Source organism: Gordionus sp. m RMFG-2023, chromosome 5, assembly GCF_954871325.1.
Source record: "Gordionus sp. m RMFG-2023 chromosome 5, tfGorSpeb1-WG-v2, whole genome shotgun sequence".
NCBI lineage: Eukaryota > Metazoa > Nematomorpha > Gordioida > Chordodea > Parachordodidae > Gordionus > Gordionus sp. m RMFG-2023.
Genome location: NC_088779.1, coordinates 26,720,213 through 26,792,301, shown reverse-complemented (window position 1 = coordinate 26,792,301; position 72,089 = coordinate 26,720,213). Strand labels below are relative to the sequence as shown.

The following is a 72,089-nucleotide window of genomic DNA, read 5'->3' as shown; positions in this document are numbered from 1 at the left end:
AGCAGTGATCATATTTGGTTGAGGAATTTTTATTTTAGTAGATATTTTTTTGTAATACCTCGTCACCACTGTATTATCATTCCAACGAACTATAAATATTTCGTTTAATTTTTCGAACCTATAATCATAATATCCTCTTTCTTTTTTTGCTACAGCATTTATAGATTCAACTGGGCAATCTATTCTATTATCCCTCACAGTTCCAGTTGTAAAATATCCCATTTGTTTTAAGTATGACAAAAGTTTAATTGAGGTAAAGAAATTGTCAATATATATTATGATAATTTGGTTTTGTAAGGCCTTATTTATAAAATCTATCATGTATATCTATTTTAGTATTGTCTGCCAAATGAATATTATATTTCAAATTTAGTAATTATAAATTGGGTCATTGTATTCCGGATTATTGGAATAGAAATATCACTATTATTAGACCAATACAAACTTTCCTGTGGGAGCGAATGATATCCAGTAAATATTAGAATCCCAATAAATTTCTTAATATCTGGGATGGTTATACATTATTAGACCTATTCATTTGTTTTGCATAAATATTATTTTGATCTACAATTAGGGAATATAAGTCTTCGCCGAAAATTGAAATAATATATCTGATGGATTTTTATCATGCAAATTGTCTTCAAGTTTTATTATATCTTCATTTACCCCATTGAAAGAGATTGTAGAATATAACGTATCTGTTTTCTACATCTTAAATGGCCAGAAATTACAGAATCTTTCTGGAATGTCGTCAAATTCACCAATAGTATCTGAAGGTAAAACTCCGTCATTTGTTAAGATATTTTAGAAAACGATTTATTTAAAAATTTTAATTAAAAATTAAATATTTATTTCATAGAATCTTGATTTTTTAATTAGTCATCTATTATTTTGATAATTTTGATTGAATTGACAAAACAGGTGCACAATAAGAAAAAAAATGTTCAGCAAGAAGAGGGTACAAATAATTTATAAATTTTTATGAATAATTTTAATTTTCGAATATTTATGAACCGAATATTTGCGAATAATTTCATATAATTAGGTCGAGATGAAAAATGATAAAAGAATCATATTATTCGATTTTCAGGGGGCTCAAAAAAATTTTTTTTAATATAATTTTCAAAACACTTTTTTTTGGGTATAAAAAATTTTTTCAAAAAATTCAGAGGGCTCGCTCCCACTCCCCCCCCCCCATTTTAGGGACGGCACTAGTTTTAAGTATAATAAAAAAAATTATAATTCATGATGTTAAATTTGATTTGTTTGAATTTTTTAAAATAATTTTTTAACGGTGCATATATGCACCAATCAACTTTATATGGTTACCTATTAAAATTTTAATTATTTAAAATTCAAAAATGATTGATAGATATTGATATGTCTATTAAAAAAAATATACACACTAGTTTTCATCGAAATAATTTTTTAATTTGCTCGTGAGATCACTTAGAAGATTTTACATTTTAGACCTCATAAATTCGCCATGTTTAAGGGCTTCTTAGGGATATAAAAAAAATATTTTTTTCAAATTTTTCTTTTCCAGTTTTGAAGTACAGTGTCTAAACTATATAAAAAACATTTTTTAATATTTTTTAAAATAAAAACTACTATGTTTCAAATAATATATAGGAGGTGGTGCATATATGCACCGTTAACCAGTAACGAGTATACTATTTATTATGTATTTTATAAAAAAAATGGAATATTCGAATTAAAAAATTACTAAATATGATGTGATAATTTTGAAATTAAATAAACGATATACATATTAAAATAGCTAATATGTAGTCGTAGTTGTTTTATTATAATGGCAACGAGTGGAGAAAATAATTCCTTAAATGGAGATAATTCCTTAAATGGAGATTCAAAAAATTTTCCAGATAAAAAAAAATTGGCGGATTTATCTACGATTAAATTTGATAAATTCGATGATGAATCTTCTATTTTTCGTTATTTTTCTCAATGGGAAGCCAGTTTTCGGTTAAAAAACGTAAGCCCATCTGAATGTCAGTATAAATATACATTTTTAACATTTTTTGACAATAAGAATATTGAGTTGGTGGACCGTTTTTGTTATCCTGATTCGATCGAAACTATATCTTTTAAGGAAATTAAGTCAATATGTTTTAAATTATTTAAACCGACGTCAACAGCTTTTGCTTCTAGATTTGATTTCGGTAGACTACGGAGAACTACTAAAACCATAAGTGAATTTGCAGATAAAATTAGAACAATTGGCAAGCGTTGTCATTATCTTAATGATATTGATGAGCGTTTACGTAATCAGTTTATGGTTGGCATGGAAATGCCGCGATTGGAAAGAGATCAATTTCCAATTTATCTTGATCTGGCATTAGCTTCTGAGTGAGCAGATAAAGAAATGGCAAATAAAAATATCTCTGTTGTTAATAAGATAAATGATAATAACAAAAGAAATGATAATAATAATAATTATAAACATCCAATTAAAATGACTACGTTTGATAAAGGCTATAATAAATTCAAGTATAATAATACATTTGATAAAAAGAATAATAAAACAAATATAATAATGATAAAAATTATAATAAACTTAAATGTTATAAATGTGGGTTTATTCATAACCGAGAAGTGAGATGTCCAGCTACAAATGCGGCATGTAATATATGTAAAAAATTGGTCATTTTGCAGTTTGTTGTAAATCAAAGAATTTAAATTACATAAAAGTATCATCAAGTGATTCAATTCATAATATATGGAAGAATCAACAAAATCGAGAGAATTGAGCAAAACTAACTGCAGCTATAAATGGGTTAGATGTTGAATTTGATTTTAACACTGGTGCACAAGCGTCATTGATAGGAATTTATATATGGAGAATTATTGGACGACCAAAAATTAGGCCAACCAGTCCATTGACTGCATATTGTGATCATCCGTTAGACGTTAAGGGGGAGACCCAAGTCAATGTTAGTCACAGACAAGGACCCTACCAGTGGTAATAATGAATACAACTAGATTGCCTCTTTTCAGATTACCATGGATTATAGCATTCAATTGAGGAATGCCTCGTCATGTTATGATTAAACAACTATTCAATTTAATCAACACTATTGAAAAAGAAAAATGTTGTATAACACTAGATTCTAGAATTCGAGATTTGATTAATAAACATCAAGAATTTTTGATGATAAGATGGGATATATATGTGATTTTGCAGAGCGAATTCATTTAAAAGATACCGCTGTACGAAGACCATCCCGCAGGGTATCATTTCCACTTCGTAAGGCAATTGAAATGGAATAAGACCGATTAGTGGCTGTAGGAATTATCGAAAAGATAGATTCGACTATAACTAGGGTACAGTGGTCAACGCCAACCGTAAATGTACGCAAGAGTAATGGCGATTTTCGAATTTGCTCTGATTTCAAAGTTACACTCAATCCGGGTTTATTGTATGACCATCATCATGCTATTACTAGCTTAGACGCTTAGTTAGAAAAAATCTAGGGTGGTTATAAATTTACTGTGATAGATCTGAAAGATACGTATTTACAGATGGGAGTAAAATCGGAATCTCAGGAATTAATAACGATAGTAACTGATGAGGGGTATTTCCGTTACCGATGATTGCCTTTTGGATTGGCAAGTGCATCTCATCTACTATATTCCAGAGATATTTGGATGAGTTGCTAAAAGATTGTCAAATGACTGGTGTCTACTTTGATGACATAATTATTTCTGGTCGAAATGATGAGGAGCACTTAAATAATTTGCGAATCGTGTTAGACATATTACAGACATAATGTCTTAAGGTGAAATTGACGAAAGTGAGATTTTTACAAAAATCGATTTCATTTTTAGGTGTGATTATTGATAAATTCGGTATACATCCTAATCCAGAAAAGGTGAAGGCTATCCGAAATGCACCAAAACCTAAAAATATACAACAACTTAGATCTTTTCTAGTACTCGTGAATTATCATGAACGTTTTATTCACATTGTAAAGCGGCGTTATTACATAGATTAACAAGCGTAAAATTACCATCACGGTGGACGAAAGATGAATAAAATTCCTTCGATGAGGTTAAGAAATTATTGTCATCCGAGGAAACGTTAATTCCTTACGCGCCTATAATTTTGGAATACGACGCATCTGATTCAGGATTAGTGGCTGTGTTGTCACATCAATTAGTAGACGGAAGGACAAAACCTATTTCGTTCGCGTTACATACTTTATTAAAATCAGAGAAACACTACGCTCCGATTGATAAAGAAGCTCGAGCACTTTTATTTGGCATTGAAAAATTTCATTCATTTATCTATAGTAGAAAAATATATACTTCGAACAGAATATAAACCATTAGAGCGATTATTTGGGGAGAAACGCGATTTACCTAAAATTTCTAATAATCTTTGACACGTTGGGCCTGGAAGATGGCTTCTGATTTTTCAATAGAATATAGACCTGGTAATAAAAATGTAATTGCTGAGGCATTATCAAGGCTTCCGATATTAGACATGGAAGAGAATCAAGATTCTAAACACGCTTTGGATATTCGAAGTATTATTTAGATTGGCAGAAAATATTCTATGAAAAGAGTCAAAGGAAGATTTAATATTTAAAAAAGTAGCAATACACATTCAGCAAAGTTGACGAAACTTTGATTGTCACGAAATTGTTAATTTTTATAATAGACGGGAAGAGCTATCTGTCCACCGTGATATTATAGAATGGAATTTGAGATTAGTTATTCCTAGTAAATTAAGAAATGCAGTGTTAGAAATGTTTCATCAAGGACATCCTGGGGAAAATGTAATGAAATCTATTTTTAGATTGTATTGTTGGTGGCCCAGATGTGATGTTGATATAGAAAATTTTATCAAAATATACTCTGGATGCATGCCAGAAAAATAGACCTGGTATTCAAGAAGTACCTATGTATACTTGGACTGTTGGCAAGGATTCTTGGGAGCAAATCTACATAGATTTTGCTGGACCAGTGGATTCGCTATATTGGCTAATTAGTGTCGATTCTTACTCTAAATGGTTAGAAGTTGATCTTATGCAGAATACCTCTGCTGATGCTATGATTAAAAGATTAAAAAAATGGTTTGCTAGGTTTGGAATACCCAAGTACATTGTGTCTTACAATGGACCACAATTCTTATCTGGGGAATTCCCTAGGTATTGTGATTTAAATAATATACGACATATACGTTCGGCACCTTATCATCCAAAAACTATTGAATTATCAGAACGAACAGTACGAACTTTGAAGGGTCGATATTATGCGACGAGAGATTCAATTACTGATCCAGAAGAAGCTATGATACAAATTTTAACAACCTATCGATTGGGGGGGGCATAGCTCTACAGAAAGATCTCCTACCAAGATTATGTTTTGTAGACAAATGAAATTGGATTGGATCAGATAAAATATAACATGAAATAGAAAAGGCAAATGATAGACAAAGTCATAATCATAATCTACATTCGAAAGAGAGAATTTGTAATTTCACAACCTGTGTGGTAAAACAATGAGAACACCAAAGGTTTGAGAGTGGGTGTGATCTAAGAAAAATCAGGGCTATATTCTTATATTGTTTAAACTCCCTAAAGAACATTGCGAAAATTTGCAGATCAGCTAAGAAATCGTTAAGTTATGCCGACTCATGAAAGTTCTCGGAAGTTACAGAAATGGTTGTGCCATTAAATGAATCAGGTACAAATACTGAATTATGTTGTTCATCAAGAAACCATAAGAAATCTTACTTCAAAATGTTTGGAAGGAAATGTAATAAAATTGTATTAAATACTATTTATTATATATTTTATAAAAAAGAATGAAATATTCGAAATAAAAAATTATTAAATATGAGATAATTTTGAAATTAAATAAGCGATATATATATTAAAACAGCTAATAAGTAGTCGTAGTCGTTTTATTATAATTTTAATTTACAGATTTTTAAGAAATGGATATAATATTATATATTTTATCTGGTAAAAATAGATTGAAAGGATAACATTTGCGGTGTATCAGATATTTCTGCAAGCTTCACGTGATTGTATAATTCCCGAATAATATTCAAAAATTTATTCGCCGAAAGACATTTCTAAAAAAAATTATAAACAACTTCCGCAGACTCCCTCCCGCCCCTCCCCCATGAATGTGATAAGTTAAAGTTATTGTTTTTATCATACTTTATTACTATAATATGGTTAAAAAAAATAGCTTTCATTTATTTTAAATTTATAAAAGTCCTTCTTAATTCTAATTCTATTAAGTAATCTCAGAAATTTCTTTCTATAAAATGAATGAAAAAATTTCTAAAATCTTTGAATAACAACTATAGGCACATATATATTATAATTTTCCGTTGTTACTCACTACGTCACAGGGTTGGCATGTCGGTCAATTGACAGGATTTGACCGGTCAAATAAGGCCAAATACTTTAAAATATAATTTGCGAATAAATAATTTGATAAATTAACTAGTATGCATTAAAAGCATGTTTATAAATCTTACTAAGTTACAATTTATTTTAAAATATATTTGTATCATAAATAATCCAAAACAATAGAATTTTTTTTATTACTAAAATAAATAAATATAATAATTTAGCTAAGTCATGGTTTATTTTTTAATGAATTAAAATTTTATTTAATATTTCGCCCAGTATAAATTATATTAATTCTCATATATTTTACTTCCAATTGCTACATTTGAATATAAAAATTAATTTTCTTTTTATTTGTTCTGGTCAGATTTACAAAAAGTTAGATACTATATTATATTATATATAATATTAAGCCAAATTATCGAAATAATTGGCAATAATTATAAAATAATTAAGATTGATTAACTTTACAATAATCAAAATCTTTTTAAATTAAATTTTAATATAAGGGATCATGGTCAAAAGCATCAAGTTTGGAAACATTTACAAGAGGTACGCGATGTAAATCAGTTAAAGCGGTATGCAGGTTTTGCAAGATGTCCTATATTACCCACGTTGATAGAATGGTCAAGCATTTATTAAACAGCTGTACTATGTGCCCTACCCTAATTAAATAAAAATTTTATTCAAATTCTAAAATATCAACTTCTACAAAAAATCACATAAATGTAATTTGTTATACTTCTAGCTCTAACGAAGAATTGGGTGAAATTAGTGAGAATAATTATCAAATTGACAATATTTTGTCTTGTGACTCAAATTTGATTCCATTATCTCTAATCAATCTACAAGCAAGGCGATTAGATGCAAATCTCAATCTTGTATAACCGGTTTCATAGATAGAATGAGTCCCAAAGAAAATAATGAACTCGATCAATTCCTTGCAAAGGCTGTATTACCTTTCCACATCACTGAAAATCCCTAAATCCAAGAATTCTTTAAAAAATTACGTCCTATTTACACTTTACCCAGGTAGGCAGCTGGCTGGTTATCCTTTAGACAAAACGTCAGGAGATATGGAGGCGAGAGTTGCAGATATAATAGATAAATCTCCTCACTTATCAATTGTATCAGATGGCTGGAGCAACATCAGAAACGAGAGTATTATTAATTTTATGGTGATGACGCCTGTTCCAGTATTCTACAAATCTTTAAATACTGAGGAAAATCGTCATACGGCAGATTATATTGCGCAAGAATTTAAAAATATAATTCATGAATTGAATCCGGTAAAAGTATATTCTTTAGTTACTGATAATGCCGCTAACATGAAAGCAGCCTGGAGAATTCTAAAATCTGAATCTATTTATAATCATATACAATGTTATGGTTGTGCAGAACATACATTGCATTTTCACTATTTTGAACGATTGAACGACTTCAGTTACCATATTTTAATAATTAAAAAAATTGTTAAATTTTTCAAGAATAAACACATACCAGCTGCAGTATTTTCCCGTAATAAGTATCAACATGGTATATCATCTACATTAAGTACAATTAGCCAAACAAGATGGGCATCTTCAATAAAATGTATGGAGCGAATACAAATATGAAAGAAAGCTCTGAAAGCATCAGTTGTTGAAGAAGCTGTATGTAATATTTGTCCTATATAAATTATATTTAATATATTAAATGAAGAAATATTTTGGACGAAAAATTTAAATTTTTTAGATATACTCCAATCTTTAGCTACCACATTGTTGAATGTGCAAGGGGATAAATGTACTTTAGCTCAGGTAAAAAAACGAGATGCTTAATTTGGAAAAAACACATAATACAATCATGCTATGATTCTTTATTTTCTCCATCCGAAGAAAAAAAAAATTAAAGTTATGTTTGAAAAGAGAAAAAATGATCTAAATACATGTGCTCACAATGCTGCTTATTTATTGGATCCCCAATATCAAGGGGAGCATCTTACTGTGATAAACATGCTTTCTGTAAATTTATCTGTATTTTTTTTTACCAATAATATTTTTTTTAATCAATATTATTATTTTTTTATCAATATTATAATTTTGTCAATATTATTTTTTTTAATATTATTTATTTTCGGTTATAAAAACCCTGAAAAAGAAGAAATTGGAACATTATTATATATTTTTTTAAAATTATATTATTTTCTTTTAATTACAATTCTAAAAAAAGTTATTCAATAAAAAAAGGGGGCAAGAAAGAATAAATAAATTTAAGAACCAAGAAATTGAAAAAAATAAATAAATTCAAGAACTAAGAAATTGGAAAAGAAAATAAAGTTAAGAACTAAGAAACTTACTAGTAATGAATTTGATGAAGCATGTAATATGATACAAGAATTAGGTATTTTACAAGGTGGTGACAATCAAAACATTTTAAGTGATATAATAAATTTCAAAAGTAAAAACGCCATATTTAATAGCCAAAATATGTGGAAAGTGGTAACTTCGATTAGAAACAATCAGATTTCAGTCTCAAGTTGGTGGAATGCACTTGGCACACCTTGCCCATTAAAAGAAGTAGCTAATATTTTACAAACATTTAGTTCAACTTCTTCTTCAGAAAGAAATTGGTCGGCTTGGGGAAATATTCATATGAAAAACAGAAATCGACTGAAGACTTCTACAACATGAAAATTGGTAAGAGTATACCATAATTTAAGATTGATTAAAAATATTAGAGAAAATAATGATATTATCTAATCGGAACAAGACTCTTCTACGGAGGGCGAAACAACTATTAAATGATTTAAAAGAATATTATGAAATTTAATATTACATAGATTTATTATAATATTATATATACAAAATAAAGTTAATAATGGCGTAAAAAACTTATTTGAATTTGACCATATTTGACAGTCAAATATCGGTCAATTGACCGAATCGTAGTTGACCGGTCAACTTCACAACCCTGCTACGTCATGTCATCGGTACGTATTTATTTATTGATTTTTTTTGTTTTTTGTGGGGATCGTCTGCTTTTATTAAGCGATAAAATATTTTGGAAAGAAATTTCTTACAAACACAAAACTAATAAACCCATCAATAACAGCCAATAAAGCACGACACAATTGAAAAATGTGATAATCTGTTTGACAGTTGTAATATTGGAAGAAATTATCATTTGGTATATCTGACCATTAATGACTATAAAATATTGTTATGGACATCAGAAAGATCAATACTTACAATCAAGAATCAGTTAATTTTTTTTATTTATCTATTTTTTTATTTACAAATTACCTATTGACCTTCCAACTCTTTCTTCCATTATTGTTACATTATTAAATACAATAAAATATAAACATGATGTATAAAATATTCTGCTTTTTTAATTTTATTTCTAACAAAACAATAATAAAATAAATTTAAAATGTCTCTTAAAGATAAGTTAAAAATTTATTCATTTAACATTCCAGGATTATTAAAAAATAACAATTCTTAGAAAATTTATGGAGGATATTGATATTAAGATTGAAGAGAAAAACAATTTTACGGAGAGTATAAAAAATATATTTTATTAACTGATATCTTTCTCTTTTCGTAAGGTATATATAACATTTTTTACAAGTTAAAATTAGACTATAATATTAAAAAGGTTATGATATAAAATAAAATTATAACTAAAATAAAAATATAATTTGAATAGATTGAATTGTAATAACAGTACAAATATAAATTGAATTGTCCAAATTTGAATATATAACATTCTCCTTCTTCTAAAAAGCCTTCACATAAGTTTAATTATGTTATCGTAGTTAGTTTGTTCATCAAGTTGTTTCACAAGTCATCATATCGTTGGCTTCTCAATCGTTGGTTTGTTTAAATTGTAAGCTTGATATCCTTATTGTAAGTTGTCCTTATAATCGTGACTTTGTCATATAGCTTGCTTGTCATACTCAGTTGTTATTATTATCATTTTTCAAAATTGTTATTATCATCAGTAAGTTGTGATTAATGAGAAATAATAGTTCATCAAATTGGATATAAGAATAAATGAAGAATGATAAATCAATAAGATTGTTATAGAATATTTTCAGCGTTTTAATTTTTTGAGTTTTAGTGTAAGCGTTTTAATATTTAATTTACTTTACGCATTTTAATATTGATTTTATATTTTAAGTTATGTAGACTTTTAAATAAACAGGTTTTTGTTTAATTCGCACAGGTCTAGAAAGGTGTTATATCGTTATTATAAGTAATTTTTATATTTTTGTCCACACTTCCCTCCTTAAAAAAATCCTAAGAGTCATATTTAATAAGTGTGTTAAAACAGTTTCTAATTCTTATTTGATCTAAATGTCTCCTCAAGATAACTTTCTCTGTCTTAATTTGGAACATCATGTCACTTACTTTATGTGTGATCATACCTTTGCACCATTTATCATCACCTTGTACTTTATACCAAACAAAATCTCCTACGTTAAAGGTTCTATTTCGTGGTAAAGTAACGTTTATTTTATTCTCTTTCTCCTCCAACGGTTTTAATAAGTCCCATTTAATTCTAATATCTCGATTAAACATTCTCTGAGATGGTATAACTCCTGTAGTATCATTACGCGTATTTCTGTATTTAAATAAAAATTTGCCAAGTGCTATATCTAAAGAAAGAAAGAAAGAAAGAAAGAAATTTTAATATTCCTTTTCATATGTGTTTTGAACGTTCTCACCATGCGTTCTACCTGGCCATTTGATTGCTGGTGATAAGCAGATGTGAGCACATGTTTGATACTGAAATTGTTGCAAAATTTTTCAAAATCGTTACTCGTAAAGTTAGTGCCGTTATCAGTAACTATGGTTTCAGGTATTCCATATAGCGAAATAGTTTTAAAATTTTTTTTTAAAGTTACATCAGTCGTAATATTTTTAACAGGATTAATAATTGGAAATTTTCTGTAGGCATCGACTATTATCAACCAATTTTTTGTGAAAAACGGACCCGCATAATCTATGTGTATCCTTTCAAACGGTTTGGTAGCCGAAACCCATGGTTTTTGTATTTTTATAGGATTATCATGATATATGTTACAATCGTCACAACTTTTCACTTCCATAACTATGTCATTGTTTATACCAGGCCACCACATGTAATCTTTGGCTAAGGATTTGATTTTTCCTGCTCCCAAGTGACCTTCATGTAATGACTGTAGTATATTTTTTCTCATAGAAGACGGAATTATGATTCTGTTGCTTTTGTAAAGACAATCCTTAATTATACTCAATTCTAAATCAATGTTTTTATAAATATTATTCATTATAGGCCTGTTGTTCTTAATATCATTTATGACTTGTTTTAATTCAATATCTTTCAAAGTTTCATCACGAATTTGATTAAAATTAATAGGTAAATCCCCATATTCATTTATTATAGTGATATTTTCAACAGCTTCATCATGACATTCTTGATGTAATCTCGAGACACAATCAAGAACAACATTATATTTACCGGATTTATACTTTGTATTAAAATCATATCCTCCTAATGTAATATTCCACTTCTGGAGTCTTAAGGACATAGTGCTATTATCTTTAAGACCCTTGGAAAAAATGTGAACTAGAGGTTTATGGTCAGTAATAATTGTAAATTTCGTGCCGATTAAGTATTCCTGGAACCTCCTTATAGCTAACATAATAGAGAGAGCCTCACGCTAATATTGGTGTAGTTCATTTCAGATTTTAATAAAGTTCTTGACGCGAAAGCTATAGGTTTTTCTTTACCATCTTTTTCAGTATGAAATAACACAGCTCCTAAACCACATTTCGATGCGTCAGCGGCTATCCCTATCGGTAATTCAGGGTTAAAATATGTCAAAGCAGGTGGAAGACTAATCAACTTCTTAAGATCATTAAAACTTTTAGAGTGTTATAGGTTCCAAGCCCATTTTTCTTTGTTGACAATCTTATACAGTGGATCGGCTATTTCTGCAAAGTTGTTCAAAAATTTTCTATAGTAGCCAGCCATTCCCAGAAATGTTGATAATTCAGCAGATGATTTTGGTTCTGGCATATTAATTATTGCTTCCATTTTGTCGTGATTAGCATGAATCCTCTTGGCGTCAATATCATGACCCAAGAACCTCACTTTGTTTGTAAAGAACACACTTTTATTGAAGTTAGGTATAAGCCCAAACGATGATATCCCATCAAACACTTTTTTTATGTTGTTAAGGTGAGCTTCATCGTTTTTTCCAGTTATAAGTAAATCATCAATATAAAATATGACGTCTTTCATGTCACCAAAGATTTGATCCATGATCTGTTGAAAAATTGCCGATGAGGTCTTAAACCCAAAAGGAAGTCTAATAAATTGGTAATATCCCTTGTGCGTAGATATGGTTAAAATATTTCTGCAACTTTTATCAATTGGGATCTGTAAGAAAGCATTATTAAAGTCAATCTTCGTAAATTTCTTTCCTTCTGAAAGTTTAGCTATTAGATCATTGATTCGTGGTAGAGGGTATCTGAAATATTCTAGAGCTGGGTTTACAGTGTCCTTAAAATCAGCACAAAGCCTAATGCTCCCATCATCTTTGTAGACAGCGGTAACAGGACTTGCCCATCGACAAGTTAAAATTAGACTATAATATTAAAAAGGTTAAGATATAAAATAAAATTATAACTAAAATAAAAATATAAATTGAATAGATTGAATTGTAATAACAGTACAAATATAAATTGAATTGTCCAAATTTGAATATATAATAAGATTCTAATGACCTAATAATAGAAATGGTTTATCTTTCAATAGAGATAATTGTTGTGATATGATGTAAAAATGTATTGATTTTTGTGTTGAAATTAGGTTATTGATGAAAAGTGTAAAGAAAAATATATATTGATGTGGTATTATTGATTTTTTTGAAAAAGTTTATGTAAAAAAAAGAAAAGAAAAATTAATTATTGTATTCATTCTTCGCGTTTATAAAAAATATATTCTTTTTTGTACTGAAATTGAAAGAAATAAAACATTTTTACAAGAAAATTTGTGTACGTTGTTTTTCTTAACTAAAAGTCCGTAAGTCTTACCACTAAGCATATAGAGTTCACCACAATAATATTTTAAAATTTACTAAAAATTTCACACCCATTTTAAAAATAATGTGATTAGATATCAAATAATTTATAATTCTATTTTTACTTAATATTAATAGAAATAAAAAATATAATTACTAGCTTATTACAACTAAATTTAATTTTTAGATTTTTAGATTTAACAAACATATATCCATAAGAGGGCGTTAAATGCATAAATTTGAAAATATTATCTTAGGAAACCTGAATGATTATTGGTTAAGGATTTTTTTATAATACCTAAATATTAAAAAAATAGATAAGTTTTTTTGATATTTAATTAATGAGCAGATTTAGAGTAATAAAATAATAGTTAACTTGTAAGACACATATTGCTTTGATCAAAATATTTTTGATTTATACATGTTCATATACGTGGTAAGCATTATCCTAAAAATTTTGAAATATGATTTAAAAAAATCAATGTTTTATATAACGATTATAGGAATTTTATACCTTTATTTTGTTTATTTAATTTCCTAGAGTTTTCATTTTAGTTTGAATCTTTGTGTGAATAGTAGTAAATTTAGTATTTTACTTATAACTTTTTTATTCACTGTTAAATTTAACAAATGAAGATTAAATTACAATTTATATAACTTAAGCATTATTGGCCTAAGCTTTAAATTCACTCCAAAGGTTTAGCAAACTTTGTTCTTAAGATTAAGTTTTATATGAGTCAAATTTATAATTTTTTGAATATACAATTCTATTCAAAATATGATAGATAAACTATCTTACTTCAATACCTATTAAATAAACCGAAAAGAACAAATAATATCTATAAATTAAAGATCTGCAAAGTTAGGCCCGGCCCGAAACGGGCTTCGAACTGGGCTCGGGCCTAATTCTATTTAAAATAATCGGGTTCGGGCCGGGCCGGGCCTAATATTTTTAAAAAATTTCGGGCCGGGTCGGGTCGGGTCGGACTTTGGAAATTTTATTAAATATATCTAAATTTATCAATTTTATATTGAATTTTTTATGTAAAATAAAAATTTTTGATTTAATTTATTGAAACTAAATGCTATATAACATATGTCTTTTATTTTAAGTAATAATAAAAATTGATTTCTATATTTAAATAAATTCTGGCCGGGCTAGTAAAAATAATAGGGCCGGGCCGGCAAAACTTTTTTAAAAAAAATTTCGGGCCGGCGGACCGAGCTTGAAAAATTAGGCCCGATGCAGATTACTATAAATATCATAAAAATATATTTGATCGTGGAAAAACATCCCCTGTGTATTTAAATATAATTGTTTTGAATTGCAATTTAACCCGGTTATTTAGAGGGGGGATATGATGGAGGTGGGGAATGCTTTTAAATCTTTTGTAGAGATTATGCACACATAATACCTCCAAGAATAATTATACTGTAAAACCAACAGATGTTTTTATAATAATTCTCTGATTATTCTCGGGAGGGGAGGGGGTGTGTAGACTATGTTTGCCTCTAGTAAATTTTCCGTCATGTAGGAGCTAACTATGCCAAATGTCTGCCGTTATTTTTTATTTTGTTTATAACTTATTTTTGTTTCGCTTATAACTTATTATGATTATTGTATAGAAAAACTGATTGATGAATAGTAATAACCAATCAGGCATTAAATATTGGCTCACCATTCAGTGTTTATATAATTTTCGCTCTAGAATGATGCTAATCCTGGGTTTTGGTAATGATGCGGTTTTCTTTAATCTATTTACATAGTAAGCTGAATCATTTATCATTTAAAAAATTCCGAAAATATACACCAACATTGACAATATAATCTCCAAATTTTTTAAAATTCAAAAATTATGGTTTAAATTATTTTTTCTAAAAAATAGTAATATCTGATAATATTAGACTTTCATTATTTTACCTTTTTTCAATCTAGGCGTTGAACTAATTTGTAGAGTGGCCTAAGAACGTATGATTTTGAATTAATTTTATGAAAATACGGTCTTTGGATTCTCTTATTTTACCATATCTGTTTGATTGATGCAAACGGAGAATTTACATTAATCAAAATCTTTATCGTTTTTTAAAAAAAAATAATATACCGTATAAGAATTTGATCTATTGACAGGGTTGGGCAATAGAGCTAATACTGGTATCTAAAATTCAAGATCCTTTTATATCTTGATATATTAACATTTTTTAACAAAATACTATTAAGTGTATCTAAGGTCTTTTATTCTGAAAATATTTTTTAAATTTTGTATCACGGAATATAACCTTATTTTCCTCGTGGAATCTTATATTTATATCTCTTATTTATAATATTTTATTGGTATTGACAACCTAACTTGAAGATTTACAACTCACAGTATGATAGATAAATTAACAACACGAAAACAAAAATAAATAAAAAATATATTTTATATATAAATGTAATGGTATAGAATATCCTTACCAATTTTATGTAATATTTTTTAATTTGTAAAATTATTAAGACTCATAATAGTGACTAAATGGTAGTGAAAATGAAATTGTGGAAAATAATTTCACATGAATAAAATCCCGATCTTAAAATTTTAGACAGAAAATTTTTTGAAATTCAAGTCAAAAAGGACAATGTACAGGCTGAATGCCAAGTCCGTACAAACAAAAAAATGATAAAGGGTCCAATAAACCTGTCTAAAAATTTTGTTAAATACATTAAAGTATATTATTTCTATAATAATAATTTTTTTAATTAAAAACTAAAGGTGCCATTTAGGCCTATACAAAGAATATAAATTATATCTAAAAGAGCGGGGACACCAGAAAACTCTAGCACCATAAAAATAATGTTTCAACCCAGTGTATCAGCTTCATTCAATGCCATAAAACTAATTATTACAAAGTTGATATGTGCATTTGTTGTCAAGAGTTTTTACCCTTTAAGCCTAGTTGAACAGTCTAATTTATATATAGATAAATATTAATATGATATTCTAGACATTCTTAATAATGCTAAATCATTTTAAGGATCGCTGCTAAGAAGGAAATTTTTAGAGAATCAGGTAGTTACTCTAAAAACAATTTTAAAGACTCAATCATATATCGGCACCACTGCAGATTTATGATCTACAAAAAACCAGTAGTTTTTTAAGGAAAGGGGGGGGGGGAGGCAAAAGATTTGTGAATTTTTTTTCATATGATGATAAATATAATGAGGCTTTTTTGGCATCATGATCACATCCATATTTTAAAAGGAATAGAGTCAGATAATAATAAAAATATTTTCAATATATTCCTTCCTTCCTTCCTTCCTTCCTTCCTTCCTTCCTTCCTTCCTTCCTTCCTTCCTTCCTTCCTTCCTTCCTTCCTTCCTTCCTTCCTTCCTTCCTTCCTTCTTTCCTTCCTTCCTTCCTTCCTTCCTTCCTTCCTTCCTTCCTTCCTTCCTTCCTTCCTTCCTTCCTTCCTTCCTTCCTTCCTTCCTTCCTTCCTTCCTTCCTTCCTTCCTTCCTTCCTTCCTTCCTTCCTTCCTTCCTTCCTTCCTTCCTTCCTTCCTTCCTTCCTTCCTTCCTTCCTTCCTTCTTTATTAAATGACGCCCTGTAGTATTAGTAGTAGTATATAATCAAGCTCAAACTATAACACCAACTGATTTAACAACCATTAAAGAAAATAATGATTTTTTTTTTCTTTTAGTAAAACAAATATTGCTGAGTTCAATAATACATATAACATTGAGCTTGAGGTTATAAATTATCTTAAAGATCGTCAAAATAAGTATCTTTCCGTTAAGAAAAAAATTTTCAAAATATAATATTGCAATACTTCCATCGGATCCAGTTGACAGTTTTGTGACTATGTTAAATACTCCGAAAAACGGGAAAGGCTTAATGGACAAATGATTTGAAAAATTGATTATTCTTAAAAAATGATGATTTGATTTCAATGAATTTTAAATACACTTTTGCAAATTTATAATTCAACTTCCATTAAAAATAGTAGTCTGGCTTTCCTGTCTATGATATGAATGAGCTAAAATTAGTATTGTTAAAAAGTCGTATTTGGGTCGAATATTTAAGCTAAAGTAATATTGTGTAAGCATAGAGATTAGGCAAATAGATGTCCAAGCATTTCTGCCAGCTATGAGCAAAACTGTTAGGCTTGCATAATGTTATTTTGGGTTATAACCTTAATCGGGCTTTTTCACAACACTACAATTTATCCTCATTAAAAGTACCATTTTAAACTTGTAAAGTTTGCATCATAGAATCAAAAAACAATTTGATAGATCACAATATGTATATAAAACTATTTTATAAAAATCTTTTTTTTCTCTTCTATATAATATTTGAACTAATGATCTGCATCGGGCCTAATTTTTCAAACCCGGCCCGGCCCGAAATTTTTTAAAAACCGTATTGCCGGCTCGGCCTGAACCCGAACCCGAAATTATTTTTAAAAAGTTTTGCCGGCCAGACCCGAACTCGATTTTTTTAAAAAAAAAGTTTTGCCGGCCCGAATTTATATAAATTTATAAATTATTTTTTTATAAAATTTTAATTTCAATTTTTTTTTTAAAATTATAATACTCGAAATAAAAGATATATGTCATACCTATGGCGCATATTGGACGCCTTTCTTGATATATGATCTGGCATAAAAATAATTTCAAGATCCGACCCGGCCCGGCCCGAAGCTGTTCATGCCGGGTACGGGCCGGGTCTACTTTTTTAGATCTCAATAATGATAAGGGAAGGGGAGTGGCATAGTAAAAAAAGATCCTTAGAATTTTTGCATTATTTTAAAACATAATATTTTATCGTCACGAGAACCTAAGAGATAGGAAAGTTTAAATATTTCGATAGTGAGTTTTTTTATAAAAAAAAAAACTATATCTCAAAATAGATTTTTTGTACTTAGTTAACGTCTTTTTTATTTTTCGATTACCATTAATTATATTAAAATTATACTTATACGATAGATAGACTAAGTTGACGTGAATTTGATTATAAATAATTTATTAGACCAATTTATCATTGGTATACACATTGTACCCTAATTTAAGATATATTATTTCAAATTACACAAAATATATATACAATGGAGCCTTCCTTATACCTAAGGAATGGCGCGTGAGGAATTTTATAGATGTAAAAATTATTTTTTGAAAATTAATATAATGATTTGTGTAAAATGTCAAATTGCAAAAATTTGATTATCCTTTTGCTTAAATTTTCTAATCATGAATTACAAATTTAATCAATTTTTTTCAATATTAATCATATTTTTGCAAGTCATATTTTTTTTAAAAAAAATATTTATTTAGAAAATTAATGTCGCGAATTTCAAAGATATTTCTGATAAAAGAATCGTATTGTCGCCATTCTGATTGTTGGCTTTAGGGAAAGAAAGAGCGATGGAGATTTCCTTTGAACAACATCTGAGTGTAAGTATTCGAAGAAATGCTGTATCAATGGTAAATTTCAGTTTCTTTGTCTTGTAGAATATTTGAATATTATTAGAGCGTTTCTGGTCCTGTGATTTAAATCTGCAGTATAATGTGCAATAATATTTAAGTTTATAAGTGTGTAACAAATTTGGCAATTGAAGTTAGAAAAGATAAAATGCTTCAAGGATATGGGGGGGGGGAGACTTATACCACCAAGCTTTGGTGGAAAGGCAGCTTGCATCCAAGAGCGGCAAAAGCTAAATGATCAATTGTTTGAAAAACTGATTTTTTAAAAAATAATAATTTAATTTCGATTAAGTAAACTAATAATTTACTTCAATAAATTTTTTTAAAATATGTAAATTAATTTAATTCTATAAAAGAAATACTAGTCTGCCTTAGAGGTCCGCAATGCGCGGGGTTTTAGCCAAAAAGCCCGCCCACTCATTGTTTTGAAAATTATTCCCGCCCGCCACCCGCATAAGTTGAAAATATTTTTAAAAAACCCGATTGTATGGGCTGGCGTGGGTGGGCTGGCGAAAACCCGCCAAACGCAGACCTCTACTCTGCCTTGTCTATTTAAATATTATGCATAGGTTTAAATAAATAAGAAAATGTATGATTTTGTAATCTACCTCATTTTAAAATATCTTATCAAATATTGTAAAATATTTATTCCTATTAAATGAGCCTTAGCTTAATATTTAAATGTAAAAATTTTAAAAATTATTTCTCTAATTGTTTACTTAAGTTATATCATGTCATTTATGAACAAATTATATAAAAATGTAATTTTTACTTAACTCTTCCAATTTAATAGGCAAATGATTATTTTATAAATAAAAAAGGATCTTGTGATTCTCATTTAGTAAAAGATACAAGTATCAATATATATTCTAGATATTTTTAACTATGTATATTAATATCTGTATCCAAGATCCTTTCTTTTTTACTAAGAATTTGTATCTGTATTCGAGATTTTTTTCCGAGGACCTGCCTAAGTTAGATTAAGTAAACCTTTAGTTGACTACAATAGTTCTCTCAAAAGGTTTGTGGAGATCCAATAGATAATAAGGAGATGCATAGTGTTTCCAGGTAAAAATATTTCGATTCTAGTAGATTTTTGTTGTAAAAAAAATTAAAGGAAGGGGGGGGGAGGTGGAGGCGAAGAATTTATATCATTCCATAAATCTTATAAACATTTATGTATATATTCATGATTATCTTAACTTCTGTGAATGTAAAGAAAGTAGAAAATTGTAAAATATTATGTAATATTATTTTCGAAAAACTTGGAATTGAGATATTTTTTTTGGAAGAAAATAACTTTCACAGAAAATTATTTAAGCTGATTCCCTGTTTTTCTATTAACGTATATTATTAGGAAAATCGTATATCAAATATTGACAAATCAAAAGACGTTTTCATATCTTTCTTTCTTTCTTTTTCTTTCTTTTTCTTTCTTTTTCTTTCTTTTTCTTTCTTTTTCTTTCTTTTCTTTCTTTCTTTCTTTCTTTCTTTCTTTCTTTTTCTTTCTTTCTTTCTTTCTTTCTTTCTTTCTTTCTTTCTTTCTTTCTTTCTTTCTTTCTTTCTTTCTTTCTTTCTTTCTTTCTTTCTTTCTTTCTTTCTTTCTTTCTTTCTTTCTTTCTTTCTTTCTTTCTTTCTTTCTTTCTTTCTTTCTTTCTTTCTTTCTTTCTTTCTTTCTTTCTTTCTTTCTTTCTTTCTTTCTTTCTTTCTTTCTTTCTTTCTTTCTTTCTTTCTTTCTTTCTTTCTTTCTTTCTTTCTTTCTTTCTTTCTTTCTTTCTTTCTTTCTTTCTTTCTTTCTTTCTTTCTTTCTTTCTTTCTTTCTTTCTTTCTTTCTTTCTTTCTTTCTTTCTTTCTTTCTTTCTTTCTTTCTTTCTTTCTTTCTTTCTTTCTTTCTTTCTTTCTTAAACAAAGCCGCATAATCTTATGGGGAATTCGTGACGGGGAGAGAAATCATTGCGGCGTTCTCCCCAGAACCATAAATGATATGTTTTAAATTAATAAATCTTTACATTTTAAATTTAAAAAAAAATTGTTTTAAAAGGTCCACTCTCCAAAAAACAAATTTTTAAATTTTTTTCCAAAATCCTGGAATATAAGCATCAAGGATTTAAGATATATATGTATATACAAGACAACTACACTATATATATAATTTTATAATTTTTTTAATTAATTTCTTTACTCTCATTTCAAAAATATCCAGGATATCCAGGCTTGTTTAACGATTCTTAACCTCTTACCTAAATAATTAAAATAAAATTAGTATCATAATTTAACAACCCCCCCCCCCCCCCACCCTTAATTTTAATGCCTATTTTGAGTAATTACTCCTCACCCCCTCCCAGGCCTATGGTAGAATTAGTGTAAAAAGTATTTTTATAAGCCTCGATATTTCGCTAATAGGTGTCCAAACCTTTGTGTCAACTATGAGCAAAAATCTTTAACCTTGCATGATATTTTTCTGAATAAAACATTGAGCGTTGTTAGCCGTTTTAAAAAAAATCGACTCAAATCGAGCCTTTTAACATCACTAGGTAGAAGTGCCTAAAACACTCCCTTGTTGAAGACTATTTGACCGAAATAAATATTCAAATAATTTATATTTAAAAAAAAAGAAATATTTACTTTTTTTAAAATTATTATATTGGGATATATCAATATAACATATTGTATAAAAATTACATTTTTGTATCACGTAGGCAACAAAAAAAAACATAGATAAATTCAATCATAAATTGCATAAACACGAGAAATTTCTATCATTTTTCTAATGTTGTAGATAAAAATAAGGAAAAAAAAATAGTACACAAACACATAATGGGGAAAAAAAGGTGAAAATTTTTTTAAAAAAATGACAGATATTGATGAGGAGGATATAATTTTGGAAAAAATTACGATAAAGACAAAAATTATTGATCAACATGAATTGATATTTGTTGTCGATATTATTAAATTTAGACCATTTCTCCCCAACTGTCTAAAAATAAAAATAAAATTTGTTTTGTCCCAAAAACATTTTTATCATTTATTTTTATTTTTTTAATGTTACAAAATAAATTTCCAAAATTAGATATCTCTTAAGAAGAAAAAGTAAATAATATATAATTTAAAAAAAAAATGAATATTAGCAGTTTCGGTGCACAGAACACGATCGACGTGAAAGAATATAGCAATTACAAGTCCTCTAAGGCAGAAATCGTGCTAACCAATTATGTGACGTCCATATTAACGTGGTTCGCGTTGGTTGGTAACTTTCTCTATTTCTTGTCCACCTTCAAATTGACGCGCAAGCCTCATTATTACATCTACATTTATTTCGTTCTCAGTTCGGACTTCCTGGTAGCCCTTAACTTCATAAGCTGGCCTTTCCTTTTCTACATAATTTATGACGGGACCTCCCAGTCAAAGATTTTCCTAACTTACATATGCCGGGTGCAGCCAGTGTTCATCGAATTTTGCGCCTCGAATGTTAACCTGATAACGGCCCTAATTTCTGTGGATAGACTATTTGCTATACAAAGACCTTACAATTACGGATCAGTTTTCACGAGATCTCGCATAATTAAGGAGTGTCTGGGAATAACCCTGTTTAGCATTTTTTTGAACATTCCGAGGTATTGGCTATTTCACATAATCCAAGTTTACAAGGACGGGAAGATAACGTACAAGCAAATTCAAAATTTAAACCAACTTCACCTCTATTACGACCAGATGTGTTGCGCTATAATGTATTTGATACCCGTGCTCATTTCGATAATAGTGAATACGCTACTGCTATCTAAGAAAAGACTTGGAATGAAAGTGAATCCTTGCCCATCTCGGCCAAGTAATGCATATACACTCTCGCTAAAGACTTTGAGGATAAAAACAAAGTGGAAATTAGTAAAAATAAAGCCATATTTAACGGCATTAGGAAGTTTCAATATGTCTAAAATAAATGTCCCTACTCATCTCGGGACACCCCCACCTGAGACTAAGGAATGTAAGGATAGCAAGGTTACCAATATCAATATTAACAGCGACGGGAAGAAGGAGATAATAATCAATCATTCAAATCTCACAAATCATGCCAGCGATGATTGTTTCACTATGAACTGTAATAACTCGACATACAGTCAAAACCAATTCCTCAGACATTTTATATGGAAACCATTGACAGTCAAGCGGAACGTCAATTCCATTGACGTGGCCGAAAATATAATTTCTAACACATTGACAATGGTTCCTTCTCACATAGCGTCTCATATATTATTTTCAACGAGAAAATCGGTGTCTATGCGGAATAAATATTTGCTGAACAACCAAACTGTCATGCTAATCTTGGTGCAGAGTTCGTTACTTTTCTTTTTCAACGCCCCTTTCATATGTTTCGTTTTAAAATACAAGTACTTTTGGATCGACTTAGCTTTACCCCCTGAGACATTCAAGATTCAAATTATTACGCATTTTATAAAACACCTGAATCCACTTATCGGAGTTTACATTAACATAGTATTCGACAAAAATGTAAGGACCATATTTTATGGTTACGCCAAAAGAATATATAATGCGGTGAGGCTGCTTATTAACAGAAGTTTAGCAACATTATCATAAGCATAGTATAGCATATATGAAAGTTTCATTTAAAATACCCCTTTCTTCTCCAAAACAATGAATATGTACACTTAATAATAAATATTTTCTAAATTTTAAAATTGATATTTAATATTTTACACCAATAAACAAAAAAATAACAAATTAATCACAAAAATATTTTAAATTTGGAGAAACAACATGGTCTCTTTCGAAGAGTTGTTTGAAGACTGCCTCGTGCTTTCCAAAAGCCCGGTCAGTCCAAAAATCATATCGGTCTAGAAAATTCTATAAAATACATTTTTCGGGTCGTCGCCTCAAAAACACCGCTAATTTATGATAAAGACAATATTTAAGGGGTTCATAAATCTATAGGTTTAGAAACACATTTGTAACCTTGAGATCAAAGTTTGGAACGTGGATTAGAGAAGAAAAAATAAGTTAAACTTCAGGTTTCTAAATACTTAAAAAATATAGATGGTTCGGATTCAATTAATAAATAAAGATATTCTTCTAGAAATTTTACATTTTTCTTGTCACCATTTCAGGTTTAAAATTCCAGACTCTGTCAAGGTTGTGCCCAAAACCAATCATAAAATCTTAATGAAATCGTAATCTTTTTGAAAATTTATAAAAAAATTTCTTAGGATTATGTTTTGGACATGTCTGTATGTTCCTATTTAAAATAACGCATTTATTTATTTATTAAAGTTTCGAAAGTTTTGTGAATTTAATTTTTTTGATGTTTTTGGACACGACACAGCCTAAAACAAGCACGAAAAAAAAGTTTTCGAAATGAACTTTTTGTAACAATTAGGAAACGGCTTTAAATTCCTATTTTAGGTTTAGTTTACTCGATTCCGGTAATAATATAAGGTTAAACTTCTTTGAACATAAATGTACACTCAGAGGGCCAGAGTCTGGGATAACTACTAACGTAATGTTTCCTACATTAGAAAGATTATACATCTTTTATCATATGTAACTCTGGTTTCATTATGATCTCGAGTCATAGAGATATTATATTGATAGAAATGGCGCCTTGCAGGGAATGAGAATGTTCATTTATTAATCTCTTTGAAATAATGGCACTAATGATGTCCATAGGGGGGTAGATCTACCCCTACACACTTATCATATTTTTAAGAGAAACTTACCCTGCATTCATAGTTAACGCGAATTGGCGGCTAAGTAAGCAAAATATGCTTCATTTTTGCATACTTTTCGGCTAATTGTGAATTCAGGGTTAGATCCACCTCCATCTTATCGACCCTATCGAACAAATGCTAATGATAACAGCAAATAGTCTTACTTTAAAAAAAAATATATAATAAGCGATTATTTTTGATAACACCTTATTGTTACAAGTTAAATGTTTTATTTTTTCACAAAAAAATGGAATAGCCGTTACTGAGAATGATGTCTAATAATGTGAGTCGTAATATAAAGTTTTAAAAAATGACCCAAGTGTCAAATATTTTGCAAAAAATGATGATAAATTTAAATGATTGAGATTTTTTTTACAATTTTAAAGTAACACTTTATTTTTTTTGTAAATCCGATATAAATGTAGAGTTTAAGAAGATGCGTAATATTTTTCTGGATAAAATATTTGAGTTAGCCGTTTATAAAAATCGGTTGAAATCGAGCCGTTTAGAAACACTATTAGCAACAAATGTGGCTGAAAGTAAAAAAGAAAAAAAAAATCATATAAATTTTGCATCCTGATTTTAAATAAAAAGAAAACCTATTAAATTAAATTTGTCATGATTATACTTAGAAAATCTACTAAGTTTCTCTTTCCCAGCTATTTAAGCCAAAGGTTAATTTTCATGTTATTTCATAAAAATAATATATATATATATGTATATGTTAGTGGATGTGTTATTTTTGCAACTTTAAATCATATTTTTGAAGTTAGATAGGATTTTATGGAAATGTATTTTATCATGTTTGGAATACCTACCCTCTGAATTTCAGATAATTTGGTCATTAACTTTTGAACTTAATATAATTTATATTTAGTTTTCCCATAAATTTTTCATATAAAAAATTGTCTACGCAAATAATAAGATAGGTATTCTAAGCATCCTGGATTGGTATTTCCGGTAAAATCAGATTTTTAAATTTACAAAAAAAATGGCGACTCAAAAAAATGATTTGAAGGTTTGAAAAAAATAAGATATTGCCGGAAAAATACGCATTACCGCTAAAATATATAAATATAAAATTTTTGTGGCTCTTTTCGAAAGTATTTCAAATACATTCTCTTTACCTATGAACTGGCATCAAATTATTCTGTAACTTTCATATAATTTGTCGATCTTAAAAATTATTATTTTCTATTTAAAATCAAACCAAATTGTCCCAAAATACCCCGGGTTGTAATCCTGGATTAACGAACCCCTAAAAAAGAAGTATATTTCGCCCTTGCTCAACCGTTTATTTTTGTTTACTTATTTTCAATATTCCACGTAAGATTTTTATAACTATCTGTTCTTCCTGCCAATTTTTTTTTTTAATTCACTGTCACATGTTCCATGATCTATCATCTTATTTAAAACTTTAGAATTTTCTCGGAATTTACACCTTCCGCGATGGCATATATTTTTGTAACATTTTCCCCGCGATTTATCATTCGGCAAGGTGTTATATTTTTTTTTAGCTATTTTTATTTATTAATTTTTAGATAATTCAAATATTACATAACTATAATATAATGTAGTATGCGAAGAATAAATATACAAAAATAATAAAGGTATAGATGATTTTTTTTTAAAAAAATCAAGGGGGGGGGGGAATAAGATATAATTTAAAAATATAATTTAATGAAGTTTCTTCAGCCACCTTCCATTCCACTTTTGACGATATGAGCTAGTTGAGGTGGCAAAAATCTCAAACTATTCCTAGCCAATACTTCATCTTTCAGAAACTTGTCCAAACATTGCCTAAATAAATAAATATATATATAATTTTAAGAATTCTATATTCAAATGTTAATAAAATTATGTTATTTTTTAAAAGCATCTGAATCTTTAAAACATCTAATAATATGTGACTGATAACGAGCGAATGCTATAAATTAATATAAAATTCTAAAGTCATATCTAGTTTTTTTTAAAAAAATTGATAACAAAAAAAAAGGTTTATGGCTCCAGTTATAGCTTAAACTAAGTTAGCCGAAAATGGACCTTGATAATAAACAAGTTTTTTTTAAACCCGTATAGTTTAAATAATCTAACTAATAAAATAACACCTTCAATCAGAGTTTAAAATCTGGATTAAAGGAGTTCAAATATTTTTCTCGAAGAAGTATTTCTGGTCTCTGGAAGTTCTGCGTTTTGGTTCTAGGGTCACTGGCTCTATTTCTAAACTTTGTTAATAAGCAATTGCAAAAAAAATATTTCAAAAACTTTTTAAACACGCTAAATAAGACCCAGTAAGATTAAATATATAATTTTGAACCCTATTTATATTAACCCCTCCTCCCTCAATCACGAGGTCTGTCAAAAACTTAAATATAGGTAAGTGATAAAAACTTAATTCCAAACGATGCACGTTTACTATAAACTACCCTGCATTCACAATTAGCGCCAATTCGCAGCGAGGTATACAAAATGCCGCCAATTTGCGCTAACTGTAAATGCAGCCAAGATAAAATTTCTATAAATGTGCATAAATATGTCAATCATCGATAATCTGATTTCACGTTTATATTAATGCGTAGCGTGGTGAGGGGTTAAAATTTGTCGGTTCAGGTGGTTCCTAGAAATTTTATACAAAAAATGGATTCTGGTTTAAGTTACTAGAAATTTTGAGATATGAGTTCGGGATTTTGGTATCCAGATTTTTCAGTTTTAGCGCCAAACTCCCTTTTTTAAAATAACGATTTTAATATTATACCAATTAAATATTATCAAAATATCCCGTAATTTACCTGATAAGAGATTTGGGCGAAGGCCGGAATATCAATATTTCGTTACTTTGGCGCTTAATTTCGAGATAAAAAATTTAATATAATAATTATAAAATGACGTTCAAATGCATCTTTCACTGTCCAACAATTAAAAACTACCCTTTGGTTTTGGAGGTATACATATATATTTATTTTTTTTTAAAATGGGTTGTTTGTATTGATAAAAATTTTCGATCAAATAAAATGGCATTGGTGTTTTTTTTTCTTCTGTATTTTGTTGTATATTTTTTAAAAAAAAATCTTTATTATCTTTTTATTACGCGCAATAATATGGCCTTGTAACATAAGCGCGTCTTTTTTTTTACAGAAAAATAATTCTCAGCGTACAACCAATAGGTATAAGAGTTATTTAAATAGTGGTGACTAAAATTGCTAGAATATTTGATTATGTTGTGATTGTGTGGTGGTTAAAAAAGCCAATTCGAAAGGATTCGATTTTATTAAAAATACTTCTTCTACCGGGTCCAATGAGTTTCAATCCGCAGAATCGTATGTGTCTTTATATTTCGACATTTATTAATTTAGTCTGGATTTATGGTAATAATGTCATCAGATCCGACACGATTTAACAGCTGATCGATTTTTTTAAAAAAAACTGTTTACAAGATCAATTTTTCTTTTTTGAAATTCTATTCCATGATTAAAAATCTAAGGACTATTCATTTTAAAAAAGAAAAATTGATCTCAAAGATTTTTTATAAAATCACTCAGCTGTTCAATCGCGTTGAATCGGATCCCAATATGAATCCAGCCTTATTCATAGGAATGACCGTCATGCATATATGTTAACTATACCAGAAATGTGTACTTATATTTCATTCAGTCCGTGCTGATTTCAAATATATAATTTCAAAAATAACTAAAGAGTTAATGATTTGATAATATATAAATATTTTACACCCATGTACTAGAACATCTTTTGGGCAAAATCAGATCTTCAAATTCAAAAAGGGGCTCAACAAATTATTTTGCTATTTTCTAACTTAAAATAAATGTATTTAGCACCCTTTTTTTAAAAAAAAATGTTAAAAATGCTACATTTGTCAGAAATTTATTCCAGAATGTGTAAAAATATCTATCCTATAAATTTCAGACGATTCAGTTCTGTAAGATATTACATACATGTTCTTATTACCTAAATTGCCGGTAACATTGGTTGATCTATGATGTTTCCCAGGCTAATTGTTAAGAGTCGCATCTGATTCCTCCAAAACTAGCAATTTTTCCATTTTTATTTCAAATATATTCCTACGTGGCAAAATTTTTTTTACATCTAGATTAGTGTTGTTAAACAGCTCGTTTTGAACCGATTTTTCAAAAGGGCTAACTCAATATTTTAGCCAGAAAAATTGCCTAAGCCTTGGAATTTCGATAATATATGTCTAGACTTTTGTTCCTTCTATGAGTAAAATCTTCAGGTTTGCGTAATATTTTTCTGGATGAAATATCGAGTTAGCCTTTTTAAAAACACTAATCTAGATCATTTGTTGGCGTAAGATATTTTACTAGATTTCTTTGATGTCAATCATTTTTGATCAGTTTTCGAAATTTAAGATAACAAAGGTTTTTTTACAGATTTTTGACATAATTTTTTTTTAATATCGTAGCTGTTGGAATCATAATTCTGAAATAAAAAAACTTAACAACTAGAACAGGACCTTTAATATTCATTATTATTTAACAAGCCAGGAAGGAGCCAGGTTTTAAAAAATATTTTTTCCCCCCAACTAATTGAGCGAGCAAAAAATAGTTGTATAAATAAGAGTTTCCAATCAAAGAGAAGAAAAATCCTAGGGTGATAGATAAGAAGAATTATAAAAAGTAAATTAATTCATTATTCTATTTATTTCTTCATATGTTTTTAAAATTAAAAATGATCATATTATTCAAGTGGAAAGGAAAACGCATGTGAAAAATGTTAAATGGCTTAAATGAATGAATGTAGTAAATTCAGTCATAAATAATATAGCTCATGAATGAATAAACCGTTTGCTGTCTCTGGAGTACATTGACCAATGAACCTCCGAAAATGAACACTTCCCCGTGTTGCGTGAGGGTAGAAGAATGCCATAGGCGCGGGCCGGCAAAAGTGATATCGACTTGAATCCATACTAATAGATCTACATCTAACAACCAACCATCATCTAGAAATGACGAAATTATCAATTATTTTTAAGGGAGGGGGGATATGTTATAATCAGCTGATATCAAAATTTTTATTAGCATGTTCAGATAAATATATTTTATTTAAAATTTTAAAAACTTAATACATCTCCCTCGGTAGTAAATCCGCCGTATAAGAATATATGAGTTTGACTGACGGCTGTCAGGGAGTGCCAGGAGCGACCGATTGGTTTATGGTTACCGTTTTGGGATAAACTAATAACATTAACAAAAGATAAATGATATAATATTTTGTTAGGGTCTATTGATTTCTATATGTAACATGCATCTCAGTTCCTTGTAGATGTGAAATTAATCTTTTAAATGATAAAATTTGATACTTGAATAGATTAATAGATTAATAATGAGAAAACAAAACAATATTAGCTTAAAATAGCCTAAGTTATTTAAATAAATAAATTTATTAATTGATGATACAATCTATTTTATTTGTAATACAGTCCTTCTTTAACTATCTAAGCACTAAATTAAAATGATGAAATGAACGTAGACAAATTTATTGGCGCTAAGGACAATTAAATATCCATAACAAGTATAATAGTACGCACAAATTGAGCGTTTACGTTTTGCCGTAATTTTTTTAATAAAAAAAACGTAACGCGTCCTTGTTTAAATTGAGGTAGTCTTTTTATTAATATCCGTCGATTCAAAATTTAAATAAATTCTAAAAAAAAAAGGATATGTCTTTGAAAATTATATAATCGTCTGCCTTCTTATTTCTTTAATTTATATTCCTTTTTTAGGATTATAAATAAGTAATTTATTTATATTACATTTTTATATAATATTACAAAGCGAAAAATAAGAAAAAGTAAATGAAAAAGCTAACCTATTTAAGTTTTTTTTTAAAATGGTTGCTAACGCCAAAAGGTAATTTTACCAATTTGCACGAGGCCATTTGAAAGGCATTATAATATTGGCGCTTGAAACGCTCAATTTGTTGGTACTGTAAGGCGTATTTTTGCGAGAAAATTACGACTATATATCGTCTATCGTCGCCTGAAAATTAGAATATCCACTTTTTGTCAAAAATATACTATTATCCGAAAATATTTATAAAAATAGGTTAAAATATAGCCAATATAAAGGTTAACCAATCCTGAAAACAATAGAAGCTTGATATTTAAAATTGCGCATACGTAAAATTACAAAAAAAGTGGAGATGGAATAATCTAATTCTCAGGCGACGATATTCAAAAAATATTTTTTGTCCACTACCATTGCGAATAAAAATATGAAAGTTTTCGTGGGATATTTTAAGATGGTAATAAAAAATAAATAAGGTAAAAAAACAAATGAAATGAAGATTACTCGCCACTCCAAGATTCGGAAATACAATCAAAACAGTGCAAATCGGACATCCTGGAATTACTGGTTCTCCCGCCAAAAACAAAAACCCGGTGTTTGATTTGTGCGCTTGCGTGAGCAGCCCTGGGGCTCAATATATTGCCCTATTTATTTTAGGATGCATTATATTTATTTTATTTTCTGTCGATTCTTCTGGAAACAACTAGAAATAACATTTAATCCTAGCCTTTATCGGGTCCGGTTTTTGCAATCGGTCCTAACGAATATTTATGAAGTGAAATGAAGTTTAAAAATAAAATCACAAATCGCATTTGTTCCTTATCACGGATAAATTATAATTATCATTTTGTTAAGATACACCAAAAGAAGCCACACCATTTTCTATTTTATTTTTCAAGCCCAAATCAGTACCAGTTCAATTTCCGGAAAAAAATATTTAGGTCTAAGTTCTTTTTCGACTTGAGGGGCTTCAGACTAAATATATTCTTGAGTGTAAACTATGACCAAACCATCTGCTAAATATTATTAGACGATCTTAATATATATATAAATATCAGATACTTGCAGGTCCGACCCGTATTTTAAATAAAATATACCCGGGCCATGCCTGAAATTTTTTTTTAAATACCTGGGCTGGGCGGGGCAAGGCCTAAGATTATTAAACCCGGGCAGGGCCGGGCCGTAAAATTTTTTTAAAAAATTTATACATCATGAATTATTATATTCGTCAATTAGATATGGTTTATAATGATTATATAATTTATTTCCATTTTTATAAATATTAGTTTTATTTTTATAAATGCAATAATATGGTATATTTTCTAAAAATATTATTTACACAAATTTCTTATAATATCAATCTGTAATATACTAAATATCTGTTTAGAATAAAAAAAAAGATAAAATATGTAATATGCTTGCTTATTTAATGATAATACTCTCTTAAAAATATGATAAAATACCGAATAGGTGAATTTTTTGTATATACCAGGTGGAATATAATTTTAAAAAATTCCGAGCCGGGCGTAAAAAAAATTTTTGAAAAAAAATCCGGGCCGGGCCGTGTAAATGGTACCTCTTGCAGGTCTCTGATATATATAATCCTCATAATCGAATGATCGTTTTCCTGTCATCTTAAAATATTAAAATTTAAGGAGACTTATATAACCTAATAATGTTAACTTTTTTATTTTTTAACAAACACAAAGATTCGAACTTTTTCTATAATTTATAAATGAACTCAAAAATTAAGGGGAAAATATACTTGAATTCAAAGGGCAGTTATTCCAAACATGATGGAAATACATTTTCGGTAAAATTATATTTTCAAATTTAAAAAAAACTCAAAAAAAATGATTTTAAATTTGAAAAAAATAACACATTTAAGCTAACCAATCGCGTAACCGATTGTGGGAGGGTAGATCCCCCCATCGCAAATTTGACTGTTTTCATAAATATCATTTTAAGCTAATGAAAACTCCCTCCCCTCTCACACTCCACCCCTCCAGTCACAATTTTGCAAATATTTGAATATCAATTTTCCAACATTAAAAAATAAATTTTATATTAAAATTTCCTTACCTTGTGAGTGTATCTTTCCTTGTGAGTGTATTAACATTATTCAAAAATATTAAAATGGAAAAATTTTTGATTTAAAGAGATAGAAATAAAATGGTAATTTATTTTATCATTATGATTATATATTTTTTTCTAGTTATAATTATTATGATTATTTTATTAAATTCAAAATTCTTAGTGAGTTAGGAATTAATAAATATTTTTTTAAAAATAATATTTTCAAACATTAATAAATATCTAGAATTTTTTAAAAATTGTTCAATTTTACTTCCATTTTGTAGAATAGAAGAAATAGTTATTTATTATGATTATTTTACCAAATTCAAAATTATTAGTGAGTTAGGAATTTATAAGTATTTTTTTAATTATTAATAAATATCTAATTTTTAAAAATTGTTCAATTTTACTTCCATTTTGTAGAACAAGAAATAGAAATATTTATTAGGATTATTTTATCGAATTCAAAATTATTAGTGAAGTTAGGAATTAATAAGTATTTTTTTATATAATATTTCAATTATTAATAAATATCGAAAAAAATTTAAATATTGTTCAATTTTTCCATTTTGTAGAACAGAAGATATAAGGCTGAGCTTAGGATTATTTTATCAAATTCAAAATTATTAGTGAGTTAGGAATTAATAAGTATTTATTTTACATAATATTTCAATTATTAATAAATATCTGAAAAATTTTAAATATTGTTCAATTTTACTTCCATTTTGTAGAACAGAAGAAATAGAAATACAAAAGTTAAATAAGGCTGAGCTTGAAAAAAATAAACAAACGCTAACATACATATAATAGTTTCATAAAATGATAAGATAATTTCCGTTAGATGGCGTAAAGATTTTTAAATTAAATTATAAGTGAATAATTTTTTGTTCCTTAATTCATAAGATCCTAAGGTATATATATATAAAGAACTCAGTTTCAGAAACAAATATTGGCCCCACCTGAAATTGAACACAAGAAGATTTAAAAAAAATTATAGATGGCTCATTAGCTACCCAATGAAAAACACATGCAATCTATATATAATCACCGTAATCAAGAAATGAACGTTATCGTATAATCTTAAAGTTAATTTTTATATTTCCTATCAACTTAATGTTATTTTTTTCTATCAACTTTCCTATAAATCGATGGAGACTATATATCTCTAATGTTAAATTTTAAGAAAATATTTTGTACATCACGGGATTCGAATCCATGACTTAACGTTTTAAAGGCAATATTTTTCAATTAATTTATATAATTTAGATCTTATTGTGTTATATTAAAAATAATACTAACCTCACCTCAAATTATGATAAGAATGAATATTATTAAAGTTAAAATAGCAAATTAAATTATATTTAGCCAATTGAAAAATAAACATTTATCTCATATTAATTTTAGAGTAAGTATTTATATTCAATCAAAGTAAAATTTATTAATTTTTATAAATTATTTTTATATTACAATTTAGATTTAACAAATAAATTTAAATTATTTACCACCCCAAAATATGGTAGTAAAAATTTTTTTTATCTCAACCACAATATGGGAGCTCTGCAAATAGTATAAAATACCTATTTATCAATATTTTCTCATGCCAGAAAATTAATCTCCCTCACTAATCCTAAATACTTATTATAATTTAGATTTAACAAATAAATTTAAATTATATTTAGCCAATACATTTATCTCATATTACCACCCCAAAATATGCCAGTATAAATTTTTTATCTAAACAACAATATTTGAAATCTGGAAATGACATACATAATACCAATTTATCAATATCTACACTACATTTTTGATTACAATTTCATATATTTTACGCTAAATTTAATAAAATAAATAATCACTAAAATTTGTCATTTATTTTATATAAAAAAAATGTATTTTAAAAAAAATTCATATAATAGTTCAAGATTTTATTATTCCCGACATTCTTGACGGGTTATCAACTAGATTAATGACATTTTTAGAAAAATTCTAAATTATTTAATCTATCGATTTTTTTAAAAAAAATTCTTAAATAACATCTGTCACACTTCTTCCTCTTGAATTTAGAAACCCTTGTGGAAAAGATAGGTGAAAATCAAAACACCTTAATGACAGCTCGCGTAACATATGGTTCCGATCCAGCTTTACATAATCCAATATTTTTATAAAAAATAAGTATCGGTTGATATAAAGTTCGAATATAAAGGATAATATATTATATATTAGCAGGGGTCGACGGAGAAGCTTTGGGGCAGGGGAGGGGGTTCAATCCCATCCTTCAACGATTTCCTTCTCTATCCCTCCAAAACAAAATTTAGCACACCTTTTAAATACATATCGAGTGATTTAAACAAAAGTATTTTAATAATATCATAAATTACGCCTTTAAATAAATAATAACCTGAATTTCATGTTAATTATATTATTCCATAGTTTTTTATTACTATAATCAATATCATATACAATAATGTGTTGTCGAAAATTTCGATTTATAGCCGATTTTTTTTAAAGAACATCAAGATATTAGCCAAAAAAAAAATTATATAAGCCTTGAAATTCAGCCAAAAGAAGACCGAATTCTTCCATCTTTACGCGAGATCACGAGGCTTAGGAAATATTTTGACTAAAATCTTGATTTAGCCCAGAGACTTGCAGGCCCGGCCCGGGTACATGTGTCGAGCCTGGTCTTAAAATATAAAACTCGGACCGGCCGAAAAAAATTTTGAAAAAAAATCCGGACCGGGCAATGCAAATGGCACTTTTGCAGGTCTCTGATTTAGCCTCTTTAGAAATTTTTTTTTCTTCTTTCAACAACGCTAATAATCAGGGTTCTGAACCCGAAATTTGATATTTAAAGCGAAAACTTTGATAACAGGAACTTAATCGAGACCGATTTTCTAAAGGAGGTTCGAATCCGCCCGGGTCCGATAGGTTGCCCGTAAATCGGTCTCTATTTGGTCTGTTGTCTCGAAATGCCCAACCAAACAATTTTTTTAATCTCTGAACCCGAATCCTGCTAATAATTATCTAATACATATTCTAAAGAATCGTATCTTTAGAAAAAACCTAATGAATCTATTATTATAAGCTCACAAAAAAAAACGATGAAAGGAATATGATAAAAAAATATTTTTTATAAAAAAATTGGAAAGTGAACCCACCCCCCCCCCCCTTCTTCTCGGGCAAGAAGTTCTATTTACTGTTCAGTCTATTGGCAATAAAACTTTAGATGCTGTTATCCCAAACAAGAAAAAAAAGGATGCATAATAAATCAATCTAAAAGAAATAAAATAGTGATATCTAGAAAAAAATGTACAAGTATCAACATCTTTAAACGAGAGTATATTAACATCGACTTTTTAGGCTAAGGCCATACTAGAACGTTTAAGGGCATTGTCAAAAAATATCATTTCGAAATTTGAATATTTCGAGTGTTTGCGTATTAAATAATTTTTTCGTCTGTTTTATTAGTAGGTATTAATTCCTTATAATTTTTCATATTTTAAAGTAATAGATGTGTGTGTGTATATATATATATATATATATTATATATATTTAAAACTTCCCTGTACAATTTCTAGTCTACATAATTATCGTTTTATTCTGGTATGATCTTAACCTTACTTTAAGGGCGAATTTATGGTAAACGCGTTATGTTCAAGTAGTGCGCTATTTAATCCAGCATTTTATTTTACAAAATCGACCCAGTAAACAAGTATAATTTATAAATATGGAGTGCAAAATTTGAAAAACATATGTTGCGATGAGATGATAAAAAAATGCTACATGATTATAAAAAATAATAGTGAACTAGAAGAAAAAAGGTACATGATATTTCTGAAATATTATATAAGATATTTATCTCTTTCAAAAAAAAATATTAACGATATGAAGAATCAGCTGTGATTTCGATAGTGTTAGCAATTGATCATAGCGCGTTTACTATAAACTCAGCTTAAGCTTATAAAAGAAAACATCCTTTCTTATTGATATCAAAACATATGAGCAATTTATATGACTAATAATAACTTATTCATCATTTAGGTTTATTTTAAAACTGAAAAGTTAGGCAAAGTGGTATAGTTATCATTTTGGAGATTTTCAAATGAAATTTTTAAGGAAAAAAAAATTAAGGACTTTATATATATATATATATATATATACCTTGGGAAATAAAGGTAGCCAACTCTTTATCCGAATGTCGAATGCGAAAGTATCGTTATTCCAACCATTGCTCATATTCTAAACGCGTTCGAAAACGTAATATATAAAGAAATTAAGGCTATTTAAACGGCTCGATTTTAACCAATATACTAAATTAAGATTTTGGCCAAAATAATATTGAGGCAAGTTAGATGTCCAAATCTTTAAGCTATCTATGATTAAAATCTCTAGGCTTGCGCAATATTTTTTTGGCTAAAATATTAGGCTAGACTCTTTTAAAAATCGAACCATCTAACAATAAAAGAAATATTTGTTATAAAGAAAAATCCGAGGAATAATAACACTGGGAAACTTGGACCATATACTAATCTCAAGATGCCCAGGTCGGGCGAAATATTTTCGGGCTGAGCCAGTTGTTAATTCAAATATATTATGTTTTTCATGTAACTCTGAATTCATAGTTAGCGCGCGAATTATTAGCGGCGAAGTATACAAAAATATGCTGCATTTTTGTATTCTTTGCGGCGCCGCGATTCGCGCCAACTATAAATGAAGGATATATAACACTTACGTTAGAGTCTTGGATGAATGAACCAAGATAGTTTTGCATAGTGTTAGGCTCTGGATAAGGTCCGTAACCTCCAAAGAAATACAATCTTAAATTTTTTTTTTGAAATATAAAAAAAATATCTAAAATTAAATTTTATAGAATATATATATTTATTTTAAAAAAATTTAAATTTTATTGGTGAAAAATGTCCTTGGGTGAAGTAACGAAGTATTGAATTTCACGCGTCACGTGTTTAATTCTCGGATTAAAGATGTGCCTAAAATGTATGGAATTGTTGAAGGGTCATCTGGCCCTAAACCATCTCCTGGTGATAGGCGATAAGGCTCAAAATAAGTGCCTTCCCTTAGAATCTAATAATAAGTTTCATTTGAAGTTGTATAACACGCCCATGTCGTAACCAATCGAGATTCTTAATGGTCTGATAATAAATCGCTAAAGTTACGACAAGGTAGTGCGCCCAGCATGCCCTCCTCAAGCCTATCATAGGATTGAAGGAATTGTAAGAATCTATGGGTGAATTAGCTCAAATGGCTGCATGAAACTTTAGAATTAAAATTTTTTATGGGTTGATTGATTGAAAGGAGTATTGGGGGTTATATTTGCCTCCATTCTGTTAGTTACCTTGATGAAATAGGAAGATATGAACTTATGAGATCGTAGAAATGTTTAATAATCGAATGACAAGGCTAAAAAGTCGAGTGAATAAGAATCTAAACCACTTGTTTTAGCTGATAACTGAGAGAGCGGCCAATTAAAAGGTGCAATTAAAAGTTACGCTTCTAAGGTTTAGGTGTGACATGTAACAACCACAAACTGTATTGTATAACATTTACCGGTAGGATTCAAAATATAAATTAAAAATTATTTTCATAATTGGGATCGAGAATGGGTAAAATAAAAATTCAAATCTTGTATTTTCAATCAAAATTAAGTTATAGAATAATTTCATTGAAAAAGCTGGTTGCTAGAAATATTCTGAACCTTAGAATAATTTCTCTTCGGAAAACTAATAGCAATCTGAAAATAAAATAGGATTATAATATCAATTGCCAAGATAGAAGGGGGAGACACCAATGCTATGCAGCAATAAACCACATAAACATAGAATTGTTGCTCATATCCTCAACCTCATATAACATCCCTAATCTATCATCAGAAGATGACTTAAAACAAGATGACCTTACAACAATCCCTTGGGATTCAGGCGAATCCTTTGCCTGGAATTACACTTACTTATTTTCGTTCCTATAAATATTAATTTGAATCCATTTATCTTGGCCGAAATCAACAAAATCAATAAATAAGAGAATCTAAATTATTTTAACTATTAATTTTATTTTAATGAGACGAGAAAACAAATCAAATTTAACTAAGATCAAAATAAATTTTTTTTAAGAAAAAGACAAAAAAATTGGTCCAATTTGGTTTAAAAAAATATTGGTGCAAAATTACAAATTAAAAGAAAAACCAACCTTTATCTACACTAAACAAAAAGGATGTGTAATAAAAAAAAATACCCTGTCTTAGCCAGTGGTGGCCATTTTACAATAGTATAAGTAGAGAGGAGGATTGTAATAATTACCAAACTCTAATCCTGATTATAACCTATATCCAACCGATTATAATAAAATTTTACTAGACACATTTTGTAGTAAATATGATGAATTTAATATTTTAAGAATTTAGATAATTTATTTATTTCTGTGAGTTAATTTTTTGAACAAATTAAATAATAATTAAAATTAAATTATAAACTCATTAATAAATTTAAACTTTCATTATATATTTTTTTATAATATGAAATCTATTTTTTCTAAATTTTGGTATATTATATTTAATGCTAGTGTTTTATATCATACCGGTTAATTCTATTATTTTAAGTGCAAATTTTCCTATTTATATTAGAGATTAAATCTAATTTTTATAAGATATTGCAAATTTCATTTATATCATTTGTTAAATTAAATAAATCTAGCAATTATAATATTATATTGACTGTTAAAATATCTAAATCATTATATATTAATTATAAATAAACATAAATTAAGATAAATTTGATTACTTTTCTCCATATATCCACCCAACCAATTTGTCTCTTGGGGTAGGTGACCAGCTGAGAACATCGGTTTCAATTCTTTTCCAAGTCAAATCAATTAGGTTTAGTGCAAACAAGTGGTTTGTCCTAGAACTAGAACTACATCCAGCAAATATAAATAATGTATCATTATGAAGATGAGATAGGGCACCAGAAACACCAAATATCCTGTTGATTTCATCATCAAAAACGGTTGTTTTTAAATTCCTATAAATATGATTATCAAATCTTAATAAAGAAGAAATATAATTAAAGCAATATAAGAATATTTAATAAATTATTAAAAGAGAATTAATGTATTTATATATATATATACCATTTCTCTAAGTCTGTATCATAAAGCCATAAATCTTTTGCTGAAGAGTAACTGGTTTCACTGGTTTCTCTGCTATCATTACCTATATGATCATGATACCCACCCCAAACACCAGCTAAATTCTTATATGTAAAGCTAATATGCCCCACTCTTGGCTCTGGTATGCTCATCAAACTTTAAAAAAACATAAACATATGTTTTGAAGGATTGATGTGATTCAATATTTTTGCTTTACTTACAAGTTACAATGACGATTTGTGGTTGATAAATAGACATATTAAACTATGGCGTCTAACATGGCAGGATATTTAATCGATGCAAACTCCCCTACAAAATCTACCCCTACACCCCTAAAACCACGATGTTATAGTGATATTAATAATAAGAATCTTATAATAAGCTGCCATTTATAATCTCATTACTACCTAATTAGGCTAGAAAAAATGAAATCTATAATTCTTGATATATATTCAACAATCAATTGAAAAGCTGAATGGACCAATCCATTGGGATTGATCATTGAAAGAAGAAATATAATCCGAGAATCTTCAATAACTTTGGATGTTTGTTAATTATTAAATAAAGAGTATAGTTAAAATTTGTTTACCTACCGAAAATCTTATTTTTATAATAATATTTAAGGTATTTTGTTAAAATTTTAAATGATTTATTATATTCTTACCGAAATTTAATAATAAAATTAATAATATATCTTAACACCTATAATTTTAGAAAATTAACAAATAAGAATAATAATATTTTCCGTGTGGAATTGTAAAATGTTAAAAAAATAAACAAAGGCTTAAAATTTTATAAGAAATTTTTTTTAGATTTTTATTATTTGAGAGACAGATCAATCGTATTAATTATTAAATTTAAAAGGTATATAATTCAAGTCAAAAATTACCCCTAAAAAAATTTATTACCTACCTCCAAAAATTAATTCACCCTCAAAAAAATATTTACCACAAATCTATACCATCACCCTAAATGCCAATCTATTTTGTAGACATTTGTTTCCTACCTACCCCAGTCATGTAGACACTATTATACTATAATAATTCTAATTCTCTTTTCTTTTATAAGCTAACATTGAGCTGATTATATAACTGTGTTTTGAATGAAACAATAAAATCAGCTAATTTATTTTTCTCCTTAATTATTATATTTGATTTCAGAATTATAAATTTGTTCTACCTAAATAATTAAATATCTTTCCAAAAATAATAATATAGATAATGTTCATATTTTTAAATATAAGTGGACATATCTCAGGTTGGTAATAGTATACCTAAAATTTTTCTGATTTGAAAAAATTTAGTTTTTGTTACCACTCCTTATATAGAATTGTAATTTATTTGTCGAAGCTAGTGGGAGAGACTTAATACAATTAAGGAACCTAGTATTAAATAAAATTGATATATAAATATTTAATAATTTCGGTTAATAATCTTAGGAATGTTACTATTCCTTATATGACTTGTATTCAACCACGCTATTAATATTCTGAATTTTGCACCATAATACTAAAGCTTTTAAAATCATAAAACTAGACAACTGTTTTATTAGGAAATTTTATCCCATTTATATACATTTTTTTTAATATGCAAAACAAAACTACAAGTATATTAAAAATTTATAAAAATAATAAAAATTACAAGTATTCATAAAAAATAATTAAAATTACAAGTCTATTCTAGTTCATAAAAAAAATATATTCCTAGACTACATATTCAAATTAATATTTTACAATCGTCGATCATATATTCACAAACTAACAAATTATATCAAAATATAATTTATATTCAAATTAATTTAGCAATCGTCGATCACAAGCGAATATAACAGTTTTAAAACCCTGTTTTGTATTTTTTTGATTCAATTTCAAATTGTGATTTTTAGTTCTGTTTTGTAAATTGTTTCAAAGCAAAGGTAAAAATTGTTCAGTTCATATTATATCCTTCTTTATATGATTTTCCAACTGATTAATTAATATAATTAAAAGCAAAATTTATTTAGGTCCAGCCAGACTTAATTTTTTAACAGAATCTTATTGTATCTATTTTAAAGGATCGGGCATGATTAGAGAAAAGAAAAAATTTTGTCCGACACATTCTAATCCGAGTATTATTTTTTTTCAGATAGGTCCGAGTACGTTTCGAATTTAAAAAAGTACGATATTTCAATTAATGCGGAAAAATTATAAGCGCTTAAGTAATATATAAACCAAAAAATTGGCATTAAAAGAGTAATAAAAATAAATGATTTTAAAATTTATTGTGGTTCAAGATCTAAAATACAAGAGAATAAAAGTTAAAGTCCGATTATCTCGAGTACCGCATGCTTATGCATGACTTTTAAGATTTTATTTTCACGTGCACAAGAAATCAGGGTCAAAAATATGCTATTGAAGTAAAAAACCTTGGGTGGTGAAGATAGGTACTCTTTGCGAAATGCGTAGATATATTTTTAAAAATAATTTTTAGTCCTAATGTTATATAAATTTGGATATAAAAATATCCTTGAAACATTAAAAGTCCTGTAGTTCATGAATCAAAGGAAAAAATTAGGCTTAATAAGGTTGCGATATATTCATTAAAAAATATTGTGAGCAAATAATTATCAAAAAATTACACTAATTATGAATATCTTATGTAACTTTTACCATTATATAAAAATATAAAGCGCAACATAATATTTTAGGATAATTAAAACCTATTCCACTCTTCCTGGTAATGTTTACACAAATGGCATTCGGAGTTTAAAATTTATTATTAAAATTGATGATTTAATCTGTCTATATAAGTCTGAAATCAAAACCCTCATAAAGGGGGGTTACAAATTAATGAGTTCATAGGATAATACCACACACTATTGATAAATTTGTATATACTACTCCATGATTTATCTCGACATTAAATTTTAAAACACTGCAGATTCTGGATATTGCCTCCAATTATCTTTTCATTATCATAATATATATCTTGTAATATTATCGTATTTCTGGAATCTTTCTTTTCTTAACCACCTTATTAAATTCTTAGGAACTTCAACACTATATTTTGATCCGTCTGTTTCAAGCGATATTTTTCCATTAAATGTTTAATTGTAAATATAAAATCCATCTTTGAACGGTAACATTATTGGAATTATGATGAAGTACTAACAATACTTTTGTAAATTTGTGCCTAATTAGCAAAGATTGGCATACATTTTTTATGTTTAAAAAAAGTTCGATATTTAATAATTTGCCGTATATTTTTTAACTAACATTCACGTCTTCAGAAATTATCATGAAAAACTAAATTTAATTCTATTAATTAGCGAAGATTTGTAGGGCATTAGAATTACAGTCAATGAGAGGATTTTAGCAAAAATAAAATTACTTTTTATTTGCATGCAATGTGGTGATTTCATAAAAAAATTCACATTGATTGAATTAGTAACAAAAATTAGAACGAGGTCTAATAAATCGGCAGTTGAGCAGGTGCCCCGGAAAAAAAATACAGATACAGTATTTAAAAAGTTAGATCTTAGATACAGATACTAGTATCTTATTCAAAATATCAAAATACTGAGTACAAGATACAAAAGGATATTGTAACTTAGTTACATACTCGCGGTACTGCCCAACTCTGAAAGTCGCTAAAATTAAATCTTAATATTCATGCAAAAATAGTAATCGGGGGTTTAAAAAAAATATCTAGATAAGTAATAGCGTTTCATATTATTTACAATAAATTATTAATTTTTTTTAAAACAATCATATTCCCAATTGTGAATATCAAATAATAAAAAACGAAATTAATTTTATTAGTTCACAGATAACAAGATATGATAACTCTTAATTTAAACGAGTCAACAAAAGAGTATTTATATATAAAAAAAAAAGATATCAATCACAACAGATGTTATCTGGTAAAATATTTCTAAAGTTATAATTCGCTAAGATATTGTATTAAATTTTCGTAAACGAGAAATGTTATGCAAGTGGCTGGCGTCACGCGTAAGATTTGAGGAATCCATCCTTTATAAAACCCGAGAATACCTTCGTGCCTAAAATATGAGAAATTTTTTGAAAAAAAAACAAAATTAAATAAATAAATATAAGCGAATAAAATAAAACTGTCAGCTGCGGCATTTGCAGCCTTTTATTTTAATAATATTTATATAATTCAAAATAGAAAAAATCCCTTATATAAATAATTGATTTTTTTTAGTAAACAATCATAATTTGTAAAAAAAATAATATATATAACAAATAAAGAAGAAAAATAGGTAAGAAAAAGTAAGTCTAAGAAAACTCGTTTGGGAAGTAGATTACAGTTGAGATTTATGTTAGCTTTGAGGCGAACTATATGATCTCGAGGCTCGCCAAGTAAGCTTGCAGATGTAAAATCTCAAGCCCTCGTTGAAGAAGGATAAAGCAACTCCAACCAAAGGTCGTAATGGATATGCCAGTTTTTTAAAATATATTATACAGTTACAAACCTTCTTTATGGTTAATTCGAGCGTAGGTAACCCTTGAATTGTTAATTAAATTTAAATATAAAAATCCAACTAGAAGCCTATCTGAAAATATGTTAAATAATTCGTTTAGTCAACTATTTAGAAATAAACTGCTTGTTATGGTTTTTCAATTTTTGTCTATTCTGTTTATCTCATATTTAACTAATGTCAAAATTTATTTTTATATTATATGTCAAGCTTCAATGAGTTTTTCCATGCAAAGTGTCATTTTTTCAACTTTAAATCATTTTCTGAAGCGCCCATTTTTTAAATTTATAAATCTGATTTTAACGTAAATATAATCCATCATGTTTGGATTACCTATCTATATGATTGTAGATAATTTTGTCGTTAACCTTTGCAGTCATTTATATAATTTATTTATAAAATATATGGAAGATCATATATAGATATGGTAAAATTGTCTGTAATTCATAGGAGGGTAGGTATTCGATTAAAAGCTCTACGATGAAGATAATTCGCATAATATTGCAAGCACTAATCTCCAATAGAATCCCCGAAAAAATTTCCCCACTATACATTGAATTGCTAAACTGCATTGCTAAAAGGCAATCAATCATCAATTATAAATCAATCAAAAATTTATTACGTATAATTTTTTAATGATAATTTTTTAAACTTTTTTTAAAATATATTTAAATCATTTTTTTATTATAAATGAAGAATACTGATTAAATGATATAGTATATAATTTTATTTTTATTTAATATTATTAATAGGAAATTTATTTTTCTAGCTTATTAAAACAAATATACATTTTATTCAATTTTAAAAATTACAAATATATATCCGTAAGAGGGCGTTATATGTTTTAATATGTATCATTTTAGGAAACCAGAATGATGATTGGATAGCAATTTTTTTATATATGGGTATTATATATACATATGAAAAACCTAAAATTAAAAATTTTTTTTAGGTTTCTTTGATGTTTAATGAGTAGGTTTAGAATAGTAAAACAATGGAAATTTTTTAAAGTAAATATTGCTGGCGTTATTTATCAAAATCTCTTCATTTTTGTTTTATACGTACGTATATTTACGTGCTAAGCATTATTCTAAAAAATATTTTGAAAATAATTTGATTTGACCGATTGCCGAGCTCAAAACCGACCACTCACTAAATATTCGATTGACCAAATTTATTAGGAATATAATTTGAAAAATGTTGATTTTCTTTTTATATATCTATAAATACGTATAAAACATAATCCTAATAATTCTTCAGAATTAATTTTATCAAAATTTTTAAATATTTTATTTGAGAATTATTATTTCGTTGATTTATTTATAGGGAATTTTTTCTCCTAATTTTGTAATTTTAATTATCTTAAAACGGAGATTTTTTTTCCGGGGAATTATTTTTCTAGATTCTTTTTTAATATAGCTTACATTTAATATATTTATTGTAGCTTTCGTTCTCTTCGCTACACTGCACAAGGTACGATTCCCAAACAATTTATTTTAAATGAAATAGTTACATTTCTCATATTTAAATAAATATATTATGCTAAGCTAACCTATCTCATATTTTACTTTTAATAAACCTTTTATCGGTCCGTTGTCTCACCCCCTCCTTCATTATTATATAGGATTTAACTTGTAATATACAATAAATTTATTGAATTTAAAACAAATTAAACAATAACATAAAATTTATCGAATTTAAAAACATTTAATGGTAAATCTAAATATATTTCCGCGAATATGAAGTTGATGATTTATTTTCAAAAAAGATACTCCAGCAGTAGTCCGCCAACATATTTATACGATTCTTGCCGGGAATTTAAATTGAAAACTTAAGACCCCCCAAAACGAAATTCTTTACCATTTTTCTCAAAAAGCAATCGATAAAAAATTATAAAAATTAATAAATTTATAAGGAAATATAAATCTAACACTATCACCAATTTTCAGGGATTTTCATTTGATACTTTTTAAAATATATCCGTATTACCATTTTTGAGATTTCGAAAAGTTGCCTTTATACGATAATATTTTTAAAACTTGACGTGAAGGGAAAACTTAGAAAACGAATTCGAACTCAATGTCAAATTCTACACCAAAACTTGTTTTTATTTATTTTTCTCCCATTTTTCTTGTCACACAGTACAATTAATAAAAATTGATAAAGACAAATATTAAATAAAACCTATACAATAATTTTAATCTATATTTTTTCAACTTTTAGGTAGAGATATCAACATCCAAGGATGTTTTTATCATCTAACTCAATCAACTCATAGAAAGATTCAGGAATTGGGGTTAGAATCATCATATCGGAATGATCCAATGTTATGCTTATTTGCAGCTATGATCGATGGATTAGCATTCTTACCTATACACGATGTCAAACGAGGTATGGAGTATTTAAAAACCATTGTATCGGATGAAAACAAAGAATTATTGTTTTATTTTGATAAAAATTATGTGAATGGAGAATTGAGACATGGGAAAAACTCTTAAAGGCAAGTAGAGCCATTGTTCCCACCAGAAACATGGAATGTGTTCAATGTTACGATTGCTGGGGAAAATCGAACAAACAATGTATGTGAAGGATGGAATAACCGATTTAAGCATATTGTAGGCAACAAAAAACCGAAGATATAGGAACTACTCGAAAAAATAAGGATGGAAATAGCGGTTGATATGGGAAAAATCGGCCAATGGAATATTGGGACATACACTCCCCCAAAAAATCGTATTTATGCAACGAAACAAACTATTTTAAAAAATTTATGCATTGATTATTTAGAAGAGAGAAGGGACTTGCCCAATTTTCTCTCTTCAATTGGAGAACATATACGTTCTAGAATTGTTTCTTTTGAATAATATAATTTATTATTCTATATATCAATTAATAAAATTATAATTATTTCTTTTCTGTAACTTTTGAAAAAAATTCATAAGCAAAATAATAATTGTTAGATTAGAAAAATATAATACTCACTGCTGATAATCACCTCTGGATGTATTTTGATTAAAGTGGTCAGCATTTTTCATTACTTTTGGCAGTATTTAATTAAAATTGGGCAGTAAAAAATATAATTTTGCAAGTTTTATAGTGATTTTGTATTCAGTCAGTTAAATTCTTAAAGTAGGTAAATACTTCAGTAAAATAATTTTTATCAAATAGAGGGTATCAGATTGAATTGCTAATTTCCTATTTAGCCACAAAATTTATAAAATTATATTATTTAATAGCTTATCCTTGTAAAAACAAAAAGGGGCGCTATTTAAGAGTCAGTAAACTGTGAAAAGCCTTTTATCATATTTCTAAAAAAATGATTAAAATTTGTGTAAAAATAATTTTTCAATAAATACCTAAAAGTTGATGAAAGTGTGTAAAGGTGAACTAGATTTATTTAACTTTCGTTTTATTATTTAAAATCTCAAATCCTCGAAGAAATTTGACTTTAAAAAACATTTCTATTTAATTAAATACTGCAGAGCAGATCCGGGTCACGGGATTTTTTTTCCGGGGAATTATTTTCCTAGATTCAAATTTACTAGTAATATAATTTGAAAATTGTTCATTTTTGTTTTATATATCTATAAATACATATAAAATATAATCCCAAAAAATATTTTAAAAATATCGTGGTTTGGCGGATAACCGACCCGTATATGTTTTACTCGTAATTATAGATATATAAAACAAAAAATGAACATTTTTCGAATCATATTACTAGTAAATTTTATCAATCAAATATTTAGTAAGTGGGGTTTTGAGCTCGGCAATCAGTCAAATCAAATTATTTTCAAAATATTTTTTAGGATAATGCTTAGCACGTATATATATACGCGTATAATACAAAAATGAAGATTTTTCCATCGATAACGCCAGCAATGCAGTATTTGGTCATTCGGTCGGTTTTCGGGTCAAATCACGATATTTTTAAAATATTTTTTGGAATTATGTTTTATACGTATTTATAGATACATAAAACAAAAATCAACATTTTTCAATTTATCTTAATAGCAAATTTGATCAATCAAATATTTAATAAGTGGTCGGTTTTGAACTCGGCAATCGGTCAAATCAAATTATTTTCAAAATATTTTTTAGAATAATGCTTAGCACGTAAATATACACGTATAAAACAAAAATGAAGAGATTTTGATAAATAACGCCAGCAATATTTACTTTAAAAAATTTCCATTGTTTTACTATTTTAAACCTACTCATTAAACATCAAAGATAACTAAAAAAATTTTTAATTTTTAGGTTTTTCATATGTATATATATACCCAAATATAAAAAAAGTGCTATCCAATCATCATTCCGGTTTCCTAAAATGATACATATTCAAACATATAACGCCCTCTTACGGATATATATTTGTTAATTTTTAAAATTAAATAAAATGTATATTTGTTTTAATAAGCTAGAAAAATAAATTTCTTACTAATAATATTAAATAAAAATAAAATTATATACTATATCATTTAATCAGTATTCTTCATTTATAATAAAAAAATGATTTAAATATATTTTAAAAAAAGTTTAAAAAATTATCATTAAAAAAATATGCGTAATAAATTTTTGATTGATTTATAATTAATTATGATTGATTGCTTTTTAGCAATGCAGTTAGCAATGCATTAGCAAATTAATGTATAGTGGGGAAATTTTTTCCGGGGAATTATTTTCCAGGGGAATTTTATTCCGGGGATTTTTTTTCCGGAGAATTATTTACCTGGGAATTATTTTCTGGGGAATTTTTTTCCGGAGAATTCTTTTCCGGGTATTTTTTTTCCGGGGAATTATTTTCCTGGGGATTTTTTTCCGGGGAATTTATTTTCCGGGGATTTTTTTTCCGGGATTTTTTTTCCGGGGAATTATTTTCTGCTTACCTCTCCAATATGTGATATTTCTCCGCTGTTTTAAACCTAAATCAACACTTAATATTTCTTAATTTTTTTAAAAAAAAAAATCAACTCTTTCAACGCAATTTTCTTATTTTAAAATATTTTATTTCAACTCTTTTAAAATTTAATTTACTTCCACACTTAAATTTTCGATAATAATTTTCTTAACAAAAAAAAACTTACTTCAACTCCTTTTTGATTTTCTACAACTCTTTATCTTTTCAATAATAATAATTATTATTTTTTACAACCCTTTTTTTTTTATCCTTTTATTAATATTAATTTTATTTTTTCAACAACTTTTTTTTAAAAAAAATAATATATTGTATTTTTTTTAAAATAAAAATCAATAATACATAATTACGAATAGTAATAATAATATTATATATTTAAGATAAAAAAAATCGATAATGCGTAATCAAAAAAAATTGACAAAATCAATTAAATTTAAAATATCATCAATTATAATACGCCGCCGCCAACAGAAGACCATTCTTTCATCCCCCCCTCAGGAAAGCGTCCAATTCCAAATCAGTCATTTCTAAATCTACTATTTCTGGTGCTTCCACCGGTCCATTGCTTGTAGTATCCAATGCTTCCGCTACCGTAGGGGATGTGTAGTTTAATCCTAGGAAGGAGAACTAGGAGCAATCGAAGTGTTAGGATCAAGGGGCAGACTTTGACGATAGAAGGAAATAATGGAGAGGAAGATGTGATGGGAAAGGTAACTTGGTTACCAGTGCAGGAATTAATAAAGGGTTGGACTGATAGTGAGGTATTAGGTTTATCAGAAAATAATTTAATAAATAGACGTGCTGAAGGCGATGTATTTGGAAAATATGGGTATAGAAGTCAAGTGTTGAGACCATATGGAGACAGAGAAAATCTGGTGAAAAATAGAACGGAGATGAGACCGAGATTTAATTCTCGAGGGAGAGGAGACATAACTTGTTATAATTGTGGTGGACAAGGACATATGGTTAGGGATTGTCAAGAAACAAAGTGTTTTGGATACGGCAAACTGGTCATATAGCCCCCTTTTGTCCGCGGAGACCAAGGCGACAAGTAGAAAGACAGCCAACCCGAGATATCCAGACGAGACCAGTGATACAGGAGGTACCTGTGTCGAGGGTGGCGCCTACGGTAGCGGAAGCATTGGATACTACAAGCAATGGACCGGTGGAAGCACCAGAAATAGTAGATTTAGAAATGACGGATTTGGAATTGGACGCTTTCCTGAAAGGGGAATGAAGGAATGGTCTTCTGTTGGCGGCAGCGTATTATAATTGATGATATTTTAAATTTAATTGATTTTGTCAATTTTTTTTGATTACGCATTATCGATTTTTTTATATCTTAAATATATAATATTATTATTACTATTCGTAATTACGTATTATTGATTTTTATTTAACATCAATTATAATACAATATACATGAAGAAATTAATGGACCTATAAAAATAACGGTTGAAAAAATAATAAAATGGGGTACCCGTATAATTTGTTATAAAAACTCTGATTTATATATAGAAAATAATATACCCAAATATTATACACGAATAAAACAATAAACGATTATAATTTAATGATAATAAAATAGAAAGTAACGAGTATTGTAGTTAGGCTCGCATATTTTTTTTAAAACGACTACTCCAATATTTTAGCCAAAAATAATTATGCAAGCCTGGAGATTTTGTTCATATATGGCAGAGTCATGGATAACAACAAAATCTTGAAGCTTGGGTATAGTGTTGTGTTAAATTGGATCGATTTGAGCCGATTTTTATTTTAATCCAGAAAAATATTAGACACGCCCCGAAGATTCAGCTCAAAGATAGCATAAGCGACATCTATTAGCGAAATCTCGAGGTGTAGGCAATATGTTTTCTGGCTAAAATATTGAGTTAGCCGTTTTAAAAAATCGGCTCGAATCGAGCTGTTTAACAACCCTACCTTGTAAAAATACTATTTTGGCGAAAATCGTAATTTAAAATTGAATAACGAGTAACGTAAAAATTAATTCGTTACTTTAATATTTTATCTTTTAAAAAAATATATATTATATTGTTCGTTGATTAGAATTAATAAAAAATAAATTTTTATTTTTGCTAAACCTTACCCGCTATAATTAATAAAGTTAACTATAAAGGGTAAGATGGTACCGATATTATCGTATCGGACCGATTTTTCGCCTTCTTCAAAACATTCATTATCAGCCATATTTCTAAATTTTTCGATCCTTAAATGGCGTCTTAATTTAAAATATACTAATATTTAAGAAATAATTAAAAACATTCTTATATAATTGAAGTGATAATTTTCCTTTTTTTTAAAAAAACTAACTAAAAATATGCTTAAAAAAAATAATTAACAAACTTATTTTTATGTTTATATATAATTTTTTTTAAAAAAAAAGTCCAATAGTTTACATTGATCACGAATAGGCTAGACTGGATTGGGCTACTCTACTCTCTACAAGATAGCAAGAGATTTCACTATATAAATAAATGACTAATATTTACATTCTTTTACGTTGATAAAAGAATAATTTAAATCAAAATTTGATGTATTATTATAAATGAACTTATTTTATGATATGATCATAGATGGTGGCATACTAAAAGTTAGCGGTTGATAAATGATTCGATTTTAAAAAAAACGACTAATCCAATTTAGCCCATATATTATGCAAACCTTGAGATTTCGTTAATCGATGTAGCAAATATTTTTTGGCTAAAATTTTGTATCTAAACCGTTTTTTATGGGCAAAAAAAAATGAAAATATATGTAGGAATTCTAACCTTGGAATTCACAGTTAGCGAAAATTCGCGGCTAAGTATACAAAGTGGCTACAATTAACTAAATTTTATGCCCGTTGAAAGTTAATTAAAACGAGGTTTTAGAGTGTGAATAGTATTTTATCAATCATATATTTTTATTTTGAAAAATTTTGATGCAGCATGTTTGTTGTGCATCTTTGTAATTTATATTAAAGAAATAATGTAGATTTGACGAGTTTTATCTACTCTTCATTGTAACCATGGTTCGGCAACTTTTAAAAATTTGGTGACAGGCGCGCCTTACAGAAAATTTATAAAATTCAAGTTGCGCATTTTAGACTGCTTCCAAATATCAATTTTTTGTTTTTTTTAAAAAATATATATATAAATGGGATAAAGCAACTTATATACAAAAAACAAACTTCATAATTTTGACAACTGCGTCCCTAAACCCGCCATAATCTTTGTTCCTATCTTGAAGTCGAAATTTGATAACTTGAAATGGGTACGTTAAATTCACCGCGAAAATTTTCGACAAGGCGGCCATAGTTAGGTATTCGTGATTGTTCTAAAGTGCAGGGACGGGATGTCATATATATATTATTTTTTTTTAAAAAAAAGAGGAAGTTATTAAGATTTTTTCATTACATTGCCATTCATTGTAATTATTACAAAAAGATATAAATCGATTAGTCATCACGAAAGATTGATTATAGAAGCAAAATTTTGCTATATATTTTTAGATTATTCAATAAAATCTTTTTTTTGTTGTAATTCTGACATACACGTCAAACTTAGTTATAGATAGTGTTTTTAAGCACCTCAATTTGAGTCGATTTTTAGAAACGACTAATTCAATATTTTAGCCAAAAGAATATAAGCCTCGAGATTCTGCTGACAGATGGCTATTAAAACATATATTGTCATCTATCAGCAAAATCTTCAGGCTCGCGTAATATTTTTCTGGACAGAACATTGGGCTGGCCGTTTTTAAAAATCGGCTCAAATCGAGCCGTTTAACAACACTACTTATAAATGTTACCAGCAATATATGCGTAACCCAAAAATCTGCATATTTCTGGGTTTTTTACTTGATAATATATATATATAAATAACTCAAAGGTTCATAATCAAATTTTTAGAAATTTAAATGGTAGGTGTCTTTACATGAAGAATCTGATTTTTCAAGGAATGGCATTTTTAGTACTCTGTAAAAATGCTTACATCATAAATTTCAAGAAGTTTTTATAAGGCATTGCATACATTGCCTTATTACGTACATTGCTAATTAAGGCAAGATATATATATATATAAATTATAATTATTACCAATTTTTTTTCTTTTGGGAGGTGTTTGTAAATGTAATATCTTTTTTTAAGTTCTTCATAGGCCATAAATTGGAGAGTGCCATGAGAAACTCCAAAAAGACCTGGAACGAAACCCTAAAATTTATATAAATTTTAATATTTATAATTTTCTTTTAATCAAGATATAAATATTTTATATTAATCACGAACTGAAACTGAATTTTAATTTCTAATATTGATTCTAAGAAAATAAATGTATTAGACTTTTAGGAATATTGGTTTAGACATAGTAACCAATTAGTAAATTAAATCTAGATCAGGAATTTTTGCAATTTGAATAAATGAGGGTTATGACTATGGTTTTTAAAAAGCTAAATTTGGGTTTATTTTTTAATGACCTGATTAAATTTTAGCCAAAATAATAATATGTAAGCCTTTTGGCAAATAAAAACCCAAACCTTTCTGTCATCTATGACCAGGGTTGCCAGGTCAAAATTTCCAAATTGTGGGATAAATTTGGTAATATGCGGGAGAAATATGAAAATTGCGGTAGAAATATAAAAATTGCTAAAAAAAATTTTAGGCCGAGATTTTGAATTGACTTAATTATCCGCCTATTATTTTTTATAATTAGTTTATAATATAAATACAAAGTCGGTAACTATTTTTCAAAATAAAATAACATCTTGATTAATTAAAATATATTAATTTATAAAAAAAAACAACGATCTTTTTAAAATATAAAAGAATGTAAACAAAATAAAATTTTATAAAAATAAACGTACAATTAAAAATATATTTTATGCGAATGTCCTGCAAAACGACCGCAATTGGAAATCTACCGTGTGTGTGTATAACATTATAGGGATAGGCGCTTAATTATCACGTATAAATACATAATAAGGTACTCTAAAAATAGAAATAATACAGATGCAACTACAGTTGCGGCAATTGTAATGAATTATCTTGTAGTACAACAGTCACAGAGATAATTATCATCTCAATGTTGGTAGAATCTTTTCCCCATAATATTTAACGATCCTAATATAAATGAAAACTATACTTGTAGAACAAAAATGAGCAATCATCAATATTTTATGACCTAAATCCAGGAGTTAAATTCTTGACGATTTGAAAGATAGGCATTCATATACAATTCTAACAGATGCATCTAAGAAATATTAAAATATTTCCCTTGATCCTCCGCTATTTTAGCAAAATAAAGGTCGTTTCAATAAAAATATTAAATTTTTTCCCCTCAAATAGTGAAAAATCCAAAGATATAGCTAACCATATAGCAGATTCGAGATTATCAATAAATTGCATGTCAGCTTTCTGATCTGATAATGCTTCAGTGAATTTGGTAAAAATAGTGTATTTACAGAATTGAGTCAGCACAATGTTTGTTGCGATATGTTCCTAATATCCGCCACCGATATAATTTTGAAATTTTTTAAATCTTTAAAAAATTATTTCTTAAATAAAGATTATAAAAGCTGTCCTAACATTTTGGAAATTTTTTTCACTAATGAATGGCAGAAGTATATTTAGGAATGATTTCACATGTGGGAAATCTACTACATGCTGTTAATGTGTAGTTGCATTCAGAAGAATCTTAAAGATTCACAAAATTATGCTGCAGATGTGTTCATCTTTACAGTTAAAAATTGACAATAAATTTTATGGCACCATTGCTAAAACTCAATTATTTTATTTGAGATATAAATAATAGAACTAAATGTTTACCGTCGTTATTGAGATTTTTATAAATTTCCAGGCATGACATTTAGCTCGGCCTCTAATGTTGTTAAAGCAATCCGATTTCTCTCCTTTTTCCAGGCAGTCCTCATCTGGCTAAAAATGCGCTCAGATGAGGCATTAGAATGAGGTAAGGAGAAGACATAATCGCATATTTTTTCCAAGCATGGGGATTTATCGTTATTACGAAATAATTCTACTCATTTCTCCTCTGCTTTTAGACCATCTAACTTTATTTTGGTGAATCATAAAAAATAGAGAGAATTACAATCTCCTCAAACAAGACATCAATGTCTTTCGATATTTTTAATATATTTATTAAATTATAAAAACCATCAATTGATGGTTTCTGTTCCAAGGTCATAATATTTATACATTTGTAAATAGTTATTAAAATCAAATTTTGATTGTAAATATTCTAAAATTGTCTTAATAAAAATATCTGCTTCATTTAAAAATGTATTAATTAAAGTATTATTTGAACATTTTAATAAAATATTTTTAGCAATAGCGGCGTAAAATTTATTATCAATCTTTAACTTGAACAGAGCTGTAGCATGATTTTGTGAATCTTTTTTAATAAAGAATATTCTGATTGCAACTAAATATTAACTGCATGAAGTAGATTTCCTACATGTGAAACGAATCCCAAATATGCTTCTGCCATTTCATATTCGAAAAATTTTTCAAAATTTTAGGACAGCTTTTAAAATCTCTATTTAAGAGGTATTTTTTTAAGTGTTAATTTTAAAATTCTATTAATGGTAGGTATTAATGAAAACCACCTGATAAGTATATATCGCAACAACTCACACCATTCCAAGTCAGTCACCAACTCTTTTAATTCATTAACTCTTTTAGTTGATGAACTAAATTCGTTAAAACATTTCATCACAATTATTTCGACATCCACCGATAGTACATTGATTGCCTTCTTGCAAGAATTATGTAGTATATGGCATATACAGCCAATTGGTATTAATTCATTATTGTGCTGCCTCAATTAGGTAACTTTAGTTTTTGCCAAAATCTACAGAGGCATTATCAGCGCAGAAAGCTGACATGCAAATCATTTATAACCCTGAATCAGCTATATTTAACATTATGTGGCTAGCTACATTGTTAAATTTTTCACTATTCGAGGAAAGAATTTTAACAGTTTTATTGAAATGTTCTTATTCTTGTTGAAATAGCGAAGGATCGAGGGAATGTTTTAATATTTCCCTTATTAGATGTATCTGTTAGAATTGCATATTGATGCCCATCTTTCATATCGTCTAGATTGACCTCTAGGATTCAGGTAGTAAATCACTTGATTCAGGTAGTAAATCACTTGTGATAGCCTTGCTCATTTTTGTTCTGCCAAGTAAGGTTCATACTTATATTGGAGTCGTTAAATATCATGAGAAAAGGATTCAACCCACATTGTGATGATATAGCTCTGTGAATGTTGAACTACATAATAGATGTATACAATTTCCGCAAATGTAGTTGCATCTGTATTATTTATTATGTTTGAGAATATTTTTGTATTCCAATCGATGTTGATATACTCCCCTGTACTAACTTATATGAATGAATTGATGTTGAATTATTATTGGATAAAAATAAAACAGGATAAAAAGAAATTTACAAACTAGAATGTTTTTTGAATAAATATTTAAAATTTATTTTAAAATATAAAAATAATCAATTATTAATGTCTCTCAAAATTATTATTTATATATTAAAAACGTTAAAATACTAAAAAAAAAAATTTGCAGAGAAATTAAAAAATTGCGGTAGATTTTTGCGGGAGATTTCCAATTGCGGTAGTTTAGCAGGAGAGGTCTGCGTGTAAACCCAAAAATTGTGGGAGTCTCGCACTGATGGAGGGAGACATGGCAACCCTGTCTATGACCAAATCTCCAGGCTTATAAAACATTATTTTGGCTAAAATCTGTTTTAAACATTGATCTGAATCTGGCTTTATAAATTATACTAATATTCTAGTATTGAATTTTTTTAAATAGTTCTGAAATTATTAATTATATGTATATATATATACTACTTTATATAGGCCTTTGGTTCCTTCATATTTGTATATAGATGTAAGAGCATCCCAGGTTCCCCTGTAAATTTTGAATTTATGGATGGTGACACTTGGATCATTTGTTTGTAAACAAAGTCTTGTCTTGACTAGCCATATGGGATTTGTTAATAGGAGTGTTGTTAAACCTTAAATTAATTATATAATCTGCAAAATAAATTATATATTATGGTATACATCATTTGATTATTTGTTAGATTTAAATACATTCAGCATACATTTTAATACAAGAGTTGAACTATAAAATTTCCCATTTTTAAGTAGGTTGTTTCAAAACATAAAAAAAATTAATTCATTATTATTGTAAAACACAAAATAGGCTCTTTTTTTAATAGAAAAATAAAAAAATATATCTAAAACATATTTGTTAAATTTTCAAAACATAATCATTAGGATTCCTTAAAGTTTTAAAATATTTTACAAAAATTTTAACAATGAATTTAATAAGACCTGAGGTAGCAGCTGCACATGTAGATTGTAAAGGTGTTAATGAAGTTGTACTTTTACCTTCATTCATCCACGATTTCAAAACATTATATCTATAATATATTTTTTTTTATTGATTACACATTAAAACTTTACATAAAAAAATAAAGTCCCCAAGCTGTTCCTGATCCAATAATATTTGGGGTGACTCCCCTGTAAAGACCAAATATATTGCCTTCGTATTTATAAATACGGCGAAAGGCATCTAGTACACCATGGTAGGTGGGTATTGTATTTGTCAATCCGTCATTAGCTTTATATTTTAAATAAATTATTATAAAAATTCGCGATGTAAATTAAAATTACCAGCAAATCTCAATTTCAATAAATCAAAAGGGTGTAAAATAAATGCAGATACTACACCCCCTGCTACTCCTGCAATGAGATGGTCATAGTTAACTTTCTTTTCTTTTAAATTCACTGAATATACCATAAATTTTTTGATTTACATCCGTCATATGGATCAAAAATCATTTTTGATTGTGAATGAATTTATAATTTGCCCAAGAATAATCATCACTTTCCTCTAGGTAAATCGCTCAAATAGAAATACTATTTAAATTTGGTTATGGTAAAAGTATTTTACACTTAAAAAGTTTTATATATGTTAGTAATGGTATATCTCTGATATAAGTAAAAGCCTGAGGTTCGGTTAATTATAAAATTTAGAATGATGATTTTGGAGCTTATTATAACCAAGTTTTCAAATATTATTTATTATTTGCTGACGAATAGTATCTAAACTAATCCGTTTATACTAAACTAGACATGCAAAGATTTTTTCAATCTTTAATATATATATCATATTAAATCGATTGCGGAAATTATAATTATAATAGATGCTATGAGTGTTAGGAAGTTAACTCTAATAGTTAATTTAATAACCAATTATGTATAACTACATAATGCAAATGCGGTTATATTTTTTTTAATAAATTTTATAACACAATATATAATTTATACCCTCAATAGTAATTTTTAATGCTGCAATTTGTCATGGATAAATAATAATATTTTGATTAACCAATACTATTCTTAAAAGATTAAACCTATTTTATAAAATTATTCTTCATTTAAATATGTTTAAACCAGGGCGTTGCTAGGGGTCGGGGGCGCAAGGGCTTGAGCCGCCTGAAAAATTTGAATAGCCCCCTGAAGCAAAAAATTTTTTTTTAATGGCATCCTGCAATAGATGTAATAAATTTGATATCTTTTTTCACTTTTTTTACGTGTTTTTAAGAAACTATTTTTTTCTTTTTCGAAAAGCAGTCTTGAGTTAAATTTTTAATACAAGTATATTTTTGATATTTTTACAAACTACTATTATTTTAAGATAATATATACCAAGGTGGTGCGACAATATATAAAATCTTAATTGTTTCATCATATCATTCTGGTCTTTATTTTATAGTTAGAAAATGTTTCATTTCTAGTACGGCATTGTTGTGAATATTACTCCATGCTTCAATATATTTGCATAATTATTTCTTCCAAAGATTTTTAGTGTTTTTATTTTATCAATTTATCTAACATTATAAATTCTGATATTAGTTTACATCGTGAGTGTCATGGCTATTACTACAAATTAACCAGCATCTATTATTTGTGTTGCTATGTAATTTAAGATTATTACTATAAGCTGAGAGCATATAATTGTATATTTTAGATAAACAATAATGGTCAACTGTGATGTCGTTTATATATAATTTAAAATGGAAGATAATCTTTTAGAAATTTAATATCTCACAATAATTTTCTCGATTACTTATCTAGCTTCCATCATGTCATATAAGAGGAAGCTCTAACCACCATATAGTTTTATGATTTGGATTGGTCGTTTAGACTCTCTCCTTCAAAAATTGTTGATTTGGTTTAGGCCTATAAATTTTTCCTTATTAGTCCATTCTATAAAACATTGTTGAAAATGGTTACAAAGAATTATACTAGTTTGATAATCTTTTGTCAATGTAAGTTGCTAAGAATTATATTATTGCATTTTGTGATTTTTTATATGCCAGTTTATTTTGTATGCATAATATAATAAATGACAAAATATGAAAATCAGAATAATTGTTCAGAGTTAACAAATTTTAAAAAAGAATAATCTATTAATATAAAACCCGGCCGAAGGCCGGGCAAAGGGGAGACGAAGGCCCGCAAATTGGGTGTTATGGGGGGCGTTTTTTAGTTGAGCCCCCTGAGATTGTGAAAGCTAGCTACGCCCCTGGTTTAAGCTATCTATAAAATTAAACTTTAACTATAGAGGGTCAGGGGGAGGTTCACATGAGATTTTTGGGCGTTATTTTTTAAATCTAATTTTGCTTATTTTTAATATGATAAAAAATCATATTAGAAAGAAGAAACAACTAACAAATGATAAAATCATTAATATATTTAATGATAATCAGTCCTTACTAGCCGTTATGGAGAAAACAGACTTAGGTTATGATGTAACAAAAATATATAAAATCAGTGTTAATGAAACAACAAGGTTTTAAATTGATTAAGACAAATATTCAAGAAAGAGAAAGAACTATATTATACAATTATCTAGTAAATATATCTAAAATTTTTATGTATCCTTGTACAATGTAAAGGCTTTTTTTAGGCACATGGATCCTATTGCAATTTTAATCCATTCTTTATTTGTTATAAATTGTCAATAAATTTCATATATTTTGATAATTATTTTTCATTATGGCTTATTTTTATCAACAAAGCAATTGCAATAATTTTATAATTTTTATATTTAAAAATAATCAATATTAGCAGCTCAAAATCTCATCATGGGAAAGCTCATCTATTACCGCGTGTACATCCTTTCCCCAATATTTTTTTCTGAAAAATTAATATTGTTAAAAAAGTGTAATTTTTTAAAAATTATAGCACAAAAGTAAATACGGAATAAAAAATATTATTTATTTAATATTATCAAGTAGTTTTAATTTTATTGATGTTTGCCTTCTAGGGCTCGCATGCTCCTCTGCTCCCCAACTGTAATTTACAGTGTAGCTAAAGTCTAGTTTTTCGACTCCGACTCCAAATGTTATCTCACATATTTCTGACTAAGATATTTCGAGATTGCATTCCTATATAACGCATTGTGGATTACTCTAATCCCAATAATAGTATAGCCAAAATGTTAGCATATTCTGTTATTAACATCCGATCATGATAAAGATATGTGAGAATATCTCAAATTATAAAAATTTATCTTGTATCAAAACTTTTAACCCAAATTCTACTATCTCTCTAGACATCTTCCACGGGAACCCATTTGCGTAGTTATGTTTTCCTCTAGTTTTCCCCATATTTCTGAATCTACCTTTTCTATGATATTCTTTCAAAAGGAGATGGTGAAGAAGATTCCTATAAGTTTTCTCACTAGGACTTTAAGATTTTTTATTCAGTTGTTAATTTTTTAATATTACCAATAAGATATATTATTGTAATTTAAATAAATGCATATAAAAAATGTTACAAAAGTTTAAATCAGACCTAATTTTTTGAGCATTCATTTCGAATCTAAAACTTTAGAGAAGTAAAAATTATTCACAGAGAGAGGAAATTCTGAAGTTGGCTTAGTTTCACAAAATAAATCACTATAATCTGCAATGTGAGGAAGGCCTTCATAAATTTAAGCTTGCTTCCTTATATTGAAATCTTAGATATGGGCCCAAATATTTAATAGCTCCAAGAAAATAGAAAACAACTAAAATAAAAATAAATAATATATGACTTTTAAAATTGATTTTAATAATTTATAAATATTTTATACTTTCCTTTCCATCACATGTCATAATCTCTAGAAAAGACAAATAAGATATGAAATCATAGTCGCCTAAATTCAAGATTAAATAGTTAAATGTGATCCAACCCAAACCTAAATCGAATCGACAAACCGGTATAAGCCGTTATTATTTATAAAACATACACCGAATCTGAATGTTTCAACAAATTCAATCAGATTCGAACTTCTAAAATGGCATATGATACGGGTTGAACCTTTTAATAACATAATCTCTTTCAAAAAGATATTAATAATAAATTTTTATTTGGATAATTATCAAAAATCATTTGTAGATATTTAAGCATATGTTATATAACAATAACGATGGTAAGAAAAACGGTTTTAAGTTATAATTATTTTATTCTAAAACTTAAAAATGATATTAAAAATAAAATAAAATAAGGTATATATATATATGTATTATAAAAAAAACAATTTAAACGAAATATATATTTTAAGGTAATAACAATTTAAGTTAAATAAAAAATCAATCAATCAACATTCCCCTTCTTCTGAAAAGCATTCCACAATCCATCTGAGCTGTCATAGCAAGCTTGTGGTCCAAATGATTCATCATTTTGATTGTCAAGTTGTTACATATGTCGTCTCAATCGTTGGCTTGTTTAAATCGTAAGCTTCATATCTCAATGGTTATTATTATCAATTTTTTAAAATTGTTATAATCATTATTTGTTATTAAATATATGTATATGAAGATTTTGAATGATTTTAAAATGTAGATATTATTGAATAACGTCGTTATAGAATAAGATTCGTCGAGTAAACGAAATAGAATTAATTTAACGAATAACGAATTTGATTAAGAATAATTGAATCAGAATAAATTTATCAAGTATTGAATAGAAATAAAATAAATAATTGATCGCGTTTTATTTTTATTTTATATTATATATATTTTGCGTTTTAGATAATAGCGTTTTACGTTTCTCAATTTTGCGTTTTATAAATAAATTTCATAATATATCATTTTTAATTCCGCGTTTTTTATAATATATCATTTTATATTTATTTTTAATTAAGCGTTTTTTTAAAAAAAAATTATTATATTATGAATTTTTTTTTTTTATAAAAGATGATATCTACGTCTGTACATCCATCTCTCTCTTCGGAAATTTAAACTTTATGCCCTTATTTTTTAATTTAAAAAGTATTTTGAAATAATAATTATTCATAAAATTGTTTTTAATAAAAAATTATTTTTGAGCCTTAAATTTTTAGAAAAAGAACTCTTCATCACATCCTTGTGTATTATTCTAGGATGAAGACGTTTAGTTTTATGACTTTTCTTAGTGATGCTTTTAATAGTCTTCAAATTTATAGGTCTCAATTTTTTTTTATCGCATTTAGTAAGAGTTTTTTTAATATTATTATTTTCTTTAATCTTTGTTTCATTGTTTTCTTTAATGTTTATTTTCATTTTCTATAATCATGAATATTTCAAATTTATTATATAATTTATCTCTATTAGTTTATAAGAATCTCTTTTATTTTGAATATTTGGTTTTAATTCAATATTTTTCAATTTTTTGTTACTAAGAGATTTACCATTACAATGATAATTTCTTTTATTATAATGTGTTTCTTTATCATATTTATTTTCTAATTTATTTTTCTTATCATGGGATTCACAGTTATGACATCTAAAGTTAAAATTTCTGTAGTCTCTACTACTACAATTTTCATAATATCTAAAATTATTATTGTTGCAATTTTTATTAAATTTTTTATCCCTACTAAAAACATAATTAACATTGTCACTTTCTGATTTAATGTTAATACTATCTAATTTTCTTCCTATTTCAATCATTTCATCTAATGTGTAGTTAATATTTTTATTTAATTAATTTTTTATATTGTCATTTACACTAGATGTTCTCAATTTTTCTTTTATGGTATCATCATTAATAAAATTACATTGTCTCCTTAATTTAGACAATCTAAAAAACCAATCCAAAAAAGATTCATTAATACCTTGTGAAGTAAGGTTAAACTTCCCAGTCAATATCCAAACATCTTGACTGGGTAATAAAAATTTTAATTTTTTAATAATAATTTTATAATCTTTGATATCTTCCTTAGTACATAATGACTTAATTTTATCGTATAGATCATCAGATAAATTGCTCATCAATGTTTCAATTTTTACCGAGTCGGATAAAATTTGAGAGAAATAATCGTCAAGTCTTTCCAAGTATATGTCCGTTAAGGGTCCCTCCAAATTTGGAAACTTAACTTCCCTATTGGAGGATATGCTAATTTTATCATCCATAATGCAGATTTTTATTTTAAAAACTTATTTAAATTAGCAAAGATACATATTGTCACTATTATGTATTCAATTTTTTTTTCCAAATTGCAAATTTTTATTTTAAAACTTTATTTACATTAGCATAGAATTTTTTTTTTTTTACTTTGTATGTCCTTTATGTCGAATAATTTTTATAATTTATTACATAATTTCAAAAAAATTTTTTTTATTTTTTTTATATTTATCGGGATATGCACAATATATATGATATTTTTTTATATATCATTGTGAGTTATCATTCCGGGGCACCATGTTATATAACAATAACGATGGTAAGAAAAACGGTTTTAAGTTATAATTATTTTATTCTAAAACTAAAAAATGATACTAAAAATAAATAATATATATGTATTATAAAAAAAACCATTTAAACGAAATGTATATTTTAAGGCTATAATAACAATTTAAGTTAAATAAAAAATCAATCAATCAACAGCATAATTCTATTTGACTGTGCAAAGATCCCAGTTAAGATAAAGAAGTTTTACTTAAATCATAGAATTTATTTTTTTCTTCTCCTTATAAATTAAAATTTGACAGGGAAAAATCTTGAGAATACTTTAATTGTACATGGCTAAAGTTATTATTTGATATAATTTCAAATAATGGGCTTCTCTTTGCATGATCTTAATAAGTTTGCAAGTAAAAAGGGTGGAACCGGATTTATAAAAATTTAAATCTAACTAATATTAATGATTTTCCTAAACCAAATCTTACAAATCATTATTTTTTTGTGAACTGAAACAAGGATAGATATTTGGTTAATATACATGAATGTAGGAAGATTGGCGGCTAGAAAAAAAGAGCCCAATGATAAAAGCTCAAAGTGTACATATACAAATTGTAGAATGTAGAGTTGTAAATCAGTAGTGGGGCTATTTCATGGATGGATTATATTATAAAAGATCAAAACTTGACATGATAGGGTTTAGATAAGAAATAATGTTATATCACAATAATTTTATATGTTTAAACGATAAGTAATGGTATATAGTAGTGTTGTTAAACGGTTGGATTTTAAAAAAAATCTAACATTATATTTTAGATTTTCTCAAGTCTGAAGATTTTGCTCATAAATGGCAGAAAAGTGTGCACATCTATTATGTAACAGTGTCAACATGAAAAAATATATTCAAGGTGAAAATTATATTTGTTCCCTTCCTTTTTAATAGTTTATTTTGGAGGAGTAAAATTGCTCCTGTCACTTTACCCTATACTATCAATTTTATTTATCTACTATAATGTTTGTGAAGATTATTTTTCTGAATATATTTTCTAATCAAATAGCTTTTCGTTTATATTTTCATTATTTAACATAATATTTTAGAATTTTAACTTTGTTATTTAACGAAATATTTTTTTGAATTACGATTAGCATCTAACAAGCCTATGATTCAACTTGATTTATACAATGATGCATGATTACATATATATAGATCTCTTTAATCGTCAACAATGATGTAAAAAAAACGTTATGAATTAATAAACTACATTTTTATAAAAAAAAATTTGAGAATAATAATTGAAAGATATGTTTTAAATTCTGAAGACGCAAGTAAAATTAATTTTATAATGTATGACTGTCACTTAGATTATTACCGATTTATATGGTTTTATAAGACTTAAAAATATCGATTATGATATACTTGCCTTTTTTTAAACCACTTTTTTACAGTGATTCAAAGTTGGTTAATCAATACATAATGAGATAATACACTATTTTTAATTTACTTTTATTTTATTAATTGTAGTACCTATCTAACTTTTGAATGATAACACCATAAAATAGGAAGCGTTACGCGAACTGAGGCATGCCTATTTAGATTTATAATGGATTTTAAAAATAAAAATTTACGGTTTTTAAGATATATTATTTTAAGCCCTCCAAGAAAACACTATCTATGTTAGGGCATCCAATACTCCCTTTTATATATTAATAAATATTCAACAATATGGTTTTTTAAATTTAATATCGCAAATAAACTTAACAATAAATATTTAAGTTTTCATTGAAATAATAATCATTTGTACATAAATGCTTTTGAAATTTTGGCAAAATTAATATTATAAATGTGGAATCTAAAATTTGATTTTGATGTTATATTTTTAATTCTTGTTATAAATTCCCCACTTTGGATATACTTCTTTGATTACTACTCAGATAAAAATAATCCACACTTTTCTCCCACGTCTAAACTATAAAAATTCAAACATCAACTTTCAAAATGTTAATTTTGATTCTCAGAGTTACTAATATCTTAGAAGTCTTTGAGCAGGAAAAAACTGTACAGACCCGAGATCTAAATGAACAATTTCATCTTTGACAATGAATCTCTTTAGAGATCTATAGATCTAAATTCCGGATTATTTATTCCTCCCTTGGATGACGCTACATCTTATTCTAAATATTTATTTATTTTTATATATTTCCGTTTATTATTATTAATAAAAATCATTTATTAAATGCTGAATAACTATAAAAAATATAATTAGAATAGAATATGATGTGATTGAGAATGAGAATTGAGATCTTAAAAGTATTACAAGAAATAAATTTAATATTATTCAAGCTTGTTATGGAATATATGTTTGTGTAAAGAAAGACATAAAGAAAGGAAGGATTTTTATTTTAATCATGATGAATTATGGCATATATAGTTAACAAAAATTCTTAGAATAGATTGTTAAATTAGTGAATTCCAGATTGGAACAACTTAGAATTAAAGTAAAGCTCCATCATTTAGCATTTCGAATGCTTATTAGTCTGTTAAACGACTTTAATTTAGGTCAAAACTAGATGGTACTGAATATGGCTGGCTTGAGCAAATCTTATTTTGAAATTTTTCCAGTATAATAAATCTTAACATTATAGGTTCCACTTCTATATGTAATTCTACTCTGTTTTTATAAAACCTATTGTAATGTATTAGCTTTAAATAAATTGTATTTTGTTATTTTGGTTTAAGACAAGGCTACACTTTATAGTAATAGATAAAATATATAAACGATCTTGTAAAAGTTATAATATATTTTATTTTCTCATTTTATTTGATTTTATATATATTAATAAACACCAACACACCTATCAAAAAGTATTTCATATAATGAAATGAAACCATTTTCTAACTTATAAAATTATTTTAGGCATATCTTTGATTTTAATTTATATCTTTCTGGCTTTTTTTAAAAATATTTTATAACATTCAAACCTTTTGTCAATAGTGTTCCCCTTTATTCTCAAAAATTTCTTTTTTCATATAGAATAACGTTAGCAATTAAAATATTTCTTTTTACATTTATTAAACCTACCATTTTAACCGTTTAGCGTATCGGCTCTCCCTATAAATAATTACAATTAATCTATATATTTATATCGACAACTATTTGATTAAACTATCATAAATTTTAATTTATTGCTAGGGCATGAAATAATACGTGTATAAAATTATAACTTATTAGAATGTATATATTAAAAGGAGAAAAAAAAATATTTGAAGATGGTTGTTATAATTTATGTAATATGCTAAACAGCCTGTATCCATAACTCATTGTAAATATATAGAAAGAATACTTCTATTAACACTCCTCATCTTCAAACTCTACTAAATCTAGTTTAGCAACCTCCTTATCATAGTCATACATTTATTATTCAACATAAAAAACTAAAGAATTTATAAAAATAGGAATGAAAACCCTTAACCGAAACACTAATCCTAACTTACCCACAATCTTGAAGATTATATATATTGATTAGTTACCCTTGAAGATAAGTTAAATTTGAATAAATCATGACTTGTACTTTGCTGTGGTGGGGGGGGGGGGGTGAAATGCCATGTAATTCAAGGATGCATTCTATATACAGTTTTTGAGCGCTTTGTCCCTAAAGCGAGCTGTTACTTTAACATTGGTAAAAATTATGCTGTTAATTATATTACAAATAAGAAATTTCATTTACTATAAAAGAATATTAACTGTCTATCTACTTTACTTTAACAAGTCGAGAATTATTGAAGTGAATTTATTAATGATAATAGTCATTTCCAATAAAATTTGTATTGTATATATGATCAAATAATAAATGCCCAACAGATGATTAATCGATGAAAAATATTTATATTTTTTAAAAAAAAATAGGGTTAAAACATTATTGGTATATAATTAATAAAATGTAACCCCCAAGTCTAATTCAATATAAAGCCAAAATTTTAATCACATTATTATCATATATGAATTAATAAATTCAAACCCCACGATTAATGAATATAGATATCTAAGTTTTATAAGTTGATATATCTCCCATATTTATTGAATATTTATTCTTGCTCCTTTATCAAAAATAAAGTTAGTTTTATTAATATTATGCAAGTTTAAATATAATTTTTTTTTTATCCATTTCCAAATCCATTCCTTTGTAATCATATGTGAATTAAGAGATCGAAAACAAATTATTTATCAATGTAAAAAAAGAAAATTTGTGATTGATAAAATCAAAATTTAATAAAAACACTTCATTTTGAAATTCGTATAATATATTTTTTAAAAAAAATTACATATTAATTCTTTATAAAATTTTTATACTATTCAAAAAAAACGCAAATGATTCCGTGTTTGTTTTTAAAATAAAAAATGTAATTTTAATTTTATAATATAATGTCAGAAACTCCCTAATTAAACATCCTATGCATAGGATAGACTTTTTGCTCCCAATTATAATGTTAACAAAGAACCTGACACTCAATCAATAAAAGATAGCAAGAATTAATATTTCCTACATAGATGGAGATTTAGTATATGGTAAGATTCATATGAATTTTCCATTTTTTAAATTTTAAACAGAAACCTACTAATCGATTATATATTATATTGTTTTTATATTTTATAATTAAGTTCATATCAAAAGATAACTATTATTTTATTAGCATACCATATATTAGAAAGTATTGCTTAGCTGTTAAAGTTATAAATTGTTTATAATGCGAATTTGAAAAAATTATATCTAATTATAATTTTTTTTACTTCCAATGGAGTCAATTTCGATAAACGGGGAAACTTATCGTAATAAATATTATTGAATGGATTAGTTAGTGTGCCTGTTATATAAATAATATATACCTATTCCACGGAAAATTTCTGTTCTTCCTAAAGGAACAAGATTTAATTTATTTTTTTTATATCAATACTATTAAGATGTCGAATAATAGTTGACAAAATTAGCCTTAATTAGACCTAGTAACCGGTATAAAAAAAACGCATGGGGTTGACAATTAAATTTTTACCACTCCATGTTATTGCCAGTATTTTAATTTTAATATGACTCAAAAAGTGCATGATTTATCCTTTATCTAAATATAGTAATTTCTGGAAAAAAAATTAGATTTGGCAACAAATTTACTATTTTTAAAAGTTAAAATTGTTTTATTTGGAGCTTTTAATTTTAAAATTCTTTTATGTATTCCGGCTGATATAAAAATATACAATATCCACCTTCAGAACTTTATATTATAACATACATCAAGCCTATTTATGCATTGCCTGTTTACAAGAGATTGCCAGTCATATATTCAACATATATAGACATAATGTAATTTCTAGATATATTGCTCAATTTCAATTTTAAAATTCTTTTATGTATTCCGGCTGATATAAAAATATACAATATCCACCTTCTGAACTTTATATTATTACATACATCAAGTTATGCATTGCCTGTTTACAAGAGATTGCCAGTCATATATTCAACATATATAGACATAATGTAATTTCTAGATATATTGCTCAATTTCAATTTTGAAAAGCATAACAATTTTTTTTCCCCCTATAGAACATAATATTCTTGAATAATTATAAGTCGGTCTAATAATATCGATTAAATTTATCATTAGTCACTACATTTCGCATCTAATAGAATGTAAATAACAAACTTATCTCATTCTATTTTAATAATATTGATATTATATGAGAATTATGAATTTTATTGAAATCGAGTTTATGATAACAGAATTAAGATAATTTGAATTAATTTTCAGCTTTTGGAATCTTAGGTATTTGCATAACAATATATACATAAACAGTTATATACTAAATCAATGTTAACGAAAATGGCATTTTAAGCATCATATTTCCCTAACACGGAAATAATATCCTAATTTTTAAGAATTTCAATTAGTTTTATATTTTACTTTAATAATAGGCCTACATTTATCATAGGTCTCTTTGAGCGGAAAGAAATCTTACCAAGTCTTTAGATATAATTAATTATTCTGTATTGTTGGTCAGCAAAGTCCTCATCGTTATTTTATTTTTTTTAAAATATATTTTCTCTCTTATTTATCTCCATATTTAATAGAGTGTATTTTTTTTCGCTCCAGTAATATTTTCTAACAATAAGTATACTATGTTAACGACTAGAACTAGAGTTAATTTTAATATTGTGTAAAATTGACACTTTTGTTTCGCTAATTTTGGATTTGCTAATGGATATTTATGTATACTAATATATTTCCCAAATTTCTTTATAAAATTGTCGATTAATAGAATTACTTGAGACCATCAATATTTACTAAATTTTTTGAAGGTCATATCTAGAGCATAATTGATGCTCTTAATATCCTAATCTGATACTTCCTTTAGCCTTAAAGGCTGCATCTGTTACCTTTTACAATTATTCTTCTAGATAAAATTCTTCCTTAAATGTCAAGCTATTGCTTGGTTTTTCTGAATTTATAGAAAAATACTTTGTTTTTATTAGGCTTCTCATAATCTTTTAATTTCTATCTGAAACAGGGATAATAATAAAAAAAACTGGTGATTAATAACTTTCTAGTTTACCTTCTTCATTAGTTTTCCAAAGTAGTTTACAAACATAACTATTTTTGGTTTTTATTACACGGAATGGCATATATCGTAGTAAATATTAAATATTTTTAAAATTATTAAAAAATATATAAATATAATAAATAAATGATTGTTTAATATTTTAAATAATATTTATTTATAAATTTTATAATATTTATTTATAAATTTTATAATATTTATTTATAAATTTTATAATATTTATTTATAAATTTTATAATATTTATTTAAATTTTATAATATTTAAATTTTATAATATTTATTTAAATTTTATAATATTTATTTAAATTTTATAATATTTATTTAAATTTTATAATATTTATTTAAATTTTATAATATTTATTTAAATTTTATAATATTTATTTAAATTTTAGTATTTAAACTAGGTTTTATGTAAAAAGAAATTTAATAAAACAAAGAATAATTTATTGAAAAATAAAATCTACAGAATAATATATGAATATTAATTTTCTTTGAAAATTTATATTGCTGCCCAATACTGATGTAAATAAAATGAGAACGGAATCCCCCTTAGTCCCCCTTGCCTGATCTAAATGGTGTTATAATGAGGAACAAAATAAAAATTCTTATAGCAGGAAGGCAAACCTATGGCGCACATAACCATATTTATATAATATCATGTATTAAAATATATGCCAATAAATATCATTATAACCTCATTTTATAAAAACTAACAAATATTTCTAATTGATTAAACATGATTACCTATATTCATTATTATGGTGCCATTTATATCTAGATTTATATTTAACACATTGTAACTGATATAATGTATATATATATATAATCATATCAAAATTATAATAATCATTTATATTAATCTCGAGTGTTAATAAGAGAGCTCGAATGGCTAGCTATTAATTGTACTGTAACTTCTTATAAGATGAGCAATCATTAGCTCACAGTTAGGTTAGTACATTGTTCAATTTTATTGTCCATATAATTTGTGGAGACTCTAGCAAATACAGTTCCAACTCAACTCCCCATAGAGCCAGCGCAATGAATAACCAGATTTAAGCATTGAATATCTCCTGAATACTTCATAAAACCACGTTACCCCACTACAATTCTGATAATAGTTAGAATAATCTTTAATTTGGGTTATATATGTTTAGCCTAATTTTGTAAATTTCATATTATACCCAATAGTAACATAGTAACGTTAAAAACATTTTTTTTCTTTCGTTTTTACAAAACGCGATAAAGGAATTTTTTTTATGTAGAAATTTTATATTTCTTTTTGATAATACGACTAATCGGTGTTCAATATTATTGTAATTTTTATCTTAATCTTTTTTTATAGGCTTATATTTTTAAAATGATATAATCATAATATAATGATTATGACTTAAAAAATATATAATATAGAGAAAATCTTATATAAATTCCTATATTTTTTTTAGAAGAAAAATGGTTTAGAGTTACTTATTCGTTTTACTCCTATATTTTTAATCATATTTTAAAAAATTCCATTAAATTATCAGATATTTATTTCTTATTATACTTGATATTCCATATACTTTAATGTTATATAAAATATTGCACATTTATATTTATTAATGTTAGATAAATGTAGGTCTCCGAAAAATAAAAAAATATTTATATAATCATACATAG

The 72,089-nt window shown here is 26.9% G+C and overlaps 2 protein-coding genes across 2 annotated transcripts; both read right to left on the bottom strand.

Moving 5' to 3' along the window:
* Positions 1–26,171: 26,171 nt before the first annotated feature.
* On the bottom strand, positions 26,172–39,899 carry LOC135929595 (kelch domain-containing protein 2-like). The gene is made up of 9 exons (XM_065466250.1): positions 39,658–39,899; positions 39,309–39,548; positions 37,247–37,331; positions 36,676–36,753; positions 30,943–31,082; positions 29,711–29,826; positions 29,434–29,591; positions 27,409–27,461; positions 26,172–26,419 (listed from the first exon to the last, which is right to left on the bottom strand). The coding sequence occupies exons 1-9, from the start codon at positions 39,825–39,827 to the stop codon at positions 26,311–26,313; spliced, it is 1,149 nt and encodes a 382-aa protein (XP_065322322.1). The 5' UTR covers positions 39,828–39,899; the 3' UTR covers positions 26,172–26,310.
* Positions 39,900–43,512: 3,613 nt separating this feature from the next.
* LOC135929534 (solute carrier family 25 member 32-like) lies at positions 43,513–58,003 on the bottom strand. Its single transcript, XM_065466150.1, has 7 exons — positions 57,787–58,003; positions 57,577–57,733; positions 57,445–57,533; positions 56,956–57,122; positions 53,169–53,282; positions 52,263–52,408; positions 43,513–43,713 (listed from the first exon to the last, which is right to left on the bottom strand). The coding sequence occupies exons 1-7, from the start codon at positions 57,911–57,913 to the stop codon at positions 43,593–43,595; spliced, it is 921 nt and encodes a 306-aa protein (XP_065322222.1). The 5' UTR covers positions 57,914–58,003; the 3' UTR covers positions 43,513–43,592.
* Between the last annotated feature and the right edge of the window lie 14,086 nt (positions 58,004–72,089).

Excerpts from the sequence above, each read along its gene's own strand:
- LOC135929534 (XM_065466150.1), bottom strand. The coding sequence starts at position 57,913 with ATGGTATATTCAGTGAATTTAAAAGAAAAGAAAGTTAACTATGACCAT. Across the intron at positions 57,734-57,786 it reads ATTGAAATTGAGATTTGCTG|CTAATGACGGATTGACAAAT; the intron begins GTAATTTTAATT and ends TAAAATATAAAG. Across the intron at positions 57,123-57,444 it reads ATGTGCAGCTGCTACCTCAG|GTTTAACAACACTCCTATTA; the intron begins GTCTTATTAAAT and ends AATTAATTTAAG.
- LOC135929595 (XM_065466250.1), bottom strand. The coding sequence starts at position 39,827 with ATGAGCATACCAGAGCCAAGAGTGGGGCATATTAGCTTTACATATAAG. Across the intron at positions 39,549-39,657 it reads GATACAGACTTAGAGAAATG|GAATTTAAAAACAACCGTTT; the intron begins GTATATATATAT and ends TCATATTTATAG. Across the intron at positions 31,083-36,675 it reads GGCTACCTTTATTTCCCAAG|GGCAATATATTGAGCCCCAG; the intron begins GTATATATATAT and ends TAAAATAAATAG.